Here is a 72,089-nt window from a genome sequence, read left to right on the forward strand (position 1 = left end):
GTCGACATATGTTATGGCATCAACTTGCGGATTCCGGTCACCTTGGGGATCTATGCATAGGGGTTGATTGCACATTTTCATACTACGTTCTCCGATAGAAATCTTGGGGTGCTCTTTGAAGTTCTTTGTGTTGGATTGAATATGATGAATCTGAAATTGTTTGATGCATGTCAAATAATTTACCCACGGATACTTGAGGTGGCATTGGAGTATCTAGGTTACATTAGGGTTGATTGATATGTATCATAGGTGTTATTCTAGTACGAACTCTAGGGCTGTTTGTGACACTTATAGGTATAGCACAAAAGATTAATCGGAAAGAGGAAGGAACTTTGAGGTAGTTCGCTGCCTATAACAATTTCATCTTATGTTCTCTACTACTTATGAATTTTGGAGTGATTCTTTGTTGCACATTGAGGATTGATCATATGATTCTACTATGTTAGCATTGTTGAGAGATTGCACTAGTGAAAGTATGAACCCCTCGCCTTATTTCCAAGCATTTATACAACATTTTTCTCGCTGCTTTACACTTGATACCTTGTTGTTTTTATATTTTCAGATTAGCAAAAACCTATATCTATATCTATACTACACTTGTATCACCACCTCTTCGCCAAACTAGTGCATCTATACACTTCTCCATTGTATTGGGTGTGTTGGGGACACAAGAGATTTCTTTTATTTGAGTGCAGGGTTGTGTGAGAGAGACCATCTTCATCCGACACCTTCCATGGATTGATAAACCTTAGGTCATCCACTTAAGGGAAATTTGTTGTTGTCCTACAAAACTCTGCACTTGGAGGCCCAACAACGTCTACAAGATTAAAGTTGCATAGTAGACGTCAAGCTCTTTTCTCGCTCCTTTGCCGGGGAGGTGAGTGCTTGTATATCTTTAGATCTTGCAATTAAATCTTTTAGTTTCTTTTTTTTCACTAGTTTGGTTTTTATTAAAGAAAACTAAAAAAAATGAAATTTAGGTTGCCTCAATTGCTTCGCCTTTTTAATGTCTATCCTGAAAATGATGTTTCATAAAATTGTTCTCAATTGTTAGAGGAAGAATTTATAAAAATGCTTAATGTGAATTCCTTGAATGATGAACATGATAGTAATATTGTTAGTATGAATTCTGTGAATATCCATGATATTAATGATACGCAAAGCCACAAGCTTGGGGATGCTATGTTTGATGAAGATGATATTTTTAGTCCCCCGAGTTTTGATGAGCGAATCTATTCTGATGACATCATGCCTCCTATTTATGATGATTATATTGAAAAATGTGGGTTTGGAAGAGTGTCAACTCTAGGAAGTAGTGATCCCACTATTTTGGAGGGTGTTGAATCTTTTCATAATGATAAAAGTGGATTTGGAGAGGTCATGACTTTATTTAGTGATGAGTCCACTATTTTGGAAGAGGTTTCAATTGACTGTGACAACAAAGTTGCCATCTATGATGATTACTGTGATGACATGTATACTATAAAGAATAGTGATAACCATGAAACTTGTCATCAAGATTTTAATTTTCATTTGGATTATCCAAATCAAGTATCTCAAGATAGTTATTTTCTTGAGTTTGCTCCCACTATTATGAATGATAAAAAAATTGCTTATGTGGAGAGTAATGAAAATTCTATGCTTGTGCATCATGAAAAGAATGCTTTATGTGATAGTTATATTATGGAATTACTTCATGATGCTACTAAAAACTATTATGAGGGAGGAACATATGCTTGTAGGAATTGCAATAATATCAAGTTTCCTCTCTATGTGTTCAAAGTTTTGAAGTCATGCTTGTTTTGCCTTCCTATGCTAGTTGATTCTTCCCCCCATAAATTGTTTGTTCACAATGCATAGGTAGAGGGTTAGACTTAAATGTGTTTCCATGTGATTCATGATGCTCAGTTGCATGTTTGAACTACTACTTTCTTATGTGAGCATCATTCAAATCATCATGCCTAGCTAAAAGGCGTTAAAGAAAAGAGCTTGTTGGGAGACAACCCAACACTTTTACTTTCTGTTTTTGTGTGGTCACATGATTAAGATACTGTAGTAATCATTTTTGTTTCTTTTATTTCAACAATGTGCCAAGTAAAGCCTTTGGGATAGTGTGGATACTTGTTTGTTTCATTCTATGCAAAAACAAAAACTTTTGCGTCCGGTATATGAATTATTTGATTTTACTGGATAGCCAAAAAATACTAAACTTTTTAGACAAACTTTGAATGCAAATTCTCCGTGTTTTTCTATTTTTTCATAATTTTACAGTTAGGGAAGTATGGTATTCATTGAGGTCTTCATAGACTGTTCTATTTTTAACACATTCTATTTTGCGTGCATAGTTTGCTTGTTTTAGTGTTTCCATAGCTTATATTGAGTGATATAAGTTATGAGAATTATATAATACTAGGTATCATGTGATAAGAGTTAGGAATCTTGTCTTGACAGTACCTAAGAGAATGATCTATCTTTATTACACTAAACCTTCTCACAAAGTCCCGTTAAGTTTTGTGTGATTGAAGTTTTCAAGTTTTGGGTGAGATACCGATATGAGGAGAAAAGGAGCAGAAAGAACCTAAGCTTGGGGATGCCCAAGGCACCCCAATGTAATATCCAAGGAATACTCAAGCATCTAAGCTTGGGGATGCCCCAGAAGGCATCAACTCTTTTGTCCCCAACATTATCGGTATATCTTACTTGCAGCTATATTTTTATTCGTCACATCATATATGTTTTGCTTGGAGCGCCATTTAATTTTATTAGTATTTGCTTGATGTTATTTATAATATTTTTTCAATAAAAAGTTGCAAGAATTACCTTAGTTCTCGAAGGAGGCCAGATGACCGGTCGAATCGGTGTAGAAAATCATGGTGCCGAACACGAAAAGTTGACTTGAGATGTAAATCTTCTCGTTGCAATTTTATAGTTGATCTGCATATGAGGCATCAATCCTTTTGTTGATCTCAAAGCGGAACTCCCAATGAAAGCACAAGTGTCGGTGTGAAAACAGGTAGACCTCAGGGTTAGGGGTCCCGAGCTATGGATCTCGAATGGATGGTAACAGGAACAAGGCGACGATGTTTACCCAGGTTCGGGCCCTCTTAATGGAGGTAAAACCCTAATTCCTGCTCTTGTGTATATCAATGGAGAAGTATCAGGTACAAAGTTGATCTACCTCGAGATCGTTAGATGTGTTCTAACACTAGGGCTAGCTGAAGGATATTGTGTTGATGTCCCTTATACGGGCTAAACCCTATGGCTTATATACACACCAAGTAGGGTATCTAGGGTTACAAGGTCGGTATCTTGGCGTAGAGGCAGTAGGAGAAATCTTGGAGTATATGTCAAGCCTCCAGCACATGCAGTCTTGATAACGCCATGTTGTACAACTTACAGAGTCCATCTTGAGAAGAATGAGGCCCATCGGTCCAATCTGAGGAGCATGGGCCGACTAGGCTAGTATCCCCTAGTCCATGACATCGTCGAGTTGCGTTCGGAAAAGGTTGTTAGTAATTGGCCGCCGAACACGTTTGTACCTTTAGTCTTCGGGACTAAGCAACCGACGCGCTTTGGATGGACGGAGATGCATTTTAAGATGACACATGGTTGGCCAAGCTAGATTCCTTGCTAAAAGGTGATACTAGATTGGTGGATATCACGTGGCTCTATGAAGTGGTTCCGGGCTGAGGTTTTTTGAACTTGCCTGCTAAGCGTAAGACCACCCAGCCAAAGACATCATCCGAGGAAGATTACTAACCACGGCTTCGAGGACTAGTTGGGGGGCTACTGATGGTGTCCTGGACTAGGGGGTCCCGGCCTAGTCGACCTAGTGTGTGGGCCAACCTAATGGCCCACTACTGAAGGAAGGACTCTGGAGACCTCTAACCTACGGCGTAGGAAGATTGGACTACTCGAAGACCTGGTGTGCACTCCAAGGATGTTTAATAGATTTGACATGTATTCCCTAGATGGCAACCGACCATGTGTAACCCTATGAAACCCTCGTGCCTATATAAGATAGATGGTTTAGTCTGGAGATAGGTGATGACAAGATGATGTATATACTCTCGCACCTTGTTGGTTACCCCAAGTGGAAGGTTGAGATGTAGTCAGCAGCAAGTTTTCCCTCACACGGGAACTGTGAGGTTTATAGAACCAGGAGGACTCCTAGGATCAACAAGTAGGTGTCTTCCATCCTGGAGCTAGCAGAAGACGTGGACCTGCACACACACAAATAACTTTGCTCCAAACGAGTACATATAGGTTCTCAATCTCTCCGGCCTTGTAGTTTGCAAAGGATCAAAACACAAGCGGGAAAGTAATAGTGATTGCAACGGAAAAGTAAATGAAAACAGTAAATGATGGAGGTGTAAACAATGATGGTGATATGGACCGGAGTCAGATGATGTTCACTAGTGATTTCTCTCTCTGAAAATATGATAAACAACTATGCTTGGGTAAACAAATCATAGTTGGGCAATTGACAGAATTATGAATGCACCGCAATGCTAATTATGCTACTTGATAGTTAGAGGTTCAATAGTAATGGGCAGTACGCCAAGACAAGTAGACCGTTTATTCATCAACATCTACTAACTAATCATCCACCTTGAGATATTTATCCAGAACATCTCGCCGGTATTAAGTTGCGAGCCCCACCCAAAGTGTAAACTCAAAGCAACAGACACCTGCATTAACGAACTATGCGTAAGGTAAACAATCCTTGCAATCGTGGTCACAAGCACCGTTGTTTTCTCCCTGGTGGCAACAACACATCCCCTAGTCTCGTGTTTCTGTCACTCAAGCTAGACATCGAGGGGGATGAACCCACAATCATGCATAACGCTCCCTCTTGGAGTTACAATCTACTACTCGACCAAAGCAATAAATAGCAACGGAGAACATGCATGAATCACTAAGGAACATAATATAAAAGGATAATCAAATATAGAACTCATAACAATCTAAACATAATCTCATAATCCATCGGATCCCAACAAACCGAGCATATCAATAGCAAGAGAATTACATAGATGCCTTGATCATGTAGGGCAGCTCGCAAGGACTAACCATTGAAGCACAAGATTGGAGAGAAGACATCACATAGCTACTGTTCATGGACCCATGGTCCAAGGAGGACTAATCACGGCACGTCCGGGAAGTGTCCATGGCGGTGGAGAAGCTCCCGAAGGTCAATCCTCCCTCCGGCAGGGTGCCTGTTGACGTGCAACTATTCCTGACTTGATGCCTCCACGGCAACGGAGCCAGAAAAGAGTTGCTTCGAGTTGCTCAACAATTAGAAATTGTCTTGCAATAGCCCACCAGCGCATGGGATCGCGGCAGTTTTCGAGGGTAGAGTATTCAACCCAAATTTGTTGGTTCGCGCGACGGGAAGTGAAAGAATATTCTCAAGTATTAGCAGCTGAATGTGTCAGATTCAACCACACCTGAAAGATTAGTGTCTGCAAGCAAAGTATCAGTAGCAAAGTAGTATGATAACAACGGTGCCAGAAACGATCTGTTGACGGCAGACTATTCCTAACTGTCGTATCAATGGCGCCAGAAAAGTATTTTAGGAGGTAGCAGTAGCGTAACGAGTAACAGCAGTAGCAAGGAACAACAATAATGACAGCAGTAGCAAGTAGCAATAGTAGCGAGTAACAACAGTAGCAAGTAGCAGCAGTAGCAACACTGGTGGCAGCAGCAGCAGGACAAAGCAAGTAACACTAGCAGCAAGTAATAGTAGCAACAACAGTAGTAACAGGAGCAGAGCAAAACAAGTAACAGCAGCAGTGGGACAAACTCATAGGCAATGGATCGGTGATTTGCGGATGACATTCATCATGCAACAGTTATAACATGAAGAGATATGTGGCTAGCTCCCATTCGTCAATGCGATGTAGGCATGCATTCCGTGTGCCGTCATACGTGCTTAGGGAAAAGAACTTGCATGACATCTATTTTCCATCCCTCCCGTGGCAGCGGGGTCCAAGTGGATACTACGGGATATTAAGGTCCTCCTTTTAATAAAGAACCGGACCAACGCATTAGCACTTGGTGAACACATGAACTCCTAAAACTATGGTCATCACCGGGAGTGGTTCCGGTTATTGTCACTCCGGGGTTGCCGGATCATAACACATAGTAGGTAACTACAACTTGCAAGATCGGATCTAAAACACACATATATTGGTGACAACATAATAATTTCAGATCTGAAATCATGGCACTCGGGCCCTAGTGACAAGCATTAAGCATGGCAAAGTAGTAGCAACATCAATCTTAGAACATAGTGGATACTAGGGATCAATCCCCGTCAAAACTAACTTGATTACATGATAGATCTCATCCTACTCATCACCGCCCAGCGAGCCTACAAATAGATTACTCACGAACGATGAAGAGCTTCATGGAATTGGAGAGGGAAGAAGGTTGATGATGACGATGGCGACGATCTCCTTGATCCGGAGCCCAAAACGGACTCCAGATCTGCCCTCGAGATGAAGAACAGGATGTGGCGGCACCTCCATGTCGCAAACGCGATGAAATCTTCTCTCTTGATTTTTTCTGGGACGAAAGGGAATACATAGCGCTGAGTTTTGGGGCGGCACAGCCATGTGGGCCCCACGAGCCCTGACGTCGCGTCCTTGGGGTAGCCGCGGCCACAGGGCTTGTGGCCCACTAGCTCACCCCCTCCGGTGGATCTTTGCGCAGGTATTTTTCATATTTTCTAGAAATATTCTCCGTAAATTTTCAGGACATTCCAAGAACTTTCATTTCTGCACAAAAACAACACCATGGCAATTCTCGTGAAAATAGCGTCAGTCCGGGTTAGTTCCATTCAAATCATGCAAATTAGAGTCCAAAACAAGGGCAAAAGAGTTTGGAAAAGTAGATACGATGGAGACGTATCAACTCCCCCAAGCTTAAAACCTTGCTTGTCCTCAAGCAATTCAGTTGACAAACTGAAAGAGAAAGAAAAACTTTGACAAACTCTGTTTGATCTTGTTGTTGCAACTATGTCTAACTCATAACCAGAATTTCAGCAAGATCACAAGTTAACCGCATAAGCAAGTGACACAAAGGTCTCACGGTAAACTAATATCAATGGCATAATCAGCTAGCGAGCAAATAATAATGAGTTTCAGCTACCAACAATTCAATTAAAACAAGCATGAAGCAATATGAATAAGTAGTATCTCGCTAGCTCTTTCTGAGACCGCAAAACATAAATGCATAACACTTTCAAAGATCAAGGGCTGACTAAACATTGTAATTCATAGCAATGAAGATCCAGTCATAGTCATACTCAATATCAATCAAAAGCAAAGCATAAAAATGACAGAGGTGCTCTCTAATTGGTGCTTATATGCGAAGAGGATGACTCAACAGGAAAATAAGTAGACAGGCCCTTCACACAGGGAAGCATTTATTTGTAGAGGTGCCAGAGCTCAAGCTTTGAAAGCAGAGATAATAATTTTGGGTGGCATGCTTTCATTGTCAATGCAATGACCAAGATTTCTCAATATCCTCCATGCTATTCATGCTATAGGCGGTTCCCAAATAGAAAAGTAAATTTTTAACTCCCCCACCACGAATCAATCACACTCCACGGCTAGCCGAATCCTCGGGTACCGTCCATACTAACATCAATCCGGGGGGAGTCTTGTTTTACAGTTATGTTTTCGATTGAAGCATGGAACTGGGCATTCCAATTACCGGCCCCTTTCTCGTGAATGACAGTGAATAAACACATGTCGAGGATAACATGCCTAACATGGAAGATACCAATAGCCCCCTGTCACCACATGAGCGGTTCGGGCATGCAAAACAGATTATTTCTTGAAGGTTTAGAGAATGGCACATGCAAATTTACTTGGAACGGCAGGTAGATACCGCAAATAGGTAGGTATGGTGGACTCATAGGGCACAACTTTGGGTTTATGGAGGTGGATGCACAAGCAGTATTCCCGCTTAGTACAAGTGAAGGCTAGCAAAAGACTGGGAAGCGACCAACTAGAGAGCGACAACGGTCATCAAGATGCAATTAGTTTGACTAAGATTGAGTGCAAGCATCAGCAGGATATAAATCACCATGAACACGAACATCATAGAGGCTATGTTGATTTTGTTTCAACTACATGCATGAACATGCGCCAAGTCAAGCCACTTGAATCATTCAAAGGAGAATACCATCCTATCATACTACATCATGGACATCTCAAAATCTATGTTGGCATTCAAGACAAACCATTATAAGATCCTAGCTAATTAAGCATGGCATCAAAAAACTATGATCTCTAAGTTGTCATTGCAAACATGGTTCTCTCACAACAAAGCTGAATCTGGGACGACAAGCTAGTCATATTTACAAAAACAAAAATAGATCGAGTTCATACCAGCTTTTCCAGTCTCAGTCACTTCATCATATATCATCATTATTGCCTTTCACTTGCACGATCGAACGATGTGAACAATAATAATAGTGATCGTGCATTGGACTAAGCTGAATCTGCAGGCAAACACAAAGGAGAAGACAAAGTAATATGGCTCTTTGAAAGCTAAACAGGTATGCATACAAGAGCCACTAAACATTGTAACCAATATCTTCTACCATGACCCAAAGAAAAAGAAAACTATTTACACGGGAAAGCTCCCAACAAGCAAAAGAAGAAAGGAAAATCTTTTTGGGTTTTCTCAAAAGGACACAAAACAAGAAAACAAGAAAACGAAAATAAACTAGCATGGATAATACAGTGGCAAAGTGTAAACACCGACTAACAAAATGAAAGCATAAGCATGATTGTAAAGTTGGTGAGAACACGTACTCCCCCAAGCTTACGCTTTTGGCCTAGCTTGGTCTACTCCCAAGGGCGGTCCTGGAGAAACCCATAATCATAATCGGGGTTATACGGGAGCGCTGCAGCCACTGCCTGAATAGCTGCCTCACGGAGACGAGCAGCCGTCGCCTCCCTCTCGTACTCCTCTGCCTCTCCTCTGGTTATGTAGTATCTCTGTTTTACCTGAAAGTCAAAGAAAGCAGGAGCAGGAAGGGTAATATGGAAAACACGTTGTCGGTTAAATATCAATCGGTATAGGAGGGATTCATCATCCCTCTCAAGGAACTGGTAGCGTGTCATAGCGACGCGGTCAAGGAAAACTGTATGGAGAGGGGGATCTCCTACGTGGATGGGTACTCCGAGAAAATTTGCTATGCGAGTGGCATAGATCCTGCTAAAGAAATCCCCATCAATAGCGTTCTTATTCAGCCTCCTTGCTATAATAGCTCCCATGTTGAAGATTTTGTCACCCGTCACTGCGCTCTTAAGGATACTAAGGTCGGATGCGCATAGGTGACAATGTTCAACCTTGCCGTTAATGCATCTACCTATGAAGAGGGCAAAGTAGTGCAAGGCAGGGAAAGGAATGCTTCCTATGGTAGCTTGCGTGATGTCTCGAGTTTCTCCAACAGCTATACTAGAGACAAAATCTCTAACCGAAGACTTAGCAGGATCATTAAGACTACCCCCATCAGGTATCTTGCAAATCCTATTGAAATCCTCCAAATCCATGGTGTAGGATTTATCATACAGATCAAACAGTATGGATGAGTCACGGCCAACTGAAAATTTAAATCTACGCACGAAAGAGGCAGTGAGCATAGCATACTGTTCACATTTATCTGAGAGGAATTCTTCTAACCCGACATTGCAGACAAGTGTATCAAACTCATCCTTGAAGCCTGCTTCGATCATGAACTCATCGGAAGGCCATTCACATGGTTGTACAAGTGTTCCCCTTAGTTTATAAGGATTGGGCTCCCGAATAGAAAGACGGGGACCCTTCTTACTTTAGGAACCACCATGAAACTTCCTCCTGAACATAATTTCTTTTTGCTGAAATTTTTGAAGTTCAAGAGAAAAGTGAATAAAGACCAACCACACCTTGTAGCAACTACTCCTACTAGTGCCTAGAGACCGTATCACGCGCTAAAACTACTTGGGACCAGCTAAAATCAACATTTTAAGCTCAAGAACAGGGTCACCAAGGTAGCAAGAATACGCGAAGGATAAAGCACTATAATAGAAACTAATTGGACCAATGGAGGAGTCACTTACCAAGGAGTAATTTCCCCAAAACGGTTCGGAGAATGGTGCTTTGAGCAAGGAGATAAAAAATCACAGCCAAATGAGCAAGAACACACGTTTGAGCTGCGAAACGATTTTAATGGAGGTAGAAGAAGAGGATGGGAGCTGGAATGAGTGGAGGGGTTCCATGTGGGCCCCACAAGCTTGGTGGTCGCGGCCAGGGGGGAGCCCACGATGTCCGGGCTTGTGGCCCACTGGTGTGGCCCCCAGGCCAACTCTCAGGCCCAGTACTTTTCAAATATTCCAGAAAAAATCATACTAGATTTTCACAGCATTCAGAGAACTTCTATTTTTGGGGTATTTTTCCACCGGACGCTAAGACAGAAAACAGGGAAAACTAAACTAAACCTATCATTTTTCTTCTAAGCAACAGAAAGTGAAAGCTTAAAACAGAGGTATGTGACTCTTTGATTCATCCATTTCATGGTCATCGAAAGAAATCCGTCAATGGGATTGATCAAATCCTCATGAAAAAACTTTTTCGAATCGCAAAAGGAAACGGAGAATTGTCGAATAGCCACTAAGTCACCTCAATGGGGATATGAATCTCCGCAACAAGCAAATCATACTTCATCTTGACACGAGGAATAGGGCATTCAAAGCTCCCAATAAGAATCGATGAAGTTGTTTCGATAGCATTGATGCAATGTACTCGATATTGTTTCTTCGGAAAGTGCACTATATGCTCATTACCGTTGACATGGAAAGTGACATTGCCTTTGTTGCAATCTATAACAGCCCCTGCAGTGTTTAAAAAGGGTCTTCCGAGGATGACAGCCATGGCATCATCCTCGGGAATATCCAAGATAACAAAGTCTGTTAAGATAGTGGTGTTAGCAACCACAACAGGCACATCCTCGCAAATGCCGACATGGAAAGCAGTTGATTTGTCGGCCATTTGCAGAGAAATTTCAGTGGGTGTCAACTTATCTAGTTCAAGTCTACGATAAAGAGAGAGAGAGGCATAACACTAACACCGGCTCCAAGGTCACATAAGGCAGTTCTTACGTGGTTTCCTTTAATGGAGCAAGGTATAGTGGGCACTCCGGGATCACCAAGTTTCTTAGGAGTTCCACCTTTGAAAGTGTAATTGGCGAGCATGGTGGAGATCTCAAGATCTGGTATCTTCCGTTTATTAGTCACGATATCTTTCATGTACTTGGCATATGGAGACATTTTGAGCATATCAATTAACCGCATCTACAGAAAGACGGGTCTTATCATTTCAATAAAGCGCTCAAAATCCTCATCATCCTTTTTCTTGGATGGCTTAGGAGGAAAGGGCATGGGTCTCTGAACCCATGGCTCCCTTCCTTTACCATGCTTCCTAGCAGTGAATTCATTCTTATCGTATCTCTTAGGTTGTGGGTTATCAGGATTAACCGTAGGTTCATTCTCCACATCCTTATCATTACTAGGTTGAGCATCATTATGAACATTGCTGACCATATTGTCACCAGGTTCATGTTCATCACCCGATTGTGTTTCTGCATCAGACGCATAAATATCATTTGGTTCTTCAGGTGTGACAGTATTTGGTGAACTGACATGTAAGTTTCTATCATCCTTCTTATTCTTAGGATGACTGGGTGTATCGACATTAATTCCTTGAGAATATTGATCAATTCTCTTAGGATGGCCTTCAGGATACAAAGGTTCGTGAGTCATTTTACCGCTTCTAGTAATGACTCTGACAGAGTTGTCATTTAATTCATTGAGCAAGTCATTCTGAGCTTTAAGTACTTGTTCTACCTGAGTAGTAATCATAGAGGCATGTTTACTCAGAAGCTTCAAATCATTGACATTTCTGTCCACACAAGCACTTAAATGACTAAGCATACGAGTACTTTGTTCCAAATGTCTGCTAACATAATCATTGAAACTCTGTTGTTTGGCAACAAAGTTGTCAAATTCATCAAAGCATAGGCTAGCAGGTTTGTCAAAAGGAATATCACTCTCATCAAACCTACGCAGAGAATTTACTTCTACTACCTGTATAGGGTTATCGAGACCATGGATCTCTTCGATAGGCGGTAGATTTTTCACATCTTCAGATCTAATGCCTTTCTCTTGCATAGATTTCTTGGCTTCTTGCATATCTTCGGGACTGAGGAACAGAATACCTCTTTTCTTAGGAGTTGGCTTAGGAGGTGGTTGGGGACAGTCCAAGCATTATCGTTGATCAAGATGTTATTCAGTAGAATCTCAGCTTGTTCTATAGTTCGTTCCCTAAAAACACAACCGACACAACTATCTAAGTGGTCTCTAGAAGCATCGGTAAGCCCGTTATAGAAGATATCCAGTGTCTCGTTCTTCTTAAGGGGGTGATCAGGCAAAGCATTCTGTAGCTGGATGAGCCTCCCCCAAGCTTGTGGGAGACTCTCTTCTTTGAGTTGAGCAAAGTTGTATATTTCCTGCAAGGCAGCTTGCTTCTTATGGGCAGGGAAATATTTCTCATAGAAGTAATAGACCATATCTCGGGACTACTCACACATCCAGGAGCAAGATAAGTGAACCAGGCTTTAGCATCATCCTTTAGAGAGGAAGGAAACAACTTAAGGATATAGTAGTAGCGGATCTTCTCCCCACTAGTGAAAAGGGTGGCTATATCGTGTAGTTTGGTAAGATGGGCTGCGACTGTCTCAGACTCAAAACCGTGGAAAGGATCAGATTCGACTAGAGAGATTATGTCAGGGTCGACAGAGAATTCATAATCCTCATCGGTGATAAAAATAGGTGAAGTGGCAAACTTCGGGTCGTATTTCATCCTAGCTTTCAGAGATTTTTCCTTCCACTTGAGAAGTAATTTCTCAGCGTCATAGGCATCCTTACACGCAAGAAAATCCTCAGCTATCTCTCCCTCCATAACATAACCCTCAGGTATATCAGGCAATTCATATCTAGGAGAGCTAGATCTAGCAGGAGCAAAAGCAGGTTCTATCTCAATAGTATCGGCAATTTCAGAAGCATCACGAGCATTGGCAGTAACTCTAGCAATATGAGCATCAAGAAATACCCCTAGTGGCATATCAGGCAAAGTAGTATCTCTAGCAGTATCAAGCATAGCATCATCAGGAAAAATAGCATCTCTAGTATCATTAGGCAAAGCAGTATCAAGCATAGCATCTCTAGCAGTATCAGGCATAGCATCTCTAGCAGTATCAGGCATAGCATCTCTAGCAGTATCAGGCATAGCATCATAAGCATCATCAAGCACAGGCGACATATCAAGATTTCTAGCAGGAGGTGGTGTCGCAAACTTACTCATAACTGAAGGTGAATCAAGTGCAGAGCTAGATGGCAGTTCCTTACCTCCCCTCGTAGTTGAGGGCAAGACTTTGGTTTTTTGATCTTTTGGATTCTTCATAGTGATCAGCAGATATAAATCCCAAGTGACTCAGAGAATATAGCTATCCTTCCCCGGCAACGGCGCCAGAAAAATGTTGTTGACGTGCAACTATTCCTGACTTGATGCCTCCACGACAATGGAGCCAGACAAGAGTTGCTTCCAGTTGCTCAACAATTAGAAATTGTCTTGCAATAGCCCACGAGCGCGTGGGATTGCGACAGTTTTCGAGGGTAGAGTATTCAACCCAAATTTGTTGGTTCGTGCGACGGGAAGTGAAAGAATATTCTCAAGTATTAGCAGCTGAATGTGTCAGATTCAACCACACCTAAAACCCAAAACCAAGCACTTCTCCCATTGCAAGAATCATAGATCTAGTTGGCCAAACAAAACCCACAACTCGAAGAGAATTACAAGGATATGAAATCATGCATAAGAGAGATTAGAAGAAACTCAAATAAGATTCATAGATAATCTGATCATAAATCCACAATTCATCGTATCTCGACAAACACACCGAAAAAGAAGATTACATCGGATAGATCTCCATGAAGATCATGGAGAACTTTGTATTGAAGATCCAAGAGTGAGAAGAAGCCATCTAGATACTAGCTATGGACCCGTAGGTCTGTGGTGAACTACTCACGCATCATCGAAGAGGTCATGGTGTTGATGAAGAAGCCCTCCGTATCCGAATCCCCCCTCCGGCAGGGCACCAGAACGTGCCCCAGATGGGATCTTGCGAAGACAGAAGCTTGCGGCGACGGAAAAGTACTTTCGATGATCTCCTTATTTTTCTGGGATTTTAGGGAATATATAGGTGGAAGACCTAGGGCATAGGTGGCCCAGGGAGCCCACAAGCCTGGGAGGTGCGGGCCTCCCCTGGCCGCGGCTAGGGGGCTTGTGGGGTCCCTGCTGGCCCCCTGCCCTGATTCTCAGGCTTCCCGATCTTCTTCTGTTTCGGAAAAAATCTTTTTGGAAGTTTCGTTCCGTTTGGACTCCGTTTAAAATCCTCCTCTGAAAGGGGTCAAAAACATGGAAAAACAGGAACTGGCACTTGGCACTGAGTTAATAAGTTAGTCCCAAAAAAGATATAAAAGGCATACAAAATATCCAAAGTTTGACAAGATAATAGCATGAAACCATCAAAAATTATAGATACGTTGGAGACGTATCAAGCCCGCACTTGGGTAAAATATCGTGACCCCCTTTGTGATGTTACCATCTATCCAAGATCAACGACTCAGGACCCCCTACCCCGAGATCCGTTGATTTTAGCACCGTCATTTCTCAATATGGTGAGCCGAGCCCCGCCCCTCCGTTACACGAGCGGTACCGGACCCTTGCTCGCTCTCCTATGCTTGGCGAGCACCCATCAACACTCGGGATATCGACATGAACTCCATCCGAGCTTTGGTAGACCCTAAACCATCATCATTGGGCTCGGTCCGCGGCTAGGACATTCATCACCGACAAACTCGTGGGAGAATCCAATCGTAGAATTGTTGCCCCAACCACTCCATTCGAAATGCGCGACATCTCGAGAGTAGGCCCTCGTGAGAGGACCATCGTACCATGCATGATTCACCCCTTTGGTGGCCTTCCCGCCTTCAGCAACCCCATGGTTTCACCCATATTGGAGGCCACACCTTGCCCTGCCTCCACCATATGCAAGGACGCCACCGCTTTGCAGCACCCCGCCACAGGAATCACATGCATAAAATGTGCAATAAAGGAGCACACATAACATATGGGCCAACCCATATACACTTTTTGTGTGTCTTTCTCCCACGATTTTGGAAGGTTCTAAAAATATTTTTTTCTCTATGTTTTCTTTTGTCAGCCTTTTCATTTCCCTTTTTCTTTTCTGTTTTTTGAAATACTCTAACAATTTTGAAGTAAGTAAATAATTTTTGAAATTCGGAGGATTTTTCAGAAATTCATGAACTTTTTTGTAATCGAGGAAATTCATAAACAATTTTTGAAATTTGAGATCATTTCTCAAAATTTCACTAAAACTTTCCTACAACTAAAAAAAGAAAAATGTTAAGTTTTTATTTGGTGAACTAGTCTGATCACCCCCTCTAGATCTACTTGTGATCCTACAACTTGGCGTACACTTCAAGGCGTATTTGAATGATCAACATGCTATCCCTAGTTGTAACTGACATACTTGTAACTCTAGATACCCTCGGTGCCTATATAAGCCGTGGGCTTTAGTTTGTTGAGGCAAGAATTTTAGACTAGAACACAATCATACAACCTCGAGGTAAATCCTCCTGTACTTTGTACCCCATCCACAGTTAATACAATACAAGCAAGACGTAGGGTTTTACCTCTTAGAGAGGGCCCGCACTTGGGTAAAATATCGTGACCCCCTTTGTGATGTTACCATATATCCAAGATCAACGACTCGGGACCCCCCTACCCCGAGATCCGTTGATTTTAGCACCGTCATTTCTCAATATGGCGAGCTGAGCCCCGCCCCTCCATTACACGAGTGTTACATGACCCTTGCTCGCTCTCCTCTGCTTGGCGAGCACCCATCAATACTCGGGATATCGACATGAACTCCATCCGAGGTTTAGTAGACCCTAGACCGTCATCATTGGGCTCGGTCCGCGGCTAGGACATTCATCACCGACAAAATCGCGGGAGCATCCAATCGTAGAATTGTTGCCCCAACCACTCCATTTGAAATGTGCGACATCTTGAGAGTAGGCCCTCGTGAGAGGACCATCGTACCAAGCATGATTCACCCCTTTGGTGGACTACCTGCCTTCAGCAACCCCATGGTTTCACCCATATTGGAGGCCACGCCTTGCCCTGCCTCCACCATATGCAAGGACTCCACCGCTTTGCAGCACCCCGCCACAGGAATCACATGCATAAAATGTGCAATAAATGAGCACACATAACATATGGGCCAACCCATATACACTTTTTTGTGTGTCTTTCTCCCACGATTTTGGAAGGTTCTACAAATATTTTCTCTCTGTGTGTTTTCTTTTGTCAGCCTTTTCATTTCCCCTTTTATTTTCTGTTTTTTGAAATATGCTAACAATTTTGAAGTAAGTAAATATTTTTTGGAATTCGGAGGTTTTTTAACAAATTCATGAACTTTTTTGTAATTCGGGAAATTCATGAACAAATTTTGAAATTTGAGATCATTTCTCAAACACTTTTGGAAATTGAGAACATTTTTCGTAGTGCAGGACCATTTCTCCACATTGTGAACATTTTGCAAATTCAGGGACAATTTATGAAGTCCGGATTTAAAAAAAAAACCATGGACATTTTTTAAAATTCGGACCATGATTTCATATTCTTGATATTTTTTTTCAAATTCATCAATAATTTTTGAAATCCGGGACCACTTGTCAAATTTGTGAACATTTTTAAAGAAGAAAACCAGAAAAGGAAACACAAAAATAACCAAAAGAAGGAAAACTTAAAACGAAACAGGGGGGCCCTGCCGAGGCCCAAGCCGACGGCTCCCACCTGCACCGTAGAATGGGCAAAAAGAGAAGGGGGAAAACCCGGTGACGCCCATGGTAGCCCTCCGGTCGCTGCCGGTGGGTGACTGACCGCCCCCCATAACGGCACTCCGCTCCACTCCCACGGCTCCACCCCTCTTATCTCCCTTTCTCTCGTCTCCCCTGCCGCTTGCTCACCGCACGCCCGCAAACTCCAACAGGCTTTCGATTTCGGGCCAGCGCCCAAGGAGGCTCGGCGGCCATGGGGAGGCCGGCGATGGAGAGCAGCAGCGAGGAGGAGCTGGAGGACGACTTCCCCGGCCACGAGTGGATCACCCCTCAGTCCTCCATCCGCGCCGCCTACCAGTCCCAGACGGAGAAGGTGGCCTCCCTCCCCTCCCCCGCCCCCTTTCCCTTCCTAGATTTCTCCCCGTGTCGCCGCCGTCTTCCCCTAACACTCCTCCATCCGCGCATTGTTGGGGTTCTTTTCTTGGCTACTTCTTGCTTCTGCTCCTGGCTGCTCGTGCTTTTAAGCTAGATTGCGATTTTGGATCTAGAGCGGGCATGCCCGTGGCGGCGTGTTGCAGGGGGCAGTCGCTTAGAGAAAATTACCTATGCAGCGTTCAGTTACCGAGCCCTTTGTCTCTTGGGGGATTGGTAACTACTAAAATCTGATCTTCGAATCTTTGATTATTCAATATGCGCTGTTCTGTGGAACAGTCAGTTCAACTGGGGCCCCATCACAGCACAAATACAAGTACACCGTAAGCTAGCTTGGCCTTACTGCAACGAAATTGAATGAGACTGCTGATCTGCCTGCATCTGTCTGTTGAAGCCGGTGGGGACTCTGGTGGTTGCCCGAACCATCTCATCAGTGTGGTGACTGTACTCGGTGAGTAACGCTGTTGTGTTTAACAGGGTATCAGGAAGATCTGCTCCGAGCTGCTGGAGCTGAAGGATGCCATCGAAAACCTGTGCGGGAATATGCAGTCGAAATACCATGCTTTCCTCAGGTAACACTAGGAGTTCCATTCCGTTCTGGATTGGAAAAAACGTCTCTGTGACTGTGACTGATGCCCTTTATATTGTTGTTTATAGTTTCTGCTGTTCTGAGTTTTATCTTGTTGGCCATTGGATCTACACGGTTTGATAGTCTAGTAGTTGTACCTGCCTAGACTAGGACTTGCAACTAAGACTATTTGGTCACCTCATTGAAACATGTAGGTTGCTGCTGTGTGCCAAAAGGCCAAACTCTTGCAGCTGGTCCTTACACACTTGAGACTTGACACTTCCACTGAAGTCATACATAGCTGTTAAAAAATATGTATCCCTAAGAATTAGAAAAGTATTGGCGTGTGTGTGCCATTGCAGTGACTTGGATATTTATAAAAGAACATCCACTACGAGTACATAAGCACTATATATTCTTTCCAGTGCAGATTATGTTGAATGTTGGGTAACTTGAAACCACCTTGACTGTGAATGGATGGTAACCTAACTTTTGTCTAAGTGCATCAATACTCTACCTGATGCACCATTCAACTTCATTCAGTCAGTAGAAATTTGACTATGAACTATATACTGTCTTGTGTTTCTATTCTGCACAATTCCTTACATTTATTGCCAAACATTTTTATTTATTCGTGCAGAATATCCGAGGAGGTTGTTGAGGCAGAGCAAGAGTTAATTGAGCTGCAGAAGCATGTATCTGCCCAGGGGATGCTTGTACAAGATCTGATGAGTGGTGTGTGCCGGGAACTTGAAATGTGGCAAAAGTATAGTAAGGAAGAGCATGCGGTGGAAAAGGATTTTCAGTGTGAACTTAATGAAATTTTGTGTGTTGATACTCAAGACCCTAAGCTTATTTTTCTGGACGAAATAGACATTTTGCTTGCAGAGCACAAACTAGAAAAGGCACTGCTTGCCCTGGAAACTGAAGAGAAGAAATATATGGTTACAGACGATTCAGGCAAAGAATCAGATGCAGAGCTTTCTGCCTATAAGACAGCACTGCTTAAAAGGAAATCAATTCTTGAGGATCAGCTTGTTAGGTATTCAGAACAGCCATCTTTATCTATTACTGAACTAAGAAAATCTTTGTCTGGTTTAATTAAGATTGGTAAAGGCCCTGTAGCCCATCAAGTACTTCTAAAAACCTACGGTTCACGTCTTCACAGAGATGTTGAGGCATTTCTTCCCACCTGTTCAGTCTACACAGAAACTTACTCTGCAACCTTGTCGCAACTTGTTTTCTCAGTTATCTCAAAGGTGTTGAAAGAATCTAGTACACTATTTGGAGATAGCCCCATGAATATGAACCGGATTATCCAATGGTCCGAATCTGAAATAGAAGCTTTTGCACGTTTGGTTAAAGAAAATTCTCCTTTGCCTGAGAGTGTTTCTGCATTTCGTTCTGCCTGCATATGCGTACAAACTAGTCTTGCTCACTGCTCTTGTCTAGAATCACATGGGTTGAAATTCTCAAAGTTACTTATGCTACTATTGCGACCTCATATCGAAGAAGTGCTTGAACTGAATTTTAGAAGGGTAAGAAGAAAGATTATTGATTCAGCAAGGACTGATGATATTCTGCTTCTCGCTCCTCAAGAAGGATCACCGCCATCTGATTCAGTTGCCCCTAAGATGATGCTTACAAGCAGTGGAAAGAAGTTTATGTCAGTTATCAATGTGAGTTCTCGCTTTATTGATTATGGTTTGTTGGTATTTTCATTCTGGATATACCATATTCTCATAGTGTGTTACTGTATATATGAGTCCAGTTCCATGTAATGTTGGATTGCACAATTTGGTTTTGAGTATTTGAGTAGCCCTGTCTGTAATCTTGACATGTATAACATCCCATTTATTCCATATGTGGTGAACAACTTGCACCATGCCTCCAGGTACTTCTGTAAGTCACTAAGTTTCTAACATCTCATGAAATACTTGTTTAACCTTGTCTCGTGTGGCTGACCTAACTGGTGTAACACCTATTTCATGATGGTAGTCAACACATTCCCGACAGATGCTAGTTAATTAATACGAGCAACCAAGCACAACTGTAATAACTCCCTGAGTACACCTATGTAGAATCGTTAAGCGCAATGTACTTGCACGACTTAGTGCAGAGAGATGAGTTAGTTTAGACAACAAAACTCTATTAGCGACTAAGTCTTGCTCATGACCGTTAGCATGTCTCCCTGTACATCTCGTCACATAGGCCTAGACATATGGATCTAGCATGTTTTGTAACTCAGGTTCGTAGCTCCGCACGCCTCTGCACATGCCATATATACACCACCAATCAATGGAAATATTCGGTGTCAAATTACTCTCTTGAATCTTACATGGTACTATCAGTTACTGCTTTCTAAAAATCATCCGATCCTCGCTTCCGCAATCCCAGCGCCATGGCCGACGACAACTCCTCCGTCTCCTCTGGCCACAACACCAATCCTTTCACTGCCACCTCTCCCACTGCTTCCTCCATCCATGTTCCTATCCGGCAACACGTCCTGTCCATCCTCGACCTTCAGGAGTCGAACTACACCGTATGGTGTTCCCTGTTCATGACCGTCTTTCGTGTGTACAACCTTGTTGACCACATCGATGGCTTCATCGACGCCCGCCTCCACCTCGACGGCATGGATTGGACCGCCATCGGCTCGTGCATCGTGAACCGGGTCTACACGACCATCTTGGCGGAGATACTCGCGATCATCGTGAAGCCTGATGAGACGACACACTCGGTCTGGCTCGCCATACATAGTATCTTCCTCGGTAACCGCGCGTACCGTGCCGTCTACGCCCTCCACGAGTTCTACAACTTGTATCCAGTGGCGGACCTAGAATCGCAGGCTTAGGGGTGCCACAGCTCAAAGTTTACACTAAACATCATCAAAATCTCACCGAATAGTCTGAAAATAGCAACAACTTGATGGATATTTAGTGTTAAGCATATAGTAAAATTAAATTTGCAACTTTGGAGGGGGTGCCAGGGCACCCACGACACCCCCACTAGATCCGCCACTGCTTGTATCAAGGTGACCCTCCTCGCCTCAAGCAGCTCGCTGACATGCTTTGTGATGCTGGCTTCTCGATTGCCGATGAGGGCTCGTCCTCAACGCGTTTCGCGGCCTCAAGTCCAACAACAGCCAGTCGGTGAGCTTGTATCAAGGTGACACTCCTCGCCTCAAGCAGCTCGCTGACACGCTTTGTGATGCTGGCTTCTCGATTGCCGATGAGGGCTCGTCCTCAACGCGTTTCGCGGCCTCAAGTCCAACAACAGCCAGTCGGTGATCAGCATGTCGCTCCACGGCCTGCCCTCCTTTCACAATTGCCACTCCTTCCTCGATCAGGAGGAGCGGCGCATCCGGCAGACGGCGGCCCTGGAGTCTGGCATGGCGCTCCTAGTGCCCTCTCAGAACGGCTACCGCGCATCGGGCAACCAGGTGGGTTCCTAGAACGGCTCCTCCTCCAACTCTGGGCAGAGCCGTAAGAACAGCGGTGTCTCTCAGCGACATCAAGGGGCTGCATGTGCACCCACTGATCAGCAGTTAGCAAATGTTATGACAACAGCGGTGGCTCTCAGCGACATCAGGGTGTTGCATGTGCACCCACTGATCAGCAATTAGCAAATGTTATGACAAAAGACCTACCTCGTCTTCTTTTCGACGGTTTTGGTCCAGCCTCTGCATCGTCTCCGGCAACGACCTTGAGTCTGCGGCGGGGTGTTAGCCCTGCCCACGGCCTTAGCAAGTCTCCCCGTACATCTCCTCACGTAGGCCTAGTCGCTCTGGTTGTTAGCCCCGCACGCCTCTGTACATGACATGTATACACCACCAATCAATGGAAATATTGTGTGGCAAATTATCCTCTTGAGGCTTACAACCTCGATTACATTTTTCTCTCCAACTGGTTTGGAGATTGCATTTGCCCTAAACCGGTTAACTCCTTTGAATCTCTATTGATATTGGCCTTGGCTCAAGAGCAAGGACACCAAACTTTGATCACCTTTTTTTTTCCATCTGGCTTCGAGATTGAACTTGCCCTTAACCGGTAACCTCCTTGGAATTCTTTGTTTAGACCCTCTCTATTAGTATAGCCATTGGCTTGAGAGCAAGGACCTTATTTGATCGCTTAGAACCTGATAGAGGGAAACTCACTCGCTCGAGATATGCTTAAGCTAGCTCAGGAATAGTAGTACTATTTTTATATGCCTCAAAGAGTAGCCTTTTACTCTCTTTCATATTAAGACTACTAGGCCATTTTACTGGCTAAGCACCTATTTTTGAAATTTTGGATTGAATACTTTGCTGGAATAATCTTAAAGCACAATATTTTGAAGTTAATTTCGTTCCTACTATATTATGTACTTTACTAGATATCCGATCATTTAAAGCAGCTAACATCTGCATGTGCTTCTTATAGGATCTTTTGGATCATGTTACCCCAATGACCATAGTTCACTTTGGTGGAACAATTTTGAGTATTTTTCTCCAGCTATTTGATAGATATGTCGAAACACTTATCAAAGTGTTGCCTGGACCTTCTGAAGATGATAATGTAGTTGAGTCAAAAGAGCCTGGAGAATTAAAAGCTGAAAATGATGCGCAGCAGCTTGCACTAATTGGAACTGCATATACCATAGCAGATGAATTATTGCCAGCAGCTGTATCTAAGTTTTTTGATATGCAAACCAAGAAGAAAGAAACTAGTGGAACGAGTGAAGGCCTTAGTCCTGGGTCCATATACTCCACAGAATACAAAGAGTGGAAACGTCATCTACAACATTCATTGGACAAACTGAGGGATCACTTCTGCCGACAATATGTCTTATCCTTTATTTACTTGGAAGGGAAGTCACGATTGGATGCTAGAATGTATTTGGAGGGGAACAGGGATGATCTTTTTTGGGATTCCGATCCCTTGCCTTCACTACCTTTCCAGGTGATTCTGTTTTAATGAAGTGATTCACATCTCGTCTTGAAATGTAAATTTTACCGTGTTGCTCATTCTAGTGTCCTTTGTCCATATTACTACCTCCATTCCTAAAAGTAAGGCGTATTTTGTTTCGTTAAGACATGTATTTGACCAATAATTACTCCATCAAATACATCGTTATATGCATAAAATTTGTGTCACTCGATTCATATCTATAAGTACTTTGTTATGATAGTGATTTTGTATCACATAAATCAAATATTAAAACAGCAATTGTTGGTCAAAGTCTTGTCTTGACGAAACGAAATACGCCTTATTCATCAGAACGGAGGTAGTACAAAAATACACATAATATTACTTGGGACCACTACTGAAATGTATCTGCTTTGGGAAGTTACATGTTTTGTGTTTATCACCTTTATTGATGACCATATTATCGGGACTTGTGCACTGAAGGTTGTTTGGGACAGTGGTCTTTCTTTCCACAATCTTCTTTGTTCAGTAAATTTTGTGTAGTGTGAGACATATAGTTTTAGGTCGTAGAGGAAATGTGTAAATAAATATTGCGCTCATTGTAATCACACCTTGGACAAAACATACCTGCCTAACCTAAGCATTTTCTTTTAGGCGTTGTTTGGAAGGTTGCAGCAGCTAGCTAGTGTTGCTGGTGATGTTCTACTAGGCAAAGAGAAGATACAGAAGATTTTGCTTTCAAGGCTAACTGAAACGGTTGTCATGTGGCTCTCCAATGAGCAAGAATTCTGGGATGTCTTTGAGGACGAGTCCATCCAACTCCAGCCTTCTGGACTCCAGCAGGTATCCCATATCAAATTTCATGTTTGCTTTTCGACGGAAGGAGCGCCCCGCTCCCATTTCCATATCGAAACTTCTGTTACTTTGATGTAAATAGTAAAGGTACCAATCTTTTTGCTCCTTTCAGCTTATTCTTGATATGCACTTCCTCGTTGAGATTGCGGTATGCGGACGGTACCCGCACAGACCAGTTCAGCAGCTTGTGTCAGTAATTATTACTAGAGCAATCGCAGCTTTCTCGGCAAGGGAAGTTGACCCACAAAGGTCTGTAATCGAAATCTTAACCGTTTCTTCGGTCTGTCCATTGCGTGTTTGTCTACCGATGAACTGAACATCATCATGTTCCCTCATCTGAAATTTTCAGTGCTCTTCCGGAGGATGAATGGTTTCTTGAGACTGCCAAGACTGCGATCAACAAGCTCATGCTAGGGACTTCTGGATCTGAGTCCGACCTCGAAGCGCCCATCGCGCCACACGACGACTCATTATCAGATTCTGAGGATAGCATTTCAAGTCTGTCAAGTATAGGGTCTGAAGATTCATTTGCTTCTGCAAACAATGATGACCTAGAAAACCCTGTTTACTTCACCGATCCTGACTCGTAGAGAGTTGGCCCCATCTTGTAGATGCGAGTATAAATATTTCAAGCTCGGTTATCCTGTATACCTGTCGGAGATGTCAACGGTAATTATTAGTATTATTGTTACTACAGTAGCTGTCAAGTTTATTTGTTTGTCCTGAAATCGTTGCTTTTCCTAAGCAAGGCATGGTAATTCTTTATTAGGCGCATACAAGGTGCATCAACAAGAATCTACTCCCTCTGTCCCTAAATGTAAGTTCTTTTTAGAGATTTCATTACGAACTACATACGGATGTATATAGACATACTTTAGAGTATAGGTTCATTCATCTTGCTTTGTATTTTAGCCATAGCAAAATCTTTAGAAAGACTTATATTCAGGAACAGGGGGAGTAAGTTGTAGCTGGTATTGATCATCACACAGTTCTCTCGGCACAAACGGACTCTCACTTACAACTCCAGACTAAAACACATGGATGTATAAGCAAACACTACAATTAGCTGCAGCAAATGACTTCATATTCTCTTGCTCTCTGTATCTTTAGAAGCACATGTCGAGGAGGCAACAGCAGCAGATGGCTGCACAGCTGAAAAAAAACACAGATCACAGATGATGAATATCTCAGTGTACATCAAATCATCAATATCCCTAGTGTTTTTGCAGGTTTTAGAAATTATTATAATGGACATGAATATATGGCTTGTAAAAAAAAAACAGATCACAGCTTGAGTAGTGAGTTGAGACGAGACGTGAAAGCTTACCATCCTTCCAAGAAGGCCTTGTCGCCGCGGCTCTGTGTCTGCGCGGGCTGCGGAGCACCCATGGCCACGTCGTGGTTGGTCGGGTAGCCCGGCGGCGGCGGTGGCGCAGTCGGCACGTAGTACGCCGCCGGAGGCGCCGCCACCACGTAGTTGGCCTGCGGCGGTGGGTACGCTGCTCGCCACCACGCCAGCAATAATAATAAGGAAAAGAGAACCATCAGTTCACGCAAAGGTAAGCAGCGAGCACGGGCGCAGGAATCGTTTTGGAGTTCTGTGGAGTTACCGGTGACCGGAGCCTGCTGCTGCTGGTTGAAGTAGCTCATGCTCGACCAGACGCAGCAAGGCTCGGTGCAGCCGCTCGGGTGGTGGGAACTGGAGACGAAGACGAGTGGTCTGAGAGGCAAATGCAGGTTATATATATGCTCAATACGTGCGGGTGAAGCAGAGGTACGTCTTCGGGGACGTTGGGCTCGAGGTTGCACGAGCCACTGAGCGTAGCTAGGAGGGACGGCCGGCCGTTTGGGTTGCGAACAAAACCCGGCGGAGTGCTGTATGCAGCGTGGAGAAATAATCAGATTCAGACAGGATCTCGGCCGGCAGGCACGGGAGCCACTGGTTAGCGATGGCTCCTTTGGAAGTCTCGCAGCAAGCATTCCTACGCACCGTCATTTGACGTGTTCTTAACCATCGTCATGTGTTGCGTTTTGAGTTTTTTCGAATTTTTTATTTTTCAACACCTATTTTTACTCTTTTTTTATGTTTCGGTTTTTTATCAGTCTTTTTTAGTTTTTTGAAGATTTTTTTTTTAAAATTGTGTAAAAAATATGTGTTTTTACTACATGCATGATTTTGCTTATGGTTTTGTCTTCGCGAGAGACTTGGCCGTGCCTCTCGGAAACGAAAAAAACACGTTTTTTTTTGCGAGAGATACGGTTTTGCTTCCGCGAGAGCTACAACCGTCTCTTGAAAAGAGAAAAAAAATAACGTGTTTTCTGAAAAAATAGAAATGATCTTTGAAAGAAATACTTTCTAGTCAGTGATTTTGGGTAGGCTCTTGTGGACCGGAAATGTGCAAGGTTTACCGAGAAAGGAATTGGGTCTGGGCCAGGAGTGGCAGTGCAACGAGACGGCACAAATCCATATTGTTTGGGAAAGGCCGATGTAGTCGTTTTCTGCGAGGGCTTCACTGCCCGTTTCAGTAGAGATAAAAAATGAGAGTTACTCCCTATATAAATTAATATAAAAGCATTTAGATCATTAAAATAGTAATTTAAAGAAATCTTATATGTATTAATTTATAGAGGGAGTACTTGTTAGCGTGTTTTTTTTGGAAGCCTAGCAGTGAGCACTGTCATGCGTCGCTATTTAGCGTGTTCTCAGGGAGCGTCATTTGTCGTGTTTTGAATGTTTTTTGATTTCCTTTTTGCGTTTTTGCCTTTTTGGATTGTTTTTTTTTTATTTTTTGTGTTTCGGTCTTTATTATCTTTCTAACGAAAAAAAATTATTTATTTTTTCGTGAGAAACACGTTTTCTAATTTTTTCACGAGAGGTACGGTTTTGCTTCCGTGAAAGGCACGGCCGTGCCTCTTAAAAATGGAAAAAACACATTTTCTATTTTTTTGGCGACATGCATGGTGTTGCTTCCGCGAGAGACATGGTTTTGATTTGGCATGAGAAACGGTTTTGGCCTTCGCGAGAGGCATGGCCGTGCCTCTCAAAAAAATGTGTTTTCTGTTTTCTTTCGCAAGAGGCACGATTTTGTTTTTGCGAGAGGCATGACCGTGGCTCTTGAAAAGGAAAAAAACTCGTTTTTTATGAAAGACACGATTTTGTTTTCGTAAGAGACACGACCGTGTATTTTTGAAAAAACCCCCGCGAAAAACATGTTTTTTGTTTTTTTTCTATCGCGAAAGGCGCGGTATTTTTGTTCCATTTTTTTTGTGAAAAAAGTTCGTCAAAACCTATCGACATGGGATCTAATTTCAAAGATATCGATGCGACAAACCCAATGATAGAAACGGTTCGAGATTTAAACGCATGGTTTAGAAGATAAAACATTTTGAAAATATAAATCTGAAAAAAAGAAAATTACCAGGTTGCGACAAATAGCACACATGTAGGGCATCACTTGTCATAACCTGAGAAGATGAAAATGATTTTTGAAAGGTATACTCCTTAATTATTGATTTTAAAAAAAGTTTTATTTGCCTAAGAAATATGTACTAATAGTCTAGTACTAAAAAACTGTAACAATAATACTAAGCGATAGTTAAAGAAAAAGTAGCGGTAGTTCTAAAGAGAGCAGTAGTATGGACTCGGCTCATTAAGCTCATTAGGGTGGAAAGTCATGTCTTCTTTCCGAGCTCATTCAAGCTCGGGGATAAACAGTAAAATCAAAAATAAATAAAAAATATTCTAAATGTTCTATTTTTTTGGGAGAGAATATTGACAAATGTTTTTAGTGCTTGCAAAATTTCATCAAAAAAGGACATTCGTAGAAGTCATGAAAAATAAAACAAAATCAGTATTTTGTAATGTTGTCGAAAATAATTTTTTTGGAGCATCATTTTTTACTATGAATTCCACAATTTTTATTTTGTGATGAAATTTTATGAGCACTAAGAACTTTTGTCAATGTGTATACCAAAAAAGTCAGAATTTTTTAAAATTTTAAGCTTTTTTCAGAGGTATTGTTCACTCGAGCTCATTTGAGCTCGGGCTCGCAAACACCACATCCCATTAGGGCTCGACTTATTATACTCGATATGCTTAACGAGCAGAAAAACACTACTCGGCTCAGTTCGTGTGAAACTCGCACTCATGAACATATGTTTTTACGCAAAGAAGGGTTCATATCTATTATAGAAGTTTACCATAAGTACAAAGCACTTTAATATAATAAAACTACATTGAGGTCCATGGATCATCAAACGACCATTACTGTCACGAGAGCGAGTCGTCGATGCACTCGAGCCTGCCTAACCTTGTTGATGATAGCCAGGAGTCTTCATGCAAGTGCCTTTAAAGACCAATGCTTTACAGCCACATTCATCATCGTTGAACCCTTAAATCGATCGAAAATGTCTCACACCATAAGCCGCCTCCACGAAGACGGGTTGTGAAAACCAAACATCATCGCGCAAGGGGGCGTCAAGAATCTATGTCAAAACTTTGCTGAATCAACGCCGATGGATGAACTCGAGAAGGATTAGAACCCGAAAGAGCATCTCAAGATAAGATGTCACCATCTGCTTGAGGCATTCATTATCCAAGTCTTGCGGCCTATGGGAAGAGAGTATGGATCTGATTTTTACAAGGAAGCCAATGACCATGGAAGGAGGTGCGCTAGTTTCTATCTTCTGTGGGATAGGTTGGATTGTTTCATATTACTAGTGACACACGCTTATATCTACTAGCCACTAATAAGATTTTCATGATTTAAGAAAAATATTAATAGTATCCTGGGCCACACGCATTAGGCGATCAAGGATCCATGTTGTGTTGCTGTGGTGGTGGTGAGCAGAGGAGGCACCAAAGCGACCGGTGATGACTCGCAAGTATAGGGGATCAATCATAGTCCTTTCGATAAGTAATAGTGTCGAACCCAACAAGGAGCGGAAGGAAATGACAAGCGGTTTTCAGCAAGATAATTTCTGAAAGCACTCAAATAGCAGTAACAAGTAGAAATAGTAACAATGGGTGCAACAAGGTAGCCCAATCCTTTTGTGGCAAAGGACAGACCGAAACAATTTCTTATAATAGGCAAAGCGTTCTTGAGGGCACACGGGAATTTCATCTAGTCACTTTCGTCATGTTGGGTTAATTTGCATTCGGTACTTTGATAATTTGACATGTGGGTGGACCGGTGCTTGGGTGTTGTTCTTACTTGAACAAGCCTCCCACTTATGATTAACCCTCCCACAAGCATCCGTAACTACGAGAAAAGTATTAAGAATAAATTCTAACCATAGCATTAAACACAGGGATCCAAATCAGCCCCTTACAAAGTAGCGCATAAACTGGGGTTTAAGTTTCTGTCACTCTCGCAACCCACCATCTAATTACTACTCCACAATGAATACCCTTAGGCCCAAAGATGGTAAAGTGTTATGTAGTCGACATTCACATAACACCACTAAGGGAATCACAACATTCACATCATCAAAATATCGAACGAATATCAACTTCACATGACTACTTGCAACATGACTTCTCCCATGGCCTCAAGAACAAAAGTAACTACTCACAAGTGATAAACATGTTCATGATCCAAGAGGTATTAAATAGCATACTAGATCTGAACATACGATCTTCCACCAAATAAATCATAAAGCATCAACTACAAGATGTAATCAACACTACTAGTCACAACCGAGGTACCAATCCGAGGTTCCGGTACAAGATTGAGCACAAGAGATGAACTAGGGTTTTGAGAGGAGATGATGCTGATGAAGATGTTGATAAAGATTGACCTCCCCAAGATGAGAGGGTTGTTGGTGATGAAGATGGCTTCGATTTACCCCTCTCGGAGGGAAGTCCCTCCGAGAGGGAAGTTCCTCTCGCGGAATCGCTCCGCCGGAGGACAAAACTGCTCCTGCCCAGGTTCCGCCTCGATACGGTGGCGCTTCGTCCCGAAAGTCCTCTCTTGATTTTTTTCAGGTTAAAAGAGAATTTATACCAGAAGATGGTCACTATAGGTGGGCGAGGGGGCCCGCTAACAACTAGGCCGCACGAGGGGGGCTGGCGCGCCCTGGTGTCTAGTGGGTGCCTAGTAGCCCCCTTTGGTACTTCTTTGCTCTAGTATTTTTCATTTATTCAAAAATAAATCTCCGTAAAGTTTCAGCCCATTTGGAGATGTGGAGAGTAGGTATCTTTGACGCAGCTTTTTCAGGTCCAGAATTCCATCTACCGACATTCTCCCTCTTGATGTAAACCTTGCATATTATGAGAGAAAAGACATTAGAATTACTCTACTGTCGTGGGAATGATCCTGACAATAGTACCAGGGGTACGAACTAAGGGGCGAAGTCTAGCTAGGCGCAATGGATACACTCAGATGTACGAGTTCGGGCCCCACTCGGGAGTGGTAAAGACCCTACGTCTCGAGCCCCGATGCTAGTGTTTTCTTATGGGGTGTATGAAAGTACAAAATGCTTAACCCTTGAGAGGGAGCCCGAGAGTGGCTTATATAGAGTGTCCCACGACTGTCCGAGCACCATCACTAGGGCATTTAATGCTAATAACTATGGGAGTTACTAGAAACGGTGGTTTTAATTACAATGTTACACGTAACACGGGTCTTCATAGGCCTTCACGCATGTGTTTAAGTACTTGGCCATTGCAGTCCCTTCATTGTCCCTGCCTTGCTGTGGACCGAGTGCTGGGGAGCGTCCGACTGCCGCATAGCAGACCGAGTGACCTCACGTGACCGAGTGAGGTTGAAACTATCACGATGACTTGTAGGACACTAATGTCCTTACGAGTACTTAGGTGGGCCCTATGGAAACGGGTCCGTAGGCCTACCCTTAAGTATAACCCCGTCAGTAGCCCCCGAATCAGTAGAGGTTTTCTGGCCGAGTGAATGACTCCCATGGTGTTTCGGAGACACGGGGGTCGCTGTCAGAGGCGGCGTCATTCAGACTCTTAGATAGCCACTATAGATTCAAGAGCAAGAAATCCTGAATGTCTGGGCATGCCCGAAAGTTCACATTCGGTAAGATCGAACACCTTTCGGTGAGATTTGTTCGATGATTCGGACGATCATGGGCCCAGAGCTCCATGTATCTAGTCGGTGAGCCGGAATGGATCCCACTCGTACCGGGGTAGGGGCGACCTGATCACCTTTTTTGTGTTGCCCGAATGATCGGGGTCCCATGGAGGGACAGGTGGGAAGAGCGTTCATCCCTTCTCATCACACGCTGTGGACGCGGAGTCCATTCGGGTCGCGAGGGGGAGAGGTTTCCTCCGCAGATTTTGAATTGAAGGCGTGCACAGGGGCGGCGAAATTGGAGGCGACATGGTTAGTGGAGGTAGTGGCGTGGCGCCCTGATAACCCACAAGTATAGGGATCACAGCAGTTTTCGAGGGTAGAGTATTCAACCCAAATTTATTGATTCGACTCAAGGGGAAGCGAAAGAATATTCTCAAGTATTAGCAGCTAAGTTGTCAATTCAACCACACCTGAAAGATTAGTATCTGCAAGCAAAGTATCAGTAGCAAAGTGGTATGATAACAACGGTGCCAGAAAAAGGTCTGTTGACGGCAGACTATTCCTGACTTGATGTATCAATGGCACCAGAAAAGTCTTGCAGCAGGTAACAACAAAGTAACAAGTAACAGCAGTAGTGATAGCAGCAGCAAGTACCAGCAGTAGTGACAACAACAGCAAGTAACAGCAGTAGCGGCAAAGTAACGTAACAAGGACTAGTAGTAAAGGACTCGTAGGCATTGGATTGGTGATGGATGATTATGCCAGATGTGATTCATCATGTAACAACTATAACACGGAGAGATAAGTAACTAGCTCCCGTTCGTCAATCTAATGTAGGCATGTATTCCGTATGTAGTCATACGTGCTTAGGGAAAAGAATTTGCATGACATCTATTGTCCATCCCTCCCGTGGCAGCAGGGTCCTAATGGAAATTATGGGATATTAAGGTTCTCCTTTTAATAAAGAATTGGACCAACACATTAAAACTTGGTGAATACATGAACTCCTCATACTATGGTCATCTCCGGGAGTGGTTCCGGCTATTGTCAATCTGGGGTTGCCGGGTCATAACACATAGTAGGTGACTACAACTTGCAAGATAGGATCTAAAACACACATATATTGGCGACAACATAATAGGTTCAGATCTGAAATCATGGCACTCGGGCCCTATGACAAGCATTAAGCATGGCAAAGTAGTATCAACATCAATCTTAGAACATAGTGGATACTAGGGATCAATCCCCGTCAAACTAACTCGATTACATGATAGATCTCATCCAACTCATCACCGTCCAGCAAGCCTACGATGAGATTACTCACGAACGGTGAAGAGCATCATGGAATTGGCGATGGAGGAAGGTTGATGATGACGATGGCGACGATTTCCCCTCTGCGGAGCCTAGAACGGACTCCAGATCTGCCGTCCAGATGAAGAACAGGAGGTGGCGGCGCCTCCGTATCGTAAAACGCGATGAATCCTTCTCTCCTTGATTTTTTTTTCCGGGCGAGACGGACTAAATAGAGCTGAGATTGGAGGCGGTGGAGCAACGTGGTCTCCACAAGCCTGCGAGGCGCGGCCACATCCTCCGCTGATTCTTGCGCCTGTATTTTTCATTAATTCCAAAAAAATTCTCCGTAAATTTTGAGGTCATCCCGAGAACTTTTATTTCTGCGCAAAAACAACACCATGGCAATTCTGCTGAAAACATCGTTAGGCCGGGTTAGTTCCATTCAAATCATGCAAATTAGAGTCCAAAACAAGGGCAAAAGAGTTAGGAAAAGTAGATACGACGGAGACGTATCAACTCCCGCAAGCTTAAAGCCTTGCTTGTCCTCAAGCAATTCAGTTGACAAATTGAAAGAGACAAAAGAAAAACTTTGACAAACTTTGTTTGATCTTGTTGTTGCAACTATGTATAACTCATATCCAGAGTTTCAGCAAGATCACAAGCAAACCACATAAGCAAATGACATCTAGGTCTCACAGTAAACTCATATCAATGGCATAATCAACTAGCGAGCAAATAATAATAAGTCTCAAACGTCAACACTTCAATCAAAACAATGGTATCTCACTAGCTCTTTCTGAGACAGCAAAACATAAATGCAGAGCACCTTCAAAGACCAAGGGCTGACTAAGCATTGTAATTCATGGCAAAGAAGATCCAATCACAGTCATACTCAACACCGTTAAAAGCAAAGCATAAAAAATGACAGAGGTGCTCTCTAATTGGTGCTTTTATAAGAGGAGGATGACTCAACATGAACATAAATAGACAGGTCCTTCGCAGAGGGAAACATTGATTTGCAGAGGTGCCAGAGCTCAAGCTTTAAAAACAGAGATAATAATTTTGGGTGGCATGCTTTCATTGTCAACGCAATGACTAAGAATTCTCACCATCTTCCACGCTACACATGCTATAGGCGGTTCCCAAACATAAAAGTAAAGTTTTGACTCCCCACCACCAATGAATCACACTCCACGGCTAGCCGAATCCTCGGGTGCCGTCCATACCAACATAAATCCTGGGGGAGTTTTGTTTGCAATTATCTTTCTGATTTGAGCATGGAATTGGGAATTCCAATTACCGACCCCTTTCTCGTGAATGATAGTGAATAAACACATATCGCGGATAACACTCCTAGCATGGAAGATACTGATAGCCCCCTGTCACCACATGAGCGGTTCGGGCATGCAAAACAGATTACTTCTTGAAGGTTTAGAGAGTGGCACATGCAAATTTACTTGGAACGGCACGTAGATACCGCATATAGGTAGGTGTGCTGGACTCATATGGAACAACTTTGGGTTTATATAAGTGGATGCACAAGCAGTATTCCCGCTTAGTACAAGTGAAGGCTAGCAAAAGACTGGGAAGCGACCAACTAGAGAGCAACAACAGTCATCAAAATGCATTGAGATTAACTAACATTGAGTGCAAGCAGGAGTAGGACATAAATCACCATGAACATGAATATCATAGAGGCTATGTTGATTTTGTTTCAACTACATGCGTGAACATGCGCCAAGTCAAGCCACTTGAAACATTCAAAGGAGGATACCATCCTATCATACTACATCATAGTCATCTCAAAATTCATGTTGGCAACTAAGGCAAACCATTATAAGCTCCTAGCTAATTAAGCATGTCATCAGAAACTATGATCTCTAAGTTGTCATTGCAAACATGTTTCTCTCACAACAAAGCTGAACTAGGAACAGTGAGCTAGTCATATTTATAAAAACAAAATAGCTCGAGTTCATACCAGCTTTTCCAGGCTCAGTCACTTCATCATTTATCGTCATTATTGCCTTTGACTTGCACGACCGAATGATGTGAACAATAATATGAGTGCTCGTGCGTTGGACTAAGCTGGAATCTGCAAGCAAACACAAAGGAGAAGACAAAGTAATATAGCTCTTTGACAGATAAACATATATGCATGCGAGAGCCACTAAACATTGTAACCATGGTCTTCTACCTTGACCCAAAGAAAAAGAAAACTATTTACACGGGAAAACTCCCAACAAGCAAAAGAAGAAAAATAAAATCCTTTTGGGTTTTTCTCAAACTAGAAAAACACACGAAAAGAAAATGAGAAAAAGAAATAAACTAGCATGGATGATACAGTGGCAAAGTGTGAACACCGACTAACAAAGTGAAAGCGTAAGCAAGAATATAAAGTCGGTGAGAAACACGTACTACCCCAAGCTTAGGCTTTTGGCCTAAGTTGGTCTACTCGCATGGATGGTCCGGGCGATACCCAAAATCATAATGAGGGTTGTACGGAGCGCTTCAGCCACTGCCTGAATAGCTGCCTCATGGAGACGAGCAGCCTTTGCCTTCCTCTCATACTCCTCTGCCTCTCCTCTGGTTATGTAATATCTTTGTTTTACCTGAAAGTCAAAGAAGGCAGGGGCAGGAAGGGTAATATGGAAAACACGCTGCCGGTTAAATATCAAACGGTATAGGAGGGATTCATCATCCCCCTCAAGGAACTAATAGCGTGTCAAAGCGGTGCGATCAAGGAAAGCTGTATGGAGCGGGGGATCTCCTTCGCGGATGGGTACTTGATACGTCCATTTTGCATCATGCTTTCATGTTGATATTTATCGCTTTATGGACTGTTATTATACTTTGTGGAACCTTACTTATGCCTTTTCTCTCTTATTTTGCAAGGTTTATTTGAAGAAGGAGAATACCGGGAATTGGAATTCTGGACTGGAAAAGGAGCACGTGTGAGTCCTCTATTCTACGCAACTCCAAATGCCCTGAAAATCAATGTGGATTTTTTTTGGATTTTATAAAAAATACTCGGCGAAAGAAATGTCAGAGGGGAGCAACCAGGGCCCCACAAGCCTGGTTGCCGCGGCCTACCCCCCTGGCCACGGCAACAGGGTTTGTGGGCACCCTAGCGACCCACTGGCCCCCCTCTTTTGCTATATGAAGGGTTTCGTCCGGAAAAAAAATCAGGGTGGAGCTTTTTCGTGGATTCTCCGCCGCCACGAGGTGGAACTTGAGCAGATCCAATCTAGAGCTCCGGCAGGACGATCCTGTCGGGGAAACTTCCCTCCGGGGGGGGGGGGGAATCGTCGCCATCGTCATCACCAACACTCTTCTCGTCGGAGGGGAGGCATCTCCATCAACATCTTCATCAGCACCATCTCCTCTCCAATCCCTAGTTCATCTCTTGTAACCAATCTCCATCTCACGACTCCGATTGGTACTTGTAAGGTTGCTAGTAGTGTTGATTACTCTTTGAAGTTGATGCTAGTTGGATTACTTGGTGGAAGAGTTTATGTTCAGATCCTTGATGCTATTCATTACACCTCTGATCATGATTATGATTATGCTTTGTGAGTAGTTACTTTTGTTCCTGAGGACATGGGATAAGTCATGCTAATAATAGTCATGTGAATTTGGTATTCGTTCGGTATTTTGATATGTTGTATGTTTTTTTTCTCTAGTGGTGTTATGTGAACGTCGACTACATAACACTTCACCATATTTGGGCCTAGAGGAAGGCATTGGGGAGTAGTAAGTAGATGATGGGTTGTTGGAGTGACAGAAGCTTAAACCCCAGTCTATGCGTTGCTTCGTAAGGGGCTGATTTGGATCCACTAGTTTAATGCTATGGTTAGACGTTGTCTTAATTCTTCTTTCGTAGTTGCGGATGCTTGCGAGAGGGGTTAATCATAAGTGGGATGCTTGTCCAAGTAAGGGCAGTACCCAAGCGCCGGTCCAGCCACATATCAAACTATCAAAGTAACGAACGCGAATCATATGAACATGATGAAACTAGCATGACAGAAATCCCCGTGTGTCCTTGGGAGCATTTTTCTTCTTATAAGACTTTGTTCAGGCTTGTCCCTTGTTACAAAAGGGATTGGGCCACTTGCTGCACCGTTGCTACTACTTGTTACTTGTTACTTTTCGCTTGCTACGTTTCAGCTCACTACACCATCACTTGTTACCGCTACTTTCAGTGCTTGCAGTTATTACCTTGCTGAAAACCGTTTATCAGAGCCTTCTCCTCCTCATTGGGTTCGACACTCTTACTTATCGAAAGGACTACGATTGATCCCCTATACTTGTGGGTCATCAGGACTCTTTTCTAGCGCCGTTGCCGGGGAGGAAGCGCCTTTGGTAAGTGGAATTTGGTAAGGAAACATTTATATATTGTGCTGAAATTTATTGTCACTTGTCACTATGGAAACTGTTCCTTTGAGGAGTTTGTTCGGGGTATCTTCACCACGAACGGAAGCACGAGGAGTTGTTTCTCAACCTGAGGTACCTACTGAAAATATCTTTTATGAAATTCCTTCGGGTATGCTTGAGAAACTGCTGGCTAATCCTTTTATAGGAGATGGATCTTCACATCCAGACTTGCATCTAAGCTATGTAGATGAAGTTTGTGGTTTATTTAAGCTTGCAGGTTTGCCCGAGGATGAGGTAAAGAAAAAAGTCTTTCATTTATGTTTGAAGATTAAGGCGTTGACATGGTATAGGCTATGTGATGATACTCGATCATGGGACTACAATCGGTTGAAATTGGAATTTCATCAAAAGTTTTATCCTATGCATTTAGTACATCGTGATCAGAATTATATTTATAACTTTTGGCCTCGTGACAGGGAAAGCATAGCTCAAGCTTGGGGGAGGCTTAAATCAATGCTATATTCATGCCCCAATCATGAGCTCTCGAGAGAAATTATCACTCAAAACTTTTATGCTCGGCTTTCTAATGAAGATCGTACCATGCTTGACACTTCTTGTACCAGTTCTTTTATGAAGAAGGATATTGACCACAAGTGGAATTTATTGACCACAAGTGGAATTTAGTGGATCTTGAAGAAGGTAAGGAGTCAGGTATGAATTTCCAGTTTGATTGCGTTAAATCTTTTGTTGAAACAAACACTTCTAGAGATTTTAGCGCTAAGTATGGACTTGACTCTGAGATAGTAGTTTCTCTTGTGAATCTTTTGCTGCTCATGTTGATCTTCCCAAAGAGAAGTGGTTTAAGTATCATCCTCCTGTAGAAATCAACATAGTTAAACCCAATCTAGTTGAGGAGAAAGTCATTGCCTTTAGTGATCCTATTGTTCCTTGTGCCTATGCTGAGAAACCACCATACCCTGCTAGGAAAAAGGATTATTCTAAAGCTCCAACTGTGATACGTAGGGTTTACATTAGACCACTTGCACCCCCTGAGGAAATTAGAGTTGAACCTAGTGTTGTTATTATCAAAGATCTCTTAGCAGAAGACATAGACGGGCATGTTATCAAATTCTGTGAGGACTCCGCTAGAATAGCTAAACCTCACGCGAAAGACAAATACGGTCCTGTAGTTGGCCTGCTCGTAGTTTCTGTCAAGATAGGAGATCACTGTTACCATGGTTTATGTGATATGGGTGCTAGTGTTAGTGCAATACCCGTTCCCTATATGATGAAATCAAAGATGAGATTGCACTTGCTGAGTTAGAACCCATTGATGTCACTATTATGCTAGCTAATACAGACACTATCTGCCCTCTGGGAATTGTGAGAGATGTAGAAGTCCTGTGTGGTAAGACGAAGTATCCTACTGATTTCCTCGTCCTTGCTACTGCACAAGATAGCTTTTTTCCCATCATATTTGGTAGACCCTTTCTCAACACTGCCAATGCTCACATTGATTGCATTAAACATACTGTCACGGTTAGTTTCGAGGGTGTGTCTCATGAATTTAACTTCTCCAAGTTTGGAAGACAACCCCATGAAAAGGAGTCGTCTGGTAGGGATGAAATCATTGCTCTTGCCTCTATTGCCGTACCTCCTACGGATCCTTTAGAGCAATATCTGCTAGAGCATGAAAATGATATGCATATGGAGGAAAGAGATGAGATAGATAAAATTGTCTTAGAACAATATCCTATTCTCAAGAATAATCTGCCCGTTGAACTGCCTGGGGATCCTCCCCCACCAAAGGGTGATCCTGTGTTCGAGCTAAAACAGTTACCAGATACTCTTAAGTTACCAGATCCTATTATTATTAGTGCTCACCTCTCGAGTCACGAAGAGAAGAAGTTATTAAAAACTTTGAGGAAGCACCGCGCTGGTATTGGATATACTCTTGATGATCTTAAGGGTATTAGCCCCACTCTATGTCAGCACAATATTAAAACTGATCCTGATTCTAAGCCAGTTGCTGATTATCAACGGAGACTAAATCCGAAGATGAAAGAGGTCGTGAGAAAAGAAATATTGAAGCTTCTGGAAGCAGGAATCATCTATCCTGTTGCTCATAGTGATTGCGTAAGTCCAGTACATTGCGTACCTAAGAAGGGAGGTATCACCGTCGTCCCTAATGAAAAGGATGAACTAATCCCGCAGAGGATTATTACTGGCTATAGGATGGTGATAGACTTCCAGAAACTGAACAAGGCAACTAGGAAGGACCATTATCCTTTGCCGTTTATCGACCAGATGCTAGAAAGGCTATCTAAACACACACACTTCTGCTTTCTAGACGGTTATTCAGGTTCTCGCAAATACCTGTTGCACAATCTGATCAAGAGAAAACCACCTTCACATGCCCCTTTGGTACCTTGTCTTATAGACGCATGCCTTTTGGCTTGTGCAATGCACCTGCCACCTTTCAAAGATGTATGATGGCTATATTCTCTGACTTTTGTGAAAAGATTGTTGAGGTTTTCATGGATGTTTTCTCCGTCTATGGTTCTTCCTTTGACGATTGCCTCAGCAACCTTGATCAAGTCTTACAGAGATGCAAAGATACCAACCTCGTCTTGAACTGGGAGAAGTGCCACTTCATGGTTAATGAAGGCATCGTCTTAGGACACAAAATCTTTGAGAGAGGCATTGAAGTTGATAAGGCTAAGGTTGATGCAATTGAGAAAATGCCTTGCCCCACAGATATCAGAGGTGTACGAAGTTTCCTAGCTCATGCTGGTTTCTATAGAAGGTTCATTAAAGACTTCTCTAAGATTTCTAGGCCTCTTACCAACCTCTTGCAGAAGGATGTTCCTTTTGTTTTTGATGAGGATTGTGAGGAAGCTTTTGAAATACTTAAGAAGGCCTTGATAACCGCACCTATTGTTCAACCACCTGATTGGAACTTTCCCTTTGAAATCATGTGCGATGCTAGAGATTATGCCGTTGGTGCTGTTCTAGGACAAAGAGTTGACAAGAAGTTGAATGTCATTCACTACGCTAGTAAAACTCTAGACAGCGCCCAAAGAAACTACGCCACTACGGAGAAGGAGTTTTTAGCAGTCGTGTTTGCATGTGAAAAGTTCAGATCTTATATAGTTGACTCCAGAGTCATTATTCACTCTGATCATGCTGCTATTAAGTACCTTATGGAGAAGAAGGACGCTAAGCCTAGACTTATCAGATGGGTTCTCCTGCTACAGGAATTTGATTTGCACGTCGTTGACCGAAAGGGTGTTGATAACCCTGTAGCAGATAACTTGTCTAGGCTAGAGAATGTCCTTGATGAGCCACGACCTATTGATGACAGTTTTCCTGATGAGCAATTGAATGTCATCCGCACTTCACATAGTGCACCGTGGTATGCTGATTACGCAAACTATATCGTAGCCAAATACATACCACCCAGTTTCACCTACCAGCAAAAGAAGAAATTATTCTTTGATTTGAGACACTACTTTTGGGATGATCCTCACCTTTATAAGGAATGAGTAGATGGTGTTATTAGACGTTGTGTGCCTGAACATGAACAGGGACAGATCCTGCAGAAGTGTCATTCCGAGGCCTACGGAGGACACCATGCCGGAGACAGAACTGCTCATAAGGTATTGCAATCAGGTTTCTATTGGCCCACTCTCTTCAAGGATGCCCGTAAGTTTGTCTTGTCTTGTGACGAATGTCAAAGAATAGGGAACATTAGCAAACGTCAGGAAATGCCTATGAACTATTCACTGGTCAATGAACCATTTGATGTCTGGGGCTTTTATTATATGGGACCCTTCCCTAGTTCCAATGGGTACACTCACATCTTAGTTGCTGTGGATTATGTCACTAAGTGGGTAGAGGCTATCCCCACTAAAAATGCCGATCACCACACCTCTATTAAGATGCTTAAAGAAGTCATTTTCCAAAGATTTGGAGTCCCTAGATATCTGATGACTGATGGCGGTTCACACTTCATTCATGGTGTTTTCCGCAAGATGCTCGCTAAGTACGATGTCAACCATAGAGTTGCATCTCCTTATCATCCTCAGTCTAGTGGTCAAGTGGAGTTGAGTAATAGGGATATCAAATTGATCTTGCAAAAGATCGTCAATAGATCTCGAAAGAATTGGTCTAGCAAACTTGACGATGCACTATGGGCTTATAGGACTGCTTATAAGAATCCTATGGGCATGTCGCCGCATAAAATGGTTTACAGTAAGGCGTGTCATTTACCTCTTGAGCTGGAACACAAAGCTTATTGGGCAATCAAAGAGCTCAACTTTGATTTCAAACTTGCTGGTGAGAAGCGGTTGTTTGATATCAGCTCAATAGATGAATGGAGGGCCCAGGCATATGAGAATGCCAAGTTGTTCAAGGAAAAGGTTAAGAGATGGCACGACAAAAGAATACAAAAATGAGAGTTCAATGTAGGTGACTATGTCCTACTATACAATTCTTGTTTAAGATTCTTCACAGGCAAGCTTCTCTCTAAATGGGAAGGTCCCTACGTTGTCGAGGAAGTATATCGTTCCGGTGCCATCAAAATCAATAACACAGAAGGCAATTTTCCTAGAGTGGTAAACGGGCAAAGAATCAAGCATTATATCTCTGGTACTCCCATAAATGTTGAGACCAATATCATCAATGTCATAACTCGAGAGGAGTACATAAGGGATGTTTATGAGCCTGTTTCAGACCGTGAAAACCAAGAGATATCTGTTTCGGTAAGTAATTGGACTCCGAAACTTTTCCAATAGGAAATTTTCTCCGTTTTGGAATTTATGGAAAATTAGAAAAATAAAAAGCAGTCCGGAGAGCGCAGGAGGCAGCCACAAGCTTGGTTGCCGCGGCCTCCCCCTGGCCGCAGCAACAGGGCTTGTGGGCAGCTCGTGTGCCTCCCGGACTCCATTTTCTTGTGGAGCACTCCTTCTGGTCCAGAAAAAATCATTCTATATACGCCTGAGGGTTTTGATCTCCGTATCGCACAATTTTCCTCTGTTTTCATTTCGAGCCTGTTTCTGCTACAGATCTAGATCGTCATGACTTCCCCAAAAGTTCCTATGGACAAGATCTTCGAGAAGGTCATCAATCCTTACCTCACGGAAGTGTTGCAGCACCCCCAATCTATCAAGATGAGCGAGGGTATGTTGCACATCCGTGATGTTGAGGGGCCTAAAAAGACCGGAAGCGTGGAGACGAGGCTCTAAGCAATGGAGCAACAAGTCTTCAAGTGCCAAGGGATGGTGGAGCGTGGACTCAACACCAACCACATGATGATCACAGAGTTCACCAGCAATCACAAGATGGATGCCATTGATATTGGGAAGCACCTCTCCAAGCTCTATGACAGGGTTGATCAACTCCAAGGCCAGATCTATGACCCGCAGAACCAAAACTGTGAGTATGAGTATAGATTTTAATCAATACGGTTGGCTGCAGATTTGAGGATTCCGGCGACCTCGTTCATCCTGCCATGATGGAGCACCTATGCCTTGGAAGACGGAGGATCAGACTACTCCAACAACACCACCACCATCACCACCAAAGGAAGATAACTAAGCATTGGTATGGGCAATCCCCTTGGCTTTTGCCAAGCTTGGGGGAGTTGCCCTGGTATCGTATCACCTTTATATCTTTTGCTTTTACCTTTGTTTTAGTTCTTTCCTTTTTCAGTTTTATTTCTTCTCTTAGTGGAATAAGTTTTTAGTGTTTTAGTTTGAGTCTTTTGCCTTGTGTCTCCCCCGATGTATTCGAGCTTGCGAGCTTTATAATAAAGAGTATCTTAGTCAAGGGCTTTGCTTTGTGCCGTGATCAAAAGTATGAAAAGAACGATAGCATGAAAGATCATGAGATGATCTTATGGAAAGTGATAGCTTCACATATAACAAGTATGATGATTGAAACATGTTGAGAGTAGACCAACATAGACCTCAGTCATTGTTGTAATTAATAAGAAGTAATAAGGAAAGAGAGGTTCACATATAAATATATCATCTTAGACACTTTATATAATTGTGAGCACTCAACAAACTATTACATGCCTAGAAGTAGATGTTGGACAAGGAAGACAACATAATGAATAGTGTTTGCTTGGTTCCAAACAATGTTATATGATTAGAGATCCCTTAGCATGTGACGATTGCTTCCACCTCATATTAGCCAAAACTCCCGCACCAAGTAGAGATACTACTTGTGCATCCATAAACCTTCAAACCAGTTTTGCCATGAGTGTCCACCATACCTACCTATGGATTGAATAAGATCCCTCAAGTAAGTTGTCATCGGTGCAAGCAATAAAAATTGCTCTCTAATATGTATGATCTATTAGTGTGTGGAAAATAAGCTTTGTACGAACCTGTGACGAGGAAGATATAAAAGCGACAAACTGCATAATAAAGTTCTTTATCACAGGAGGCAATATAAAGTGATGTTCCTTCACACTTAGAGGACACGCATTCAAACCTCAAAAGCGCATGACAACCTCTGCTTCCCTCTGCGAAGGGCCTATCTTGTACCTTTACTTTTTGCCCTTGTAAGAGTCACGGTGATCTTCACCAATTCCTTATTTAGCCTTTTTCTTGGTGAACGTCATATGCTTGGGAAAGATCTATATTCATATATCAACTTGGAGCTAAGTACTTATGCTTTATTATTGTTGACTTTACCCTTGAGGTGAATGGTTGGGAGGCAAACTATAAGACCCTATCTTTCTCTGTGTCCAACTGAAACTTCGATACCATGAGTACCACGTGAGTTGTAACAATTGTGGAAAACAAAAGAGATGATTGAGTATGTGAATTTGCTTTACAAGCTCTTATTTGGCTCTTTCTGATAATATGATAAATTGCAATTGCTTCAATGACTTTGGACGGTTGTTGGCCACTTCTCTGTAAGGTTTTTGTCTCATACTTTTCTTTGTGAAGGAATTGTTACTTTCCCATAAGAATCTCTATGATGTATTGCTGTTCTATGTGTGATCATGATGCCCTCATGTCCTTATTATGTTTTATCGACACCTTCATCCCTAAACATGTAGACATGTTTTGGGTCTTGGTTTTCGCTTGAGGACAAGCGAGGTCTAAGCTTGGGGGAGTTGATACGTCCATTTTGCATCATGCTTTCATGTTGATATTTATCGCTTTATGGAACGTTATTATACTTTGTGGAACCTTACTTATGCCTTTTCTCTCTTATTTTGCAAGGTTTATTTGAAGAGGGAGAATACCGGCAGCTCGAATTCTGGACTCGAAAAGGAGTAAGTCTGAGTCCTCTATTCTGTGCAACTCCAAATGCCCTGAAAATCAACGTGGATTTTTTTTGGATTTTATAAAAAATATAGGCGAAAGAAATGTCAGAGGGGAGCAACCAGGGGCCCACATGCCTAGTTGCCGCGGCCTACCCCCTGGCCGCGGCAACAGGGCTTGTGGGCACCCTGGCGGCCCACTGGCCCCCTCTTTTTCTATATGAAGGGTTTCGTCCGGAAAAAAAAATCAGGGTGGAGCTTTTTCATGGATTCTCCGCCGCCACGAGGCGGAACTTGAGCAGATCCAATCTAGAGCTCCGGCAGGACGATCCTGCTGGGGAAACTTCCCTCCCGGAGGGGGAAATCATCGCCATCGTCATCGTCAACACTCCTCTCGTCGGAGGGGAGGCATCTCCATCAACATCTTCGTGAGCACCATCTCCTCTCCAATCCCTAGTTCATCTCTTGTAACCAATATCCGTCTCGCGACTCCGATTGGTACTTGTAAAGTTGCTACTAGTGTTGTTACTCTTTGTAGTTGATGCTAGTTGGATTACTTGGTGGAAGAGTTTATGTTCAGATCCTTGATGCTATTTATTACACCTCTGATCATGATTATGATTATGCTTTGTGAGTAGTTACTTTTGTTCCTGAGGACATGGGATAAGTCATGCTAATAATAGTCATGTGAATTTGATATTCGTTCGGTATTTTGATATGTTGTATGTTGTTTTTCCTCTAGTGGTGTTATCCGAACATCGACTATATAACACTTCACCATATTTGGGCCTAGGGGAAGGCATTGGGGAGTAGTAAGTAGATGATGGGTTGCTGGAGTGACAGAAGCTTAAACCCCAGTCTATGCGTTGCTTCGTAAGGGGCTGATTTGGATCCACTAGTTTAATGCTATGGTTAGACGTTGTCTTAATTCTTCTTTCGTAGTTGAGGATGCTTGCGAGAGGGGTTAATCATAAGTGGGATGCTTGTCCAAGTAAGGGCAGTACCCAAGCGCCGGTCCAGCCACATATCAAACTATCAAAGTAACGAACACGAATCATATGAACATGATGAAACTAGCATGAAAGAAATTCCCGTGTGTCCTCGGGAGCGTTTTTCCTCTTATAGGACTTTGTTCAGGCTTGTCCCTTGCTACAAAAGGGATTGGGCCACTTGCTGCACCGTTGCTACTACTTGTTACTTGTAACTTTTCGCTTGCTACGTTTCACCTCACTACACCATCACTTGTTACCGCTACTTTCAGTGCTTGTAGTTATTACCTTGCTGAAAACCGTTTATCAGAGCCTTCTTCTCCTCGTTGGGTTTGACACTCTTACTTATCGAAAGGACTACGATTGATCGCCTATACTTGTGGGTCATCAGTACTCCAAGAAAATTTGCTATGCGAGTGGCATAGATCCAACCAAAGAAATCCCCTTCATTAGCATTATTATTCACCCTCCTTGCTATTATAACTCCCATGTTGAAACTTCTATCACCCGTTACTGCGCTCTTAAGAATACTAAGGTTGGGTGCGTGCTAACGGCAGTCCCCGGCAACGACACTAGAAGAATGTTGTTGACGTGTTCCTGACTTGCGACAATAGAGCCAGAACTGCTCCCAATTGCTCAACAATTAGAAATTGTCTTGCAATGGCCCACCAGCGTATGGGTTCGCGGCAGTTTTCGAGGGTAGAGTATTCAACCCAAATTTGTTGGTTCGCCATGCAGGAGGTGAGAGGATACTCTCGAGTATTAGCAGCTGAATGTATCAGATTCAACCACACCTGAAAGATTAGTATCTGCAAGCAAAGTAGTATGATAACAACGGTGTCAGAAACGATCTGTTGACAAGGCAGACTATTCCTAACTGTCGTATCAATGGCGCCAGGAGTTGCCCGTGGACGGGAAATATTCTTCCCCATCAACGTCGTGCGAACCAGTATAGTAGCAGGTAGTAGCAGTGTAACGATTAACAAAAGTGGCAAGGAACATCAGTAGTGACAGCAGTAGCAAGTAGCAACCGTAGCAGTGGGACAAACTCGTAGGCAATGGGTCGGTGATTCGTTTGGATGACATTCATCATGCAACAGTTATAACACGGAGAGATATGTGGCTAGCTCCCGTTCGTCAATGTGATGTAGGCATGCATTCCGTGTGTAGTCATACGTGCTTAGGGAAAAGAACTTGCATGACATCTATTGTCCATCCTTCCCGTGGCAGCAGGGTCCAAAAGGATACTACGGGATATTAAGGTTCTCCTTTTAATAAAGAACCGGAACAACGCATTAGCACTTGATGAACACATGAACTCCTCAAACTATGGTCATCACCGGGAGTGGTTCCGGTTATTGTCACTCCGGGGTTGCCGGGTCATAACACATACTAGGTAACTACAACTTGCAAGATCGGATCTAAAACACACATATATTGGTGACAACATAATAATTTTAGATCTAAAATCATGGCACTCGGGCCCTAGTGACAAGCATTAAGCATGGCAAAGTTGTAGCAACATCAATCTCAGAACATAGTGGATACTAGGGATCAATCCCCGTCAAAACTAATTCGATTACATGATAGATCTCATCCAACTCATCACCGCCCAGCGAGCCTACGAATAGATTACTCACGAACGATGAAGAGCTTCCTGTAATTGGGGAGGGAAGAAGGTTGATGATGACGATGGCGACGATCTCCTTGATCCAGAGCCCAAAACGGACTCCAGATCTGCCCTCTAGATGAAGAACATGATGTGGCGGCGCCTCCTTATCGCAAACGCGATGAAATCTTCTCTTCTGATTTTTTCTAGGCGAAAGTGAATTTATAGAGCTGAGTTTGGGGGCGACAAAGCCACGTGGGCCCCACAAGCTTGGTTGCAGCGACCAGGGGGGAGGCCTAGGCAACAGGGCTTGTGGCCCACTGGCCCATCCCCTCCAGTGGATCTTTGCGCATGTATTTTTCATATTTTCCAGAAAAATTCTCCGTAAATTTTCAGGAAGTTCCGAGAACTTTCATTTTTGCACAAAAACAACACCATGGCAATTCTGCTGAAAACAGCGTTAGTCCTGGTTAGTTCCATTCAAATCATGGAAATTCGAGTCCAAAACAAGGGCAAAAGAGTTTGGAAAAGTAGATACGATGGAGACGTATCAACTCCCCCAAGCTTAAAACCTTGCTTGTCCTCAAGCAATTCAGTTGACAAACTGAAAGAGAAAGAAAAACTTTGACAAACTCTGTTTGAACTTGTTGTTGCAACTATGTCTAACTCATAACCAGAATTTCAGCAAGATCACAAGTTAACCACATAAGCAAGTGACACAAAGGTCTCACCGTAAACTAATATCAATGACATAATCAGATAGCGAGCAAATAATAATGAGTTTCAGATACCAACAATTCAATCAAAACAAGCATGAACCAATATGAATAGGTGGTATCTCGCTAGCTCTTTCTGCGACCGCAAAACATAAATGCAGAGCACTTTCAAAGATCAAGGGCTGACTAAACATTGTAATTCATAACAACGAAGATCCAGTCATAGTCATACTCAATACCAATCAAAAGCAAAGCATAAAAATGATAGAGGTGCTCGTGCTTATATAAGAAGAGGATGACTCAACAGGAAAATAAATAGACATGCCCTTCGCAGAGGGAAGCATTGATTTGCAGAGGTGCCAGAGCTCAAGCTTTGAAAACACAGATAATAATTTTGGGTGGCATGCTTTCATTGTCAACGCAATGACCAAGAGTTCTCAATATCTTCCACGCTGTTCATGCTATAAGCGGTTCCCAAACAGAAAGGTAAATTTTTAACTCCACCACAACCAATCAATCACACTCCACGGCTAGCCGAATCCTCGGGTACCGTCCATACTAACATCAATCACACTCCACGGCTAGCCGAATCCTCGGGTACCGTCCATATTTCTTGAAGGTTTAGAGAATGGCACATGCAAATTTACTTGGAACGGCAGGTAAATACCGCAAATAGATAGGTATGGTGGACTCTCATGGAATTTTTTTTGGGTTTATGGAAGTGGATGCACAAGCAGTATTCCGCTTAGTACAAGTGAAGGCTAGCAAAAGACTCGGAAGCGACCAACTAGAGAGCGACAACAGTCATCAAGATGCAATGAGTTTGACTAACATGGAATGCAAGCATGAACAGGATATAAATCACCATGAACACGAACATCATAGAGGCTATGTTGATTTTGTTTCAACTACATGCATGAACATGCGCCAAGTCAAGCCACTTGAATCATTCAAAGGAGAATAGCATCCTATCATACTACATTGTAGTCATCTCAAAAATCTATGTTGGCATTCCAGACAAACCATTATAAGCTCCTAGCTAAATAAGCATGGCATCAGAAACTATGATCTCTAAGTTGTCATTGCAAACATGGTTCTCTCACAACAAAGCTGAATCTGGGACGACAAGCTAGTCATATTTACAAAAACAAAATAGATAGAGTTCATACCAGCTTTTCCAGTCTCAGTCACTTCATCGTATATCATCATTATTGCCTTTCACTTGCACGATCGAACGATGCGAACAATAATAAGAGAGCTCGTGCATTGGACTAAGCTGAAATCTGCAGGCAAATACAAAGGAGAAGACAAAGTAATATTGCTCTTTGAAAGCTAAACTGGTATGCATGCAAGAGCCACTAAACATTGTAACCAATATCTTCTACCTTGACCCAAAGAAAAAGAAAACTATTTACACGGGAAAGCTCCCAACAAGCAAAAGAAGAAAATAAAATCTTTTTGGGTTTTCTCAAAAGGACACAAAACAAGAAAACAAGAAAACAAAAATAAACTAGCATGGATAATACAGTGGCAAAGTGTAAACACCGACGAACAAAGTAAAAGCATAAGCATGAATATAAGGTCGGTGAGAACACGTACTCCCCCAAGCTTAGGCTTTTGGCCTAGCTTGGTCTACTCCCAAGGCAGGAAATAACCAGCTCCGGGGTACTCCGGAGCGGACTGTGGATGCCACTGCTATGTGAGCTCCTCTGGCTCCCACTGATAAACTGGCATCTGGTACTCGACTGGCGGCTCGGGCATGGGCACCCGTGGTTGGGCTAAGCCCCAATATGCATAGATGTCCGAAGGCATAATAGTGTACCTGCCTGCATGAAGATCGAACAAATAAGGGGCCGGCAAAGTAATAGTCTCTCGAGTACCCTGACTAAATAACAGGTTATAAATCATCCGTATACTAGCATCTCTATCCAGAAAATCATGGCGAACCATGCTGTCATAATCGAGATATTTCTTAGGAAGAAGCATCTCTTCTTCCTCGCGTAGTCTAATAGGTATCTCAAAGTTTCTAGCAAGACGAGTAGCATAGATACCTCCATAGACGACACCTTTGGAACGGTTTGTGTTCAACCGCTGAGCTACTATAGCACCTAGGCAATAAGTCTTAGTGCTATAAAGGCCTTCACGCAAAACCGCAAGGTCTGGAGAACTAAATGATCCAGCCTCCCCACGACCAATCAAACATTTTCTCACAAATAATGAGATGTACCGAAGCACAGGAAAATGTATGCTAGCAATTCTAGCGCGAGACACTCCTCTCTCCTCTCCAACAGCAATAGTACCTATGAAATCCTCCAAGTCCCGTGGACGAGGATCATGTATCCCCAACATAAGGTAATTTGCATGCATTGCAAAAATCTTGTAGTGTCATGCACTGGGGGATATCGTACAACATGAACTCAACCATGGGAGGATTCTTCCTCGGGTAAAAGTTGAAGCTTTGAACGAAAATATTGGTGAGGAGGAGGTATTGTGAGCACTTATCTTCAACGAACGCAGTAAGACCTGCGTTCTCCACCAAGTAGTAAAAGTCTTCATAAAGCCCGGCGGCGCGTAAAAATTCATCACTTGGCCACTCGCACGCTCAAACTTCTGTGAATCGAGGAACCACGTACTTGGGGAGTTTCTTCTCATCCTCCTTGGGGTTACGGCTTGAAGATCCTCTCAAGAACCTCCTCAACTTTTTCCTTTTCTAGCTGTGAAAAATTCTGAATTTTTTAGAGACTTCGAAAGAAAAGTGAATAAAGATTAACCCAACTCGTAGCAACTACTCCTACTAGTGCCTAGAGACCGTATCACGCGCTAAAACTACTTGGGACCAGCTAAAATCAACATTTCAAGCTCAAGAACAGGGTCACCAAGGTAGCAAGAATACGCGAAGGATAAAGCACTAGAGCAAAAACTAATTGGACCAATGGAGGAGTCACTTGGCAAGAAGCAATTTCCCCAAAACGGTTCGGATAATGATGCTTTGAGCAAGGAGATCGAAAATCATAGCCAAATGAGCAAGAACACGGGTTTGAGCTCCGAAACAATATTTTCTGGAGGAAGAAGAAGAGGATGGGAGCTGGAATGAGTGGAGGGGGCCCCTGTGGGCCCCACAAGCTTGCTTGCCGGGACCAGGGGGTAGGCCGCGGTGATAGGGCTTGTGGCCCACTAGGGTGGCCCCCCGGCCAGCTCCCAGTCCGAGTATTTTTCAAATATTTTAGAAAAAATCATACTAGATTTTCAGGACCATCAGAGAACTTTTATTTTCGGGGTATTTTTCTCCGGGACGCTAAAACAGAAAACAGGAAAAACTAAACTAAACCTATCATTTTTCTTTTAAGAAACAGAAAGTGAAACTTAAAACAGGGGTATGTGACTCTTTGATTCATCCATTTCATGGTCATCGAAAGAAATCTGTCAATGGGGTTGATCAAATCCTTACGACAAAACTTTCTCGAATCGCAAGAGAGAACGAAGAATTTTCGAATAGCCACGAAGTCACCTCAATGGGGATATGAATCTCCCCAACAAGCAAATCATACTTCATCTTGACATAAGGAAGGAATAGGGCATTCAAAGCTCCCAATAAGAATCGATGAAGTTTTTTTGATAGCATTGATGCAATGTACTTGATATCGTTTCTTCAGAAAGTGCACTGTATGCTCATTACTGTTGACATGGAAAGTGACATTGCCTTTGTTGCAATCTATAACAGCCCTTGCGGTGTTTAAGAACGGTCTTCCAAGAATGATCGCCATGGCATCATCCTCAGGAATATCCACGATAACAAAGTCCGTCAAGATAGTAACGTTAGCAACCACAACAGGCACATCCTCGCAAATGCCGACCGGGAAAGCAGTTGATTTGTCGGCCATTTGCAGAGAAATTTCAGTGGGTGTCAACTTATCCAGTTCAAGTCTACGATAAAGAGAGAGAGGCATAACACTAACACCAGCTCCAAGGTCACATAAGGCAGTTCTTACGTAGTTTCCTTTAATGGAGCAAGGTATAGTGGGCACTCCGGGATCACCAAGTTCTTAGGAGTTCCACCTTTGAAAGTGTAATTGGTGAGCATGGTGGAGATCTCAAGATTTGGTATCTTCCGTTTATTAGTCACGATATCTTTCATGTACTTGGCATATGGAGACATTTTGAGCATATCAATTAACCACATCTGCCGAAAGACGGGTCTCAACATTCCAATAAAGCGCTCAAAATCCTCATCATCCTTTTTCTTGGATGGCTTAGGAGGAAAGGGCATGGGTCTCTGAACCCATGGCTCCCTTTCTTTACCATGCTTCCTAGCAGTGAAGTCATTCTTATCGTATCTCTTAGGTTGTGGGTTATCAGGATTAACCGTAGGTTCAATCTCCATATCCTTATCATTGCTAGGTTGAGCATTATTATGAACATCGCTGTCCATATTGTCACCAAGTTCATGTTCATCACCAGATTGTGTTTCTGCATCAGACGCAGAAATATCATTTGGTTCTTCAGGTGTGATAGTATTTGGTGAACTGACATGCAGGTTTCTATCATCCTTCTTCTTCTCCTTAGGATGACTGGGTGCATCTGCATTAATTCCTTGAGAATCTTGATCAATTCTCTTAGGATGACCTTTAGGATACAAAGGTTCCTGAGTCATTTTGCCTCCTCTAGTAATGACTCTGACAGAGTTGTCATTTAATTCATTGAGCAGGTCATTCTAAGCTTTAAGTACTTGTTCTACATGAGTAGTAATCATAGAGGCATTTTTACTCAGAAGCTTCAGATCATTGACATTTTTGTCTACACAAGCACTTAAATGACTAAGCATACGAGTACTTTGTTCCAAATGTGTGCTAACATAATCATTGAAACTCTGTTGTTTGGCAACAAAGTTGTCAAATTCATCAAAGCATAGGCTAGCAGGTTTATCAAAAGGAATATCACTCTCATCAAACCTACGTAGAGAATTTACTTCCACTACCTGTATCGGGTTATCGAGACCATGGATCTCTTCGATAGGTGGCAGGTTTTTGACATCTTCAGATCTAATGCCTTTCTCTTGCATAGATTTCTTGGCTTCTTTCATATCTTCGGGACTGAGGAATAGGATACCTCTTTTCTTCGGAGTTGGCTTAGGAGGTGGTTCGGGAATAGTCCAAGCATTATCGTTGATCAAGATGTTATTCAGTAGGGTGTCAACTTGTTCTACAATTCGTCCCCTAAAAACACAACCGGCACAACTATCTAGGTGGTCCTTAGAGGCATTGGTGAGTCCGTTATAGAAGATATCAAGTATCTCGTTCTTCTTAGGAGGGTGATCATGCAAAGCATTCTGTAGCTGGACGAGCCTCCCCCAAGCTTGTGGGAGACTCTCTTTATTGAGTTGAGCAAAGTTGTATATTTCCTGCAAGGCAGCTTACTTCTTATGGGCAGTGAAATATTTCTCACAGAAGTAATAGACCATATCCTGGGGACTACTCACACATCCAGGAGCAAGAGAAGTGAACCAGGCTTTAGCGTCATCCTTTAGTGAGAAAGGAAACAACTTAAGGATATAGTAGTGACGGATCTTCTCCTCACTAGTGAAAAGGGTGGTTATATCGTGTAGTTTGGTAAGGTGTGCTACGACCGTCTCAGATCCATAACCGTGGAAAGGATCATATTTGACTAGAGAGATTATCTAAGGGTCTACAGAGAATTCATAATCCTTATCTGTGATAAAGATAGGTGAAGTGGCAAACTTCGGGTCGTATTTCATCCTAGCTTTCAAAGATTTTTCCTTCCACTTGAGAAGTAATTTCTCAGCGTCATAGGCATCCTTACACGCAAGAAAATCCTCAGCTATCTCTCCCTCCATAACAGAACCCTCAGGTATATCAGGCAATTCATATCTAGGAGAGCTAGATCTAGGAGGAGCAAAAGCAGGTTCTATCTCAATAGTATCGGAATTTCAGAAGCATCACGAGCATTGGCAGTAATTCTAGCAATATGAGCATCAAGGAATACCCCTAGTGGCACATGAGGCAAATTAGCATCTCTAGCAGTATCAAGCATAACATCATCATGCAAAATAGCATCTCTAGCATCATCAGGAAAAGCAGTATCAAGTATAGCATCATCAGGCAAAATAACATCTCTAGCATCATCAGGCAAAGCAGTATCAAGCATAGCATCATGGATAGCAGTATCAGGCATAGCATCTCTAGCAGTATCAAGCATAGAATCTCTAGCGGTATCAGGCATAGTAGCATCATAAGCGTCATCAAGCATAGGCGACATATCAAGATTTCTAGCAGGAGGTGGTGTCGCAAACTTACTCATAACTGAACGTGATTCAAGTGTAGAGCTAGATGGCAGTTCCTTACCTCCCCTCGTAGTTGAGGGCAAGACTTTAGTTTTTGGATCTTTCAGATTCTTCATAGTGATCAGCAGATATAAATCCCAAGCGACGCAGAGAAGATAACATTACCTCCCCGGCAACAGCGCCAGAAAAATGCTGCTAACGGCAGTCCCCGTCAACGGAGCCAGAAAAATGCTGCTAACGGCAGTCCCCGGCGACGACACTAGAAGAATGTTGTTGACGTGTTCCTGACTTGATGCCTTTGCGACAACAGAGCCAGAACTGTTCCGAGTTGCTCAACAATTAGAAATTGTCTTGCAATGGCCCACCAGCGCGTGGGTTCGCGGCAGTTTTCGAGGGTAGAGTATTCAACCCAAATTTGTTGGTTCACCATGCAGGAGGTGAGAGGATACTCTCGAGTATTAGCAGCTGAATGTATCAGATTCAACCACACCTCAAAGATTAGTATCTGCAAGCAAAGTAGTATGATAACAACGGTGTCAGAAACGATCTGTTGACAAGGCAGACTATTCCTAACTGTCGTATCAATGGCGCCAGGAGTTGCCCGTGGACGGGAAATATTCTTCCCCGTCAACGTCGTGCGAACCAGTATAGTAGCAGGTAGTAGCAGTGTAACGAGTAACAACAGTGGCAAGGAACATCAGTACTGACAGGAGTAGCAAGTAGCAAAAGTAGCAGTGGGACAAACTCGTAGGCAATGGGTCGGTGATTCGTTTGGATGACATTCATCATGCAACAGTTATAACACGGAGAGATATGTGGCTAGCTCCCGTTCGTCAATGTGATGTAGGCATGCATTCCGTGTGTAGTCATACGTGCTTAGGGAAAAGAACTTGCATGACATCTATTGTCCATCCCTCCCGTGGCAGCGGGGTCCAAAAGGATACTACGGGATATTAAGGTTCTCCTTTTAATAAAGAACCGGAACAACGCATTAGCACTTGGTGAACACATGAACTCCTCAAACTATGGTCATAACCGGGAGTGGTTCCGGTTATTGTCACTCCTGGGTTGCTGGGTCATAACACATAGTAGGTAACTACAACTTGCAAGATTGGATCTAAAACGCACATATATTGGTGACAACATAATAATTTCAGATATGAAATCATGGCACTCGGGCCCTAGTGACAAGCATTAAACATGGCAAAGTAGTAGCAACATCAATCTAAGAACATAGTTGATACTAGGGATCAATCCCCGTCAAAACTAACTCAATTACATGATAGATCTCATCCTACTCATCACCGCCCAGCGAGCCTACGAATAGATTACTCACGAACGATGAAGAGCTTCATGGAATTGGAGAGGGAAGAAGGTTGATGATGATGATGACGACGATCTCCTTGATCCGGAGCCCAAAACGGACTCCAGATCTGCCCTCCAGATGAAGAACAGGATGTGGCGGCGCCTCCGTATCGCAAACGCGATGAAATCTTCTCTTCTGATTTTTTTTCTGGGCGAAAGTGAATTTATAGAGGTGAGTTTGGGGGCGGCAGAGCCACGTGGGCCCCACAAGCTTGGTTGCCGCGACAAGGGGGAGGCCGCGGCAACAGGGCTTTTGGCCCACTGGCCCATCCCCTCCAGTGGATCTTTGCGCAGGTATTTTTCATATTTTCCAGAAAAATTCTCCGTAAATTTTCAGGACGTTCCGAGAACTTTCATTTCTGCACAAAAACAAGAGCATGGCAATTCTGCTGAAAACAACGTTAGTCCGGGTTAGTTCCATTCAAATCATGCAAATTAGAGTCCAAAACAAGGGCAAAAGAGTTTGGAAAAGTAGATACAATGGAGACGTATCAGTGCGTAGAGGTGACAATGCTCAATCTTTCCATTAATGCATTTGCCTATGAAGAGGGCAAAATAATGCAAGGCAGGAAAATGAATGCTCCCCATGGTAGCCTGTGTAATATCTCTAGTTTCTCCGACAGTTATACGAGAGAAAAAAATCTCTAACCGACGATTTAGGAGGATCATTGAGACTACCCCAAATAGGTATCTTGCAAATTCTATTGAAATCCTCTAAATCCATGGTATACGATTTGTCATAGAGATCAAACAGTACAGATGTATCACAGCCAACTGAAAATTTGAATCTACGAACAAAAGAGGCAGTGAGAGCAACATACTGTTCACATTTATCGGAGATGAATTCTTCGAGTCCGACGTTATGAACAAGTGTATCAAACTCGTCTTTGAAACCTACCTCAATCATGAATTCGTCAGAAGGCCATTCACATGGTTGTACCTGTGCGTTCCTCGGTTGGTAAGGATCGGGATCCCAAATCGCAAGACGGGGACCTCTCTTGCTTGAGGAACCACCATGATAGTTTCTCCTGAACATCTTCCTTTTCTGAAATTTTCCGTGACCCAAAGGAAAAGTGAACAAGGCTCAACTAAACTTGTAGCAACTACTCCCACAAGTGCCTAGAGGCCATATTACGCATCAAAACTACTTGGAACCAGCTAAAATTAGCATGCAAAGCTCAAGAACATGGTCACCAAGGCAACAAAAATACGCGGAGTATAAGGCACTAGAGAAAAAACTAATTGGACTAATGGAGGAGTCACTTACCAAGGAGTAATTTCGTAAAACAGTTCGGAGAACTTTTATTTTCGGGGTATTTTTCCACGAGACGCTAAAACAGAAAACAAGGAAAACTAAACTAAATCTATCATTTTTCTTCTAAGCAACCGAAGGTGAAAGCTTGGAACAGAGGTTTGTGACTCCTCGATTCATCCATCTCATGGTCATCGAAGGAAATCCGTCAATGAGGTTGATCAAGTCTCTTTGACAAAAAAATTTGAATCACAAAAGAGAACGGAGAATTTTTGAATAGTCACTAGGTTACCTCGATGGGGATGTGAATCTCCCCAACAAGCAAATCATACTTCATCTTAACAGGAGGAACAGGGCATTCAAAGCTCCCAATAAGAATCGACGAAGTTTTTTTGATAGCATTGATGCAATGTACTTGATATTGTTTCTTCGGAAAGTGCACTGTATGCTCATTACCGTTGACATGGAAAGTGACATTGCCTTTGTTGCAATCTATAACAGCCCCTGTGGTGTTTAAAAAGGGTCTTCCGAGGATGACCGCCATGGCATCATCCTCGGGAATATCCAAGATAACAAAGTCTGTTAAGATAGTGACATTAGCAACCACAGGAGGCACATCCTCGCAAATGCTGATAGGGAAAGCAGTTGATTTGTCGGCCATTTGCAGAGAGATTTCAGTGGGTGTCAACTTATCCAGTTCAAGTCTACGATAAAGAGAGAGAGAGAGGCATAACACTAACACCGGCTCCAAGATCGCATAAAGCAGTTCTAACGTAGTTGCCTTTAATGGAGCAAGGTATAGTGGGCACACCGGGATCACCTAGTTTCTTAGGAGTTCCACCCTTGAAGGTATAGTTAGCAAGCATGGTGGAAATCTCAACCTCAGGTATCCTCCTCTTATTAGTCACAATATCTTTCATGTACTTAGCATACAGAGACATCTTAAGCATATCCATCAAACACATTTGCAGAAAGACAGGTCTAATCATTTCAACAAAGCGCTCAAAATCCTCATCATCCTTTTTCTTGGATGGTTTGGGAGGAAAGGGCATGGGTTTTTGAACCCATGGTTCCCTTTCTTTACCATGCTTCCTAGCAGCAAAGTCATTCTTATCGTATCTCTTATTCTTAGGCTGTGAGTTATCAAGATCAACAGGTTCAATCTCCACATCCTTATCATTGCTAGGTTGAGCATCATCATGAACATCACTATTGATATCATCATTAAGCTCATGTTCATCACTAGATTGTGTTTCAGCATCAGAGACAGAGGCATCGTTTGGACTCTCAGGTGTAGAAGCAACAGAGTTGCTAGTGTGCAAGTTCCTATCATCTTTCTTCTTCTTCCTAGGATGACTACGTGCATCAGTTCTAACTCCTTGAGAATCTTGTTCAATTCTGTTAGGATGACCCTCAGGATACAAAGGTTCCTGAGTCATTCTACCGCCTCTAGTGATGACTCTGACAGATTTTTCATTCAACTCATTGAGCAAGTCATTCTGAGCTTTAAGTACTTGTTCTACTTGAGTGGTAACCATAGAGGCATGTTTACTCAGAAGCTTAAGATCATTGACATTTCTGTCCACACAAGCACTTAAATGACTAAGCATACGAGCATTCTGTTCCAATTGTCTGCTAACATAATCATTGAAATTTTGTTGTTTGGCAACAAAGTTATCAAATTCATCCAGGCATAAGCTAGCTGGTTTATCAAAAGGAATATCACTCTCATCGAATCTACGCAGAGAATTTACTCCTACTACCTGTATCGGGTTATCAAGACCATGGATCTCTTCGATAGATGGTAGATTTTTGACATCTTTAGATCTAATGCCTTTCTCTCGCATAGATTTCTTAGCTTCTTGTATATCTTCGGGCCTGAGGAATATAATAACTCTTTTCTTCGGATTTGGCTCAGGAGGTGGTTCGGGAATAGTCCAAGCATTCTCATTGCACAAGATATTATTCAATAGGATCTCAGCTTGTTCTATAGTTCGTTCCCTAAAAACTCAACCAACACAACTATCTAGGTGGTCTTTAGAAGCGTCGGTAAGTCCATTATAGAAGATATCAAGTATTTCATTCTTCTCAAGAGGGTGATGAGGCAAAGCATTCAGTAACTGGATAAGCCTCCCCCAAGCTTGTGGGAGACTCTCTTCTTCAACTTGGACAAAGTTGTATATTTCCTGCAACGCATCTTGCTTCTTATGGGCAGGGAAATATTTTTTAGAGAAGTAGTAGACCATATCCTGGGGGCTACGCACACAACGAGGAGCAAGAGAAGTGAACCAGGTCTTAGCATCATCCTTTAGCGAGAAAGGAAACAACTTGAGGATATTGTAGTGGCGGATCTTTTCCTCACTAGTGAATAGGGTGGCTATATCGTGCAGTTTGGTAAGATGGGCTACAACCATTTCAGACTCATAACCGTGAAAAGGATCAGATTCGACCAGAGTGATTAACTTAGGGTCGACAAAGAATTCATAATCCTTATCGCTCACAAAGATAGGTGAAGTAGCAAACTTCGGGTTGTATTTCATCCTAGTGTTCAGAGATTTTTCTTTCCACTTGCGGAGTAATTTCTCAACATCATAGCTATCCTTACACGCAATAAAATCCTCAGCTATATCTCCCTACATAACATAACGCTCAGGCATATCAGGCAATTCAGGCATAATAGCAGGTTCTACTTCAATAGTATCAACAGTTTCAGAAGTATCATCACATCTAGCAGCAACTCTAGCAATTAGTGCATCAAGGAATGCACTTAGTGGCAAAGCAGTATCAAACATAGCATCATTAGGCAAAGCAGTATCAAGCATGGCATCATCATAAGCATCATGGGCAGCAGAAGTAGCATCATCAAGCACATGCGACATATCAAGATTTCTAGCAGGAGGTGATGTCGCAAGCTTACTCATAACTGAAGGTGAATTAAGTGCAGAGCTAGATGGAAGTTCCTTACCTTTCCTCGTAGTTGAGGGCAAGACTTTAGTTCTTGGATCTCTCAGATTCTTCATAGTGACCAGCAGACGTAAATCCCAAGTGACTTAGAGAATATAGCTGTGCTTCCCCGGCAATGGCGTGAGAAAATAGTCTTGATAACCCACAAGTATAGGGGATCGCAACAGTTTTCGAGGGTAGAGTATTCAACCCAAATTTATTGATTCAACTCAAGGGGAAGCAAAATAATATTCTCAAGTATTAGCAGCTAAGTTATCAATTCAACCACACCTGAAAGATTAGTATCTGCAAGCAAAGTATCAGTAGCAAAGTGGTATGATAACAAAAGTGCCAGAAAAGGCCTGTTGACGGCAGACTATTCCTGACTTGATGTATCAATGGCGCCAGAAATGTCTTGCAGCAGGTAACAACAAAGTAACAAGTAACAGTAGTAGTGACAGCAACAACAAGTAACAGAAGTAGTGGCATCAGCAGCAAGTAACAACACTAGTGGCAAAGTAACATAACAAGGACCAGTAGTAAAAGACTCGTAGGCACTGGGTCGGTGATGGATGATTATGCCAGATGTGATTCACCATGTAACAACTATAACACGGAGAGATAAGTAACTAGATCCCGTTCGTCAATTTAATGTAGGCATGTATTCCGTATGTAGTCATACGTGCTTAGGGAAAAGAACTTGCATGCCATCTATTATCCATCCCTCCCGTGGCAGCGGGGTCCTAATGGAAACTACGGGATATTAAGGTTCTCCTTTTAATAAAGAACCGGACCAACGCATTAACACTTGGTGAATACATGAACTCCTCATACTATGGTCATCTCCGATTGTAGTTCCGCCTATTCTCACTCCGGGGTTGCCGGGTCATAACACATAGTAGGTGACTACAACTTACAAGATAGGATCTAAAACACACATATATTGGCGACAACATAATAGGTTCAGATCTGAAATCATGGCACTCGGGCCCTAGTGACAAGCATTAAGCATGGCAAAGTAGTAGCAACATCAATCTCAGAACATAGTGGATACTAGGGATCAACCCCGTCAAAACTAACTCGATTACATGATAGATATCATCCAACTCACCACCCTCCACCAAGCCTACGATGAGATTACTCACGAAGGGTGAAGAGCATCATGGAATTGGCGATGGAGGAAGGTTGATGATGACGATGGCGATGATTTCCCCTCTCCGAAGCCCAGAACGGACTCGAGATCTGCCCTCGAGATGAAGAACAGGAGGTGGCGGCGCCTCCGTATCGATAAACGCGATGAATCCTTCTCTCCTTGATTTTTTTCTGGGCGAGACGGACTAACTAGAGCCGAGATTGGAGGCGGTGGAGCAACATGGGCTCCACAAGCCTGCCAGGCGTGGCCAGGGGGGTGGCGCCTGGTGGGCTTGTGGGCTCGAGGCTCCACATCCTCTGTTGATTCTTGGGCTAGTATTTTTCATTAATTCCAGAAAAATTCTCCATAAATTTTCAGGTCATTCCGAGAACTTTTATTTTTGCGCAAAAACAACACCATGGCAATTCTGCTGAAAACAACGTTAGTCCCGGTTAGTTCCTTTCAAATAATGCAAATTAGAGTCCAAAACAAGGGCAAAAGAGTTTAGAAAAGTAGATACGACGGAGACGTATCACGCCCCGATTTCCGCGCGTGCACTATCGCGTCGTGCTACACTGCGTGCTGTCACCGGGATCCTGTGGATCTTCCTCGGGGAGGCAATGCACTTGATGGGGTATCTTCTCCGGTGGTATTTAAGGCCTTCAGCTGAGAAGGGGAAGGGACTGTGCCTCAGATCCGGACTCTTCTCTCCCCGTCTCCAAGCCTCATAGCTGAAACCACACACCGCATTCCGGCGCTGGCATCTTCTCGTCCGTCTCCTTCCATCGAGCGCCATGGTGAAAGGGGCGATGACAAAGGCCGAGCGAGCTAAGAGGATATCACGCGGATCTTCTTCGAGCACCACGACGCTCCTGCCGGGCTGGATCCAGGGCAATTGGTTGTCGTCTTGGGTCACGGCCGGACGTCTGCAGGAGATGGAGGGCGAGGGCCTCATTTCTCCGGGGAGCTGGCGGCTACCCGGCGTCGGTGACTTCGAGCCAACGCAGAGAGATGATGAGTGAGTGCTGTGTTCATTGCAGAGCCGATACTTCGACCGCTTCTCTAGAAGCCAAGGCCACTAACAAGGGGAAAACTGACGCTCATGCTGCTTCTTCCAGAGGTAAGTCTTGACTTCTCTGAAGGTTCACTCGGTATTCGACGCTTGGCCATTTACTCCTTGTGTATATGTGCAGAACCACGTGACGTGATTGAACTTGACCCCGAGGCTCCTTCTGCAGCTGAAGAGGCGCCCAAGCAGGCCACCAGTCCCACCCGAGTGGTTGCTAGGATGAAGACTTCTATGGCCCATGAGACCACCTTGGCCAGGACGTCACTTGAAACGGGTCCGTTGCCTCTTCCATTGGATCGCCGCATGTTCCAGCTCCACCACATCCGAGAGCATCAGGAGGAGGCGCGTAAGGAAGCCTTGGCTCAGCTGGACCTGAATGTTGGACGATTGAAGGAAGCGCATGACGCTAGTGAGGCCGTGGCCAAGAATGTTCGGGTAAGTTTGAATCCGAGTGGGTGTCCCGAGTGAGTACACACCCACTGGGTGTTGCTGTTGCTTTTTAGTGGGGGTGCGTTGAGCGCACCCACTGGGTGTAGTCCCCGAGTCTATATCGACTGTGGCAGTCAACGATAGTCTTTGTTTCTATTCCCGTTTAGTGGTAGTTAACAAGGTACGAAGCCTTGTCACCTCTTGTCCTTCCAGTGGGGGCGTGCTGAGCGCACCTAGTGGGTGTAGTCCCTGCAACTGTCATCGACTATGGCAGTCGCCTGTAGTCTTAGAGTTGCTGTTGTATTTTTGCTGACTTGACCTTGATGTCGGCAGACTGCTTGTGGGCCTAGGGACCGTACCAAAGCGACGAATCAAGAGTTGTTGGATTTGCGCCTCAACCTCGAAGCTGAAAAATCCAAGTGCACTCGTATCGAGTAGGAGAAGAAAACTGTTGAAGGTAAACACTGCTGACCGAATGAATCTTGAATTGATTTTCTTTCCTATCTGACTGAGGCTATCTTGCGAGATTGCCTTGCTGACAGGCTGAAGAATTCCATTTCGTTAGTCGCCATGAGGGAGGCTCTTGAGAAGAGGGATTTAGAACTGGCGTCGGCTCAGAAGGAAGCCAGCCAAAAGACCAAGGCGGCCGAGGCAAAGGTGAAGACCGTTGAGAAGCTCGAGGAGGAGAACCGAGGTGGCCGCTGAAAAGATTGCAAGAGAGATTGCCAACCTGAAGAAGAGCTATGCAGAGTGGGAGGCCAAGTTCTTGGAGGTCAGTGACAAAAGAGCCGAGCTGGAGAAGTTCGTTGAGGACTTCGGCTTAGACCTCGTAGCAACGGAGTAACAGTAGCAGCAGTGACAACAGTAGTGGCAAAGTAACGTAGAAAGGACCAGTAGGAAAAACTCGTAGGCATTGGATCAGTGATGGATCATTATGCCGTATGCTATTCATCATCTAACAGTTATAACATGGAGAGATAAGTAACTAGCTCCCGTTCATCAATCTAATGTAGGCATGAGATTACTCACGAACGGTGAAGAGCTTCTTGGAATTGGCGATGAAGGAAGGTTGATGATGAAGATGGCGACGATCTCCCCTCTCCGGATCCCAGAACGGACTCCAGATCTGCCCTCCAGATCAAGAACAGGAGGTGGCGGCGCCTCCGTATCATAAAACGCGATGAACTCTTCTCCTTGATTTTTTCCGGACGAAACGGACTAAATAGAGCTGAGATTGGAGGCGGTGGAGCTTTGTGGGCCCCACAAGCCTGCCAGGCGCGGCTAGGGGGGGCCGCGCCTGGTGGGCTTGTGGGCTCACGGCTCCACTTCCTCCGCTGATTCTTGCGTCAGTATTTTTCATAAATTCCAGAAAATTTCTCCGTAAATTTTCAGGTCATTCTGAGAACTTTTATTTCTGCGCAAAAACAACACCATGGCAATTCTGCTGAAAACAGCGTTAGTCCGGGTTAGTTCCATTCAAATCATGCAAATTAGAGTCCAAAACAAGGGCAAAAGAGTTCGGAAAAGTAGATACGACGGAGACATATCAACTCCCCCAAGCTTAAAGCCTTGCTTGTCCTCAAGAAATTCAGTTGACAAACTGAAAGAGACTAAAGAAAAACTTTTACGAACTCGGTTTGATCTTGTTGTTGCAAGTATGTCTAACTCATAACCAGAATTTCAGCAAGATCACAAGCTAACCACATAAGCAAATGACATCTAGGTCTCATGGTAAACTCATATCAATGGCATAATCAACTAGCGAGCAAATAATAATAAGTCTCAAATGTCAACACTTCAATCAAAACAACATGAAGAAGTACGAACATATGGTATGTCACTAGCTCTTTGTGAGACCACAAAACATAAGTGCAGAGCACCTTCAAAGACCAAGGGCTGACTAAACATTGTAATTCATGGCAAAGAAGATCCCGTCACAGTCATACTCATCACAGTTAAAAGCAAAGCATAAAAATGACATAGGTGCTCTCTAATTGGTGCTTTTATAAGAAGAGGATGACTCCACAGGAACATAAATAGACAGACCCTTCGCAGAGGGAAGCATTGATTTGCAGAGGTGCTAGAGCTCAAGCTTTGAAAACAGAGATAATAATTTTGGGTGGCATGCTTTGATTGTCAACGCAATGACTAAGAGTTCTCACCATCTTCCACACTACACAAGCTATAGGCGGTTCCCAAACAGAAAAGTAAAGTTTTGACTCCCCCACCACCGATCAATCACACTCCACGACGAGCCGAATCCTCGGGTGCCGTCCATACCAACATCAAACCAGGGGGAGTTTTGTTTGCAATTATCTTTTCGATTTGAGCATGGAACTGGGCATTCCAATTACAGGCCCCTTTCTCATGAATTATAGTGAATAAACACATATCGAGGATAACACGCCTAGCATGGAATATATTGATAGCCCCCTGTCAACACATGAGCGGTTTGGGCATGCAAAACAAATTATTTCGTGAAGATTTAGAGAGTGGCACATGCAAATTTACTTGGAACGACAGGTAGATACCGCATATAGGTAGGTATGGTGGACTCATATGGAACAACTTTGGGTTTATGGAAGTGGATGCACAAGCATTATTCCCGCTTAGTACAAGTGAAGGCTAGCAAAAGACTGGGAAGCGACCAACTAGAGAGCGACAACAGTCATCAAAATGCATTGAGATTAACTAACATTGAGTGCAAGGATGAGTAGGACATAAATCACCATGAACATGAATATCATAGAGGCTTTGATGATTTTGTTTCAACTACATGCATAAACATGCGCCAAGCCAAGCCACTTGAATCATTAAAAGGAGGATACCATCCTATCATGTTACATCATAGTCATCTCAACATTCATGTGGGCATCCAAGACAAACCATTATAAGCTCCTAGCTAATTAAGCATGGCATCAGAAACTATGATCTCTAAGTTGTCATTGCAAACTAGCTTCTCTCACAACAAAGCTGAATCAGGAACGATGAGCTAGTCATATTTACAAAAACAAAATAGATCGAGTTCATACCAGCTTTTCCAGGCTCAGTCACTTCATCATATATCGTCATTATTGCCTTTCACTTGCACGACCGAATGATGTGAATAATAATAACAGTGCTCGTGCATTGTACTAAGCTAGAATCTGCAAGCAAACACAAAGGAGAAGACAAAGTAATATGGCTCTTGAACAGATAAACAGATATGCATGCGAGAGCCACTAAACATTGTAACCATTATCTTCTACCTTGACCCAAGGAAAAAGAAACTATTTACACGGGAAAGCTCCCAACAAGCAAAAGAAGAACACGAAAATCTTTTTTTGTTTCTCAAACTAGACAGACACACGAAAAGAAAACGAGAAAAAGAAATAAACTAGCATGGATTATACAGTGGCAAAGTGTGAACACCGACAAACAAAGTGAGAGCATAAGCAAGAATGTAAAGTCGGTGAGAAACACGTACTCCCCCAAGCTTAGGCTTTTGTCCTAAGTTGGAGGGAAATAACCAGCTCCGGGGTACTCCGGAGTGGACTGAGGATGCCACTGTTGTGTGAGCTCCGCTGGCTCCCACTGATAAACTGGCGTCTGGTACTCGAGTGGTGGCTCGGATACGGGCACCTGTGGTTGGGCTAAGCCCCAATATGCGTAGATGTCCGAGGGCATAATAATGCACCTGCCTGCATGAAGATTGAACAAAGAAGGAGCAGGCAAAGTAATAGTCTCACGAGTACCCTGACTAAATACCAGGTTATAAATCATCCTTCTATTTATAACTCTATCAAGAAAGTCATGGTGAACCATGCTATCCTAATCTAGATATCTCTTAGGAAGAAGAATCTCTTCTTCCTCGTCCAATCTAATAGGTATCTCAAAGTGTCTAGCAAGACGAGTAGCATATATACCTCCATAGACAATGCCTTTAGAACGGTTCGTGTTCAACCGTTGAGCTACTATAGCGCCCAAGCTATAAGTTTTATCATTATAAAGGGCTTCGCGCAAGACCGCAAGATCCTTGGAACTAAGTGACCCAGCTTTCCCACGGCCAATCAAACATTTTCCCACAAATAATGCGAAGTACCGAAGCACGGGAAAATGAATGCTAGCAACTATGGCGCAAGACACTCCTCTCTCCTCTCTTACAGCAATAGTGTCGATGAAATCTTCCAAGTCCCGTGGACGAGGTTCATGAATATCCCCAACGTAAGGTAATTTGCAAATATTGCAAAAATTCTGGAGTGACATGCGTTGGGGGATATCATAAAGTTTGAACTCAACCACAGTAGGATTCTTCCTCGGATAGAATTTAAAGATTTGTACGAAGATATTAGTCAGGAGGAGGTATTGCAGACACTTATCTTCAACGAAGGCGGTAAGGCCTGCGTTCTCCACCAAGCAGTAAAAGTCCTCATAAAGTCCGGTGGCGCGTAAGAACACATTGCTTGGCCACTCGCACGCTCGAAGTTCTGCAACTCGAGAGACCGGATACTTGGGCTTCTTCTCACTTCCATCATCCTTGGGGTCACGGCTTGAAGAGCCTCTTAAGAACCTCCTCATCTTTTCCCTTTTCTATCTATGAAAATTTCTGAAATTTTTAGTGACTCTAAGGAAAAGTGAATAAGGCTCAACGAAACTCGTAGCAACTACTCCCACAAGTGCCTAGAGGCCATATTATGCATCAAAACCACTTGGGACCAGCTAAAATTAGCATGCAAAGCTCAAGAACATGGTCACCGAGGCAACAAAAATACGCAAAGTATAAGGCACTAGAGCAAAAACTAATTGGACCAATGGAGGAGTCACTTACAAAGGAGTAATTTCCCCCAAAACAGTTCGGAGAATGGTGCTTTGAGCAAAGAGATCGAAAATCCCAGCATGAGGAGCAAGAACACGGGTTTGAGCTGCGAAATGATTTTTTCTGGAGGTAGGAGAACCAGCTGGGAGCTAGAATGAGTGGAGGGGGTGCACGTGAGCCCCACAAGCTTGGTAGGCGCGACCAGGGGGGTGCCCGCGCCTCCAGGGCTTGTGGCCCACTGGTGCAGCCCCTAGACTAACTCTTCGTCTCAGTATTTTTCAAAAATTCCAGAAAAAATCATACTTGATTTTCAGGACGTTCGGAGAACTTTTATTTTCGGGGTACTTTTCCACGGGACGCTGAAACAGAAAATAGGGAAAACTAAACTAAATCTATCATTTTTCTTCTAAGCAACCGAAGGTGAAAGCTTGGAACAGAGGTTTGTGACTCGTCGATTCATCCATCTCATGGTCATCGAAAGAAATCCGTCAATGACGTTGATCAAGTCTCCTCGACAAACCTTTTCGAATCGCAAAAGAGAACGGAGAATTTTCGAATAGTCACTAGGTTACCTCAATGGGGATGTGTATTTCCCGAACAAGCAAATCATACTTCATCTTAACAGGAGGTATAGGGCATTCAAAGCTCCCAATAAGAATCGATGAAGTTTTTTCGATAGCATTGATGCAATGTACTCGATATTGTTTCTTCAGAAAGTGCACCGTATGCTCATTACCGTTGACATGGAAAGTGACATTGCCTTTGTTGCAATCTATAACAGCCCCTGCAGTGTTTAAAAAGGGTCTTCCGAGGATGACCGCCATGGCATCGTCCTCGGGAATATCCAGAATAACAAAGTCTGTTAAGATAGTAACGTTAGCAACCACAACAGGCACATCCTCACAAATGCCGATAGGGAAAGCACTTGATTTGTCGGCCATTTGCACAGAGATTTCAGTGGGTGTCAACTTATCCAGTTCAAGCCTACGATAAAGAGAGAGAGGCATAACACTAACACCAGCTCCAAGATCGCATAAAGCAGTTCTAACGTGGTTGCCTTTAATGGAGCAAGGTATAGTGGGCACTCCGGGATCACCTAGTTTCTTAGGAGTTCCACCCTTGAAGGTATAATTAGCAAGCATGGTGGAAATCTCAACCTCAGGTATCCTCCTCTTATTAGTCACAATATCTTTCATGTACTTAGCATACAGAGACATCTTAAGCATATCCATTGAACACATTTGCAGAAAGACAGGTCTAATCATTTCAACAAAGCGCTCAAAATCCTCATCATCCTTTTTCTTGGATGGTTTGGGAGGAAAGGGCATGGGTTTCTGAACCCATGGTTCCCTTTCTTTACCGTGCTTCCTAGGAGTGAAGTCATTCTTATCGTTTCTCCTAGCCTTAGGCTGTGGGTTATCAAGATCAATAGGTTCAATCTCCACATCCTTATCATTGCTAGGTTGAGCATCAACATAAACATCACTATTGATATTATCATTAGGCTCATGTTCATTGCCAGATTGTGTTTCAGCATCAGAGGCAGATACATCGTTTGGACTCTCAGGGGTAACAGCATTTGGGTTGCTAGTGTTCCTATCATCTTTCTTCTTCTTCCTAGGATGACTAGGTGCATCAGTGCTAACTCCTTGAGAACCTTGTTCAGTTCTCTTTGGATGACCCTCAGGATACAAAGGTTCCTGAGTCATTCTACCGCCTCTAGTGACAACTATAACGGAATTGTCATTCAACTCATTGAGCAAGTCATCCTGAGCTTTAAGTACTTGTTGTACTTGAGTAGTAACCATAGAGGCATGTTTACTCAGAAGCTTAAGATCATTGACATTTCTGTCCACACAAGCACTTAAATTACGAAGCATACGAGCATTCTGTTCCAATTGTGTGCTAACATAATCATTGAAACTCTGTTGTTTGGCAACAAAGTTTTCAAATTCATCCAGGCATAAGCTAGCAGGTTTATCAAAAGGAATATCACTCTCATCAAACCTACGCACAGAATTTACTTCTACTACCTGTATCGGGTTATCAAGACCATGGATCTCTTCAATAGGTGGTAGATTTTTGACATCTTTAGACTTAATGCCTTTCTCTCGCATAGATTTCTTAGCTTCTTGCATATCTTCAGGACTGAGGAATACAATACCTCTTTTCTTCGGAGTTGGCTTAGGAGGTGGTTCGGGAATAGTCCAAGCATTCTCATTGCACAAGATGGTATTCAATAGGATCTCAGCTTGTTCTACGGTGCCTAAAAACACAACCGACACAACTATGTAGGTGGTGTCTGGAAGCGTCGGTAAGTCCATTATAGAAGATATCAAGTCTTTCATTCTTCTTAAGAGGGTGATCAGGCAAAGCATTCAGTAGCTGGACGAGCCTCCCCAAGCTTGTGGGAGACTTTCTTCTCCAGCTTGAGCAAAGTTGTATATTTCCTGCAAGGCAACTGATATGTCTCCAACATATCTATAATTTTTGATGGTTTCATGCTATTATCTTGTCAAACTTTGGATGTTTTGTATGCCTTTTATATATTTTTTGGGACTAACTTATTAACTCAGTGCCATGTGCCAGTTCCTGTTTTTCCATGTTTTTGACCCCTTTCAGAGGAGATTTTGAAACGGAGTCCAACCGGAAGAAAATCCCCAAAAAGATTTTTTTTGGAACGGAAGAAGATCGGAGAACTTGGGAGCCAAGCCAGAATAGCCCCAGGGGCCCCACAGGCCCCCACCCCGCGACTTGGGGGGCGCCATCCAGGCTTGTGGGCCCCCTGGAGGTCCCCTGACCTAGATCTTTCGCCCATATAATCCCATAAATTCCAGAAAAAATCAGGAGATCATCGCAATCCCTTTTCCGCTGCCGCAAGCTTCTGTCTCCGCAAGATCCCATCTGGGGCACGTCTTGGTGCCCTGCCGGAGGGGGATTCGGACACGAAGAACTTATCCATCAACACCATGACCTCTCCGATGATGCGTGAGTAGTTCACCATAGACCTACGGGTCCATAGCTAGTAACTAGATGGCTTCTTCTCTCTCTTGGATCTTCAATACAAAGTTCTCCATGATCTTCATGGAGATCTATCCGATGTAATCTTCTTTTGCGGTGTGTTTGTCGAGATCCGATGAATTTTCGATTTATGATCAGATTATCTATGAATCTTATTTGAGTTTCTTCTGATCTCTCTTATGCATGATTTCATATCCTTGTAATTTTCTTCGAGTTGTGGGTTTTGTCTCGCCAAGTAGATCTATTATTCTTGGAATGGGAGAAGTGCTTGGTTTTGGGTTCATACCGTGTGGTGACCTCACCCAGTGACAGAAGGGGTAGCGAGGTATGCATCGTGTTGTTGCCATCAAGGGTAAAAAGATGGGGTTTTCATCATTGGTTTGAGATTATCCCTCTACATCATGTCATCTTGCTTAAAGCGTTACTCTGTTCGTCATGAACTCAATACACTAGATGCATGCTGGATAGCGGTCGATGTGTGGAGTAATAGTAGTAGATGCAGAAAGTATCAGTCTACTTGTCGAGGACGTGATGCCTATATGTATGATCATTGCCTTAGATATCGTCGTGACTTTGCGCGGTTCTATCAATTGCTCGACAGTAATTTGTTCACCCACCGTAATACTTGCTATTTTGAGAGAAGCCTCTAGTGAACACTATGGCCCCCAGGGTCTACTCCACACCATATTTTCAGCCTTACAATTTTTTACTTCGTTGCACTTTCCGCCTTCAGATCTCACTTTGCAAACAATCTTGAAGGGATTGACAACCCCTTTGAAGCGTTGGGTGCAAGCTTGTTTGTGTTTGCGCAGGTACTCTGGACTTGACGAGATCCTCCTTCTGGATTGATACCTTGGTTCTCAAACTAAGGGAAATACTTACTGCTCCTGTGCTGCATCACCCTTTCCTCTTCAAGGGAAGAACCAACGCAAGCCCAACCTGTGTCAACGTGTCAACTTCTGGCGCTGTTGTCTGTGGGATAGCAGAAGAATTTCTGGCACCGTTGCCGGGGAGGAAGATCAAGTCAAGAACTTCATCCAATTAGGTGTCGCAAACTCATATCTTGCATTTACTTTGTTTGCAAGTTGCCTCTCGTTTTCCTCTCCCCCACTTCACCAATTTCCCTTTTTCGTTCGCCCTTTTTCTCGCTTGCTTTCTGCTCGTCTGTGTGGGATAGTCTATCCTGATGGCTAGATCCACCACTTCGAACGATACTCCCGAGAGCGAAGTTCTCAATTTCAAACAAATTGAGGGAGAAAACTTAAAGGACGCTTGGTATAGGATTTGCAATGCTCAGAGTAGATCTACTCATAAGCAATCCACTACCGTCTTGCTTCGCAGTTTTTATGTGGGTATTTCTCCTTGGAATAGGTATATTCTTGACACCATCGTAGGTGGAAATTTCTTGGGTAGACATACCGTTGATTCTTACGGAGCTGTGATAAATTTGGTAGGCTCACCCCCACTCATGGTTAATGGAACTACCTTAACTCTGGAACATGTGATGCGTAGACTAGACGTTATTGAAAATAAAGTCGCTACGATTGAACTCATTGAGAATTTGGATAAAAGGATCCACAATCAAATCACTCAGTACGGATCCAAGGTGGGAATGGTTTTCAAGAGTTTAAAGGAGAAGGAACCCACAGTTAAAGAAAAGCTAGGTCATGATTCCGCTAGAATTGGCAAACTAGAGGATGTTATAACCAACTTGGGTTCCGCTTTTGCCACTGTGCAGAATACTCCAAATTTTTCCCACAATAAAATCACCAAGTATGTCTTTGTTCCTAAAAATAGTGGTGAATCATCCAGTAAGAAAGATGAAAACCTCAAGATGATAAGTGATCACACCACTTATGGTTCGAGCACCAAAGACGACAATACGTGATTCTATCGCTTTTATGCCTAGCTAAGGGCGTTAAACAATAGCGCTTGTTGGGAGGCAACCCAATGAATTTATATTTTTCTTTATGTTTTGTTGCATCCACACTTTCATAATTCTGTTGTGATTGTGTTTTTTGTGTTTCTTTTTGTGTTTGAGCCAAGCAAAGCCTTTATGACTAGTCTTGGTAATGGTTGTTTGATCCTGCTGGAAAAAGACAGAAACTTTTCGCTCACGAGATGATTGTTCATTTTTATTCAGAAAGAGATTTTGAGTTCATTCTTTTTGCTGCTGATTGATATGCCTTTTTCTTAGGCCATCGTAAGTTTTCAGATTTTTTGAGGTACCAGAAGTATACAGATTGCTACAGACTGGTCTGTTTTTGACAGATTCTGTTTTTGTTGAGTTGGTTGCTTGTTTTGATAAAACTATGGTTAGTATCGGGGGTACTAGCCATGGAAAAGTGAGAATACAATAGCCCATTATCAATATAGATGGAATTCAAGTTTGCTACAGTACCAAAAGAAGTGGTAGTTTGTTTTCTTGTACTAATGTTATCACAAGTTTCTGTTTAAGTTTTGTGTTGTGAAGTTTTCAAGTTTTGGGTGATGCTCTCAATGAAAAGAGACAAGGAGTGGAAAGAGCTCAAGCTTGGGGATTCCCAAAGAACCCCAAGCCAAATTCAAGGACACCAAAAAGCCTAAGCTTGGGGATTCCCCGGGAAGGCATCCCCTCTTTCGTCTTCAATCCATCGGTAACATTACTTGGAGCTATATTTTTATTCACCACATGATATGTGTTTTGCTTGGAGAGTCTTGTACCATAGGAGTCTTTTCTTTTTTTTGTGTCACAATCATCCTTG

The 72,089-nt window shown here is 43.1% G+C and overlaps 1 protein-coding gene across 1 annotated transcript; it reads left to right on the forward strand.

The window, feature by feature from the left end:
- The first annotated feature begins 17,082 nt into the window (after positions 1-17,082).
- Positions 17,083-24,472, forward strand: LOC123425658 (exocyst complex component EXO84C). Its single transcript, XM_045109359.1, has 7 exons — positions 17,083-17,355; positions 17,892-17,986; positions 18,623-19,661; positions 22,404-22,922; positions 23,544-23,732; positions 23,857-23,993; positions 24,094-24,472. The coding sequence occupies exons 1-7, from the start codon at positions 17,236-17,238 to the stop codon at positions 24,332-24,334; spliced, it is 2,340 nt and encodes a 779-aa protein (XP_044965294.1). The 5' UTR covers positions 17,083-17,235; the 3' UTR covers positions 24,335-24,472.
- Positions 24,473-72,089: the final 47,617 nt, after the last annotated feature.

This window comes from Hordeum vulgare, chromosome 2H (genome assembly GCF_904849725.1).
Source record: "Hordeum vulgare subsp. vulgare chromosome 2H, MorexV3_pseudomolecules_assembly, whole genome shotgun sequence".
NCBI classification, from domain to species: Eukaryota; Viridiplantae; Streptophyta; class Magnoliopsida; order Poales; family Poaceae; genus Hordeum; species Hordeum vulgare.

Coding starts and splice junctions, on each gene's coding strand:
- LOC123425658 (XM_045109359.1), top strand. CDS start 17,236: ATGGGGAGGCCGGCGATGGAGAGCAGCAGCGAGGAGGAGCTGGAGGAC. Junction 19,662..22,403: donor AGTTTATGTCAGTTATCAAT/GTGAGTTCTCGC, acceptor TGCTTCTTATAG/GATCTTTTGGATCATGTTAC. Junction 23,994..24,093: donor AGGGAAGTTGACCCACAAAG/GTCTGTAATCGA, acceptor TGAAATTTTCAG/TGCTCTTCCGGAGGATGAAT.